Source organism: Bidens hawaiensis, unplaced genomic scaffold, assembly GCF_021521415.1.
Source record: "Bidens hawaiensis isolate Kalapana, Puna unplaced genomic scaffold, B.hawaiensis_p1.1 tig00002553_1, whole genome shotgun sequence".
Taxonomy (NCBI): Eukaryota; Viridiplantae; Streptophyta; class Magnoliopsida; order Asterales; family Asteraceae; genus Bidens; species Bidens hawaiensis.
The window spans coordinates 1,184,016-1,256,104 of NW_027491139.1; the positions used below are offsets into that span (position 1 = coordinate 1,184,016).

Genomic DNA, 72,089 nt, shown 5'->3' on the forward strand with positions numbered 1-72,089 from the left:
CATGCGGTGTCACATGGTCATGTGCATAAAATCTAGATAAATGCATTTAAGGAAGAATACACGTGACTATGACCAAAAGTATCTGACGATCGCTGCTATCCAAAACCTATAACAGTTTCATGTTGTTTGGGATATTTTGTTCTTTGAAAAAGTAAAGTTGCTTTTTTATATTTAAGATAATGTTTTTTTATGTTTTAAAGTACTTTCTAATTTTTGTGGATTAGCATTGTTTTAAACTCTTAGTATCCGGCGATTTGCTTATAATTATACTTTTGAATGTTAAACACAAATATTAATTTATATTACTTTATAATATAATATACTTATTCAAACTTCGTGTATTGTTTATTTAAGTATTTGTATGAGTTGTATCAATCTTTTTTTTAATACTATTCTTCTTAAATATATATAAATCCCTATGTCAAATTAATCTAACAATACTATTAAAGCAATACATATTGTTCACATGTCATTCAATTAGCCTCTTCACATCAATTGTCCACATGTCATTCAACTAGATTCTCTACATCAATGTCACATCATTGCCAAGTCATCTATTTCCTTTCTAATCTTGTATATTATTAAATCAAAAATGGAATCGAACCCTGGCACAATCCCGAGATGGAAACTTAACAAATGCAACAATGGCCAACCAACCAAGGACTACTGATGTTCAATTATTTGAAATACAAAACCTATATATTGAAAGAACCATTGTAAATGGAAGGTTTTTGTAATTATGGCAATGGCTGAATTTCTCAACACATGATCAATAAACATTTGAAATTTGAACTGTTAACCGACATTAGTTATTATATATATATATATATATATATATATTAATTATGACGTCATCCGGGTTAATGTCCGGTCCAACCTCTCGGGTCGGATCCGGTTCGATGTCCGGTCCGGGTCTGAAAACATTGATTTAAACCTTAAGATTTTTCACCCTAATCATTTTAATCTCTCTCTCTCTCTCTCTCTCTGCTTACTAACTCCACCATCCACTATCTTCTATATTCCGGTAATGTAGATCGGGATTAATCGTTTTCCGGTAAGATATATATTATACTCTAATGGCCAACAATGTTATATGATTTTCTGGCAAGGTTATATCTTTTTCCGGTAAGGTTTTCCGATATTGTTTATATTTATTTTAATTTTTATATGATTTTGTAATAATCTCTTTAGGTTGTATATCAAAATCCAAGATTGAATTGATATTTTGAAGTTATTACAGTTTTCCTGTAAGGTTTTCCGGTAAAGTTTACGCTTGACACGTGTCGAATTTGTATTGGTTGAAAGTGGGTCCCGTTTACTTTTCACAAATTTCAGTGCCCAAGGGGCTAAGCCTCAGCCGCCTTATCCGGTACCATAAAGTGGCGGCTAAGCCTTATGCATGTTTGTTTTTGAAAATTTTGGGTCAAACATGTTCATTTTGGTAATTTCCCCTTATTAAAATCCAATATCCCTAATAAAAAAAACTATATAATCACATTAATTAGTTTTTTATCATCATTCATTACTATGCTCAAACTTGATTTTATTATGTATTTATTTTCTTAAACAACTGATCTTAACAAACATACTTTTCTAATAGTTCAAATTTGATTCTCACATATCAAACAAGTTGATTTTCGTTCACCTTCCATGACCACGAAGATGTGTGGACCGAGGAACATACAAGATTAAAGATAACGGGATAAGCTACTTATTTGCCTTGATTAGACATCCAAAGACTATATCTAGATAAAGTCTCGCCAATTTGTATTTATTACATTGTTTTCCATCTTGATTTGTTCCTAAAATCACGTTACAAGAGTTTAAAACACAAACTAAGGCTATGTGTAGTGGAGGGGCTACAAATTGGGGCGTTTTGCGCCGTGTGGCGCCCAGTCAGCAAAGGGTGATAATTTGTTTTTTGGGTGTAATGGTGTAGGGCTACTAATATAATATATATATATATATATATATATATATATGTGTGTGTGTGTGTGTGTGTATATATATCCCCTCTCTCAATCATAATATAATAGTATTAAAAAACACAAATCGCCCCCCACAAACAACACCTTCCGGCGATAAAAGCTTGGCGCCCCCCCCCACAATTCGTCCCACATTTAGCCCAGGGGCGGTATTGTAGCCCCTTCGCACCCAAAATTCGCCCCATTCTACACCCACTACACATAGCCTATGGACCAGATTAAGAAAGCAACATATTGATTTTCTTTCTACTTTTACTTGGGTCCATGTATTTTGTCTAAAATTTGTGTGGACTGTGAGACTAAAGATCATGAGATATGCTCATTATTTTCCCCGGACTACACGTTCAAAGACTCTCAAGTCGGTCTTGGGTTTTTGTATTTTATTAAGTCTTTTTTCCATCATATTTTGGTCCTAATTTGAGGGCCCTGATCAAGAATGCACATATTCATTTACTATTATAATAAATAAAAATAATTGTTCAACCACATATTCTTTAATTTGCCTAATATTTTGCCAAGTGACACCTCTATCTTTTCATCTTTAACTCTTAATTATTTTATTAAAATATATAATTTAAAAACTTTCATAACTTATCCATGTATCACATCAATGCACTAAAATTCTAACATGTTTTTTCCTATAATATTTAATTTTAACAAAAAAAAAATTCTTTATTATGTCCTTCTACAATATTTATTTTAAAATTTTTAATATAACATTGCTTGTTTTTTTTACCATTTAATGACTTATACAAAATATTAATCTTAATAATTTCATATTAAAAAGTGAATGCTTTAAATTTTATACTTAATCTTATTTGTAATTTAAACTATAAACTACATTTAACACTTTAATTCTTGAAAACCTTTTATGATTTTTAAAATCTTTCACTTTCCGAATATAATTATAACTTCTATTATATTGCAATAAAAAACTATAATAATAACATACTTAAAATCTTAGAAACTAATTTTTATATAATTTATCCTATATTTTTTATTTATTAAAATTGGTTTATTTCACATAAAAAACAAATGTTTAAATGTTATAAGTTTTGGACAACCATCCAACAATGGTAATTTTCATTCTCGGTCATGCGGTGTTACATGGTCATGTGCATAAAATCTAGATAAATGCATTTAAGGAAGAATACACGTGACTATGACCAAAAGTATCTGACGATCACTGCTATCCAAAACCTATAACAGTTTCATGTTGTTTGGGATATTTTGTTCTTTGAAAAACTGAAGTTGCTTTTTTATATTTAAGATAATGTTTTTTTATGTTTTAAAGTACTTTCTAATTTTTGTGGATTAGCATTGTTTTAAACTCTTAGTATCCGGCGATTTGCTTATAATTATACTTTTGAATTTTAAACACAAATATTAATTTATATTACTTTATAATATAATATACTTATTCAAACTTCGTGTATTGTTTATTTAAGTATTTGTATGAGTTGTATCAATCTTTTTTTTTAATACTATTCTTTTTAAATATATATATAAATCCCTATATCAAATTAATCTAACAATACTATTAAAGCAATACATATTGTTCACATGTCATTCAATTAGCCTCTTCACATCAATTGTCCACATGTCATTCAACCCTGGCACAATCCCGAGATGGAAACTTAACAAATGCAACAATGGCAAATCAACCAAGGACTACTGATGTTCAATTATTTGAAATACAAAACCTATATATTGAAAGAACCATTGTAAATGGAAGGTTTTTGTAATTATGGCAATGGCTGAATTTCTCAATACATGATCAATAAACATTTGAAATTTGAACTGTTAACCGACATTAGTTATTATATATATATATATATTAATTATAACGTCATCCGGGTTAATGTCCGGTCCAACCTCTCGGGTCGGATCCGGGTCGATGTCCGGTCCGGGTCTGAAAACATTGATTTAAACCTTAAGATTTTTCACCCTAATCATTTTAATCTCTCTCTCTCTCTCTGCTTACTAACTCCACCATCCACCATCTTCTATATTCCGGTAATGTAGATCGGGATTAATCGTTTTCCGGTAAGGTTATATATTATACTCTAATGGCCAACAATGTTATATGATTTTCCGGCAAGGTTATATCTTTTTCCGGTAAGGTTTTCCGATATAGTTTATATTTATTTTAATTTTTATATGATTTTGTAATAATCTCTTTAGGTTGTATATCAAAATCCAAGATTGAATTGATATTTTGAAGTTATTACGGTTTTCCTGTAAGGTTTTCCGGTAAAGTTTACGGTAAGGTTTTTGTTTTCCGTTTTTGTTTGCATTTATATTCATTATTATATGATTTTCTTATAATCTTTTTAGATTCTATATCAAAATCGAAGATACAATGAAGATTTTCCCTATTTCGTTTTTCCGGTAACGCGATTCAAATATTCTGGTTATCAATTAGAACAGCAATTTTACATTTGTTTACATAATTCAAATCTTCCATAATTGGTAATTTGTTTATTTTGTGATATTAATATTAATATTTAATTTTATCATTTCAGGTTCTGTTCCCAACTTGATAGAGCTAATTTCATGGGTTGAAGATTTGTTGATAAAATATCTTACTTTTTATTTAATATTGATGTATATTTTTGTTATTATTCATAAATTGTGAAAAATGACAAGGTTTTGTTGTCCAACTCATACTATAGGTAGATATGCATATTTATTTAAACTTTTGTAATTGTTTATAACATATAAATCCATTTTGTTTATAACATATTAATTTTATTAGAGTTATACTTTTAATTCCAAATGATGCAGTTATCATTTAATTAATATTAGAATAATTTTTAATTACGCATAAATATCAAGATTAATGTATAAATTAAAAAAAGAATTATATAATGAAATTGATTTTAAATAAAGCAATGATGTTAACTCTTCCTTAATTTAAGCTCAAAATAAAATAACATTGATCTTAAAATTAACTAGCATTTATACCCATTTTTATTTAAACGAAGTTAACAAAAATAACATTATAATATTTAATGACTATATAAGCAACATATCAGCCATGCATTCTTCGAATTGTTCAAATAATCTATATCTTCACAATTTCTCTACAACTAATTTAACTTTTGTATGATATATATATTTTTTTGTTTCTCAACTTATTAATTTATTTTCAACTTATCAACGATGAAATTGGAAAGTTTGACCATTCTTATATATTAATATTTAAGTAATAACAATAATATTAAAACCATTAATTCTAAATGTTCCAACTTATGATAATTTAAAGAAAACAATATTTGATGGTGATAATTGTGTATAAAATTATTTTTCACAAGACATTTTGATGAAGGTTCTGTTGCAGATTGTTATGGCTATTATATTACTGAATGTTAATATTACTTTTATTACCAAAATATTAAATATATAATTGTGGTCAAACTTTGGAATTTCAAGTTAGATCAAATTAAAATCTTGATTGTGTTTATAAACTTATTTTTGTTAAATGTTTGAATCATTTATAATTACAATAATTTGTTTCCAAAATGTCCACATTTAAGTTATTCATTCACTATATATTTATATTGTGTATATATTATTTTGTTGTATTTTGTTTAAGAAATTTTACTATGTTTTAATTTGTGGTCAAATTTTGATATTCAAATAAGAACAAATTATATTCTTGATTGTTTTTACAAACTATTTTTGTTAAGCGGTCAATAAATTAGTTAAACGGATTTGAAATTTCCATAATAACAAATTATATTTCAAAACTTTTTTAGAGTTAAATACATATTTTTTTAATGGGTCAGCTCGGGTTTGATTTTCCTTTTAACACACACGCGCGCGCGCACACACACACACATATATATATATACACACACACACTTATTTAGCAATCGATTTTATGATAAAAACATGAAAAATACTATTATTACCCCTATATTTACTAATATGTTTTATAATTTTTCAGGTCTCGGACTTCTTGTATGTTGAAATATTCCTTATAGATTGCAATTTTTTGATGTTGATTTAATTAGATGCTTACTTTTTAATTAATATGTGTTTTTTTCTCATGTTGTAAGTTATAAAAATGTTTTAAATTTTTATTTATCTTTGTTAGTGTTTGTGTGTTTTTGTATTTGAATTTACATAACAATTTAATGTCTCATAATTTATGTTATTTATATAAATATGACATTTGCATTTTATTAAATTTATAATATATACATTAACCTGAAATATTATCCAGTTTAAGGTTAAACATCCATTATAATACAAATTAATAGTTACATAATGTTATTTGAAATTAAAAATACATCATTAAAAATATTCCAATATCAAAATACTATCAAGATTTTTTTTTAAATTCCATTAAAATACAGTTACACGATTCTAATTGAATTTGAATTCAATATTATCTTATAATAATATGTTAGTTATGTCAAAATGGATGCTTAAAATAAAACTCGCATTAAAGGTTTTTAAATCTCAAAATACTTTCTAGATTAATGTTTTTTTTAATAATTCAATATTATATCAAAATATTTTAATTATGTCAAAAATGTTGCTTAAAATAAAACTCTCGGATTATGCATAGTTAAGAGCATAATAGTAGTAAAATAATAATATGATGACTATCTTTATATAATTCTTATCATAAAATTCATTCTTTCATTCCAAGGATGTACATAGAGATTTATGATTTGTTTATAAGTTTGTGAATTGTATTTGTACATTTATTTTCTCTTATTAACAATGCATTGAATTGATTTTGTAGTGATTTTAATTTTCTTCTTTATAAGTATAAAAAATTACAACACATTTATTTTTATTTCAATGATTGTTTAATAAACAAGACTTTATGACTTCATATATCATGATGTTAGTTTTTATTGATATATCTTTTTGGCTTCATGGATTAAGTTAGAAAGATGTTTTAAGTTGACATTTTACGTTATTTGTTGTTGTATGTTATTTTATTTTAATAAAAACAACAATGTAATACCTTATAATGAATGTAAAGTTATTTGTTCTTATAAATATTACCCTATCAATTCATTATTATTATTATTACTATTATCATTGTCGCTATATATATATTTATATACAATTTTCACGCGTATGATACAGGTTACTAACCATTGAAAGATATTGAAATTTTACATCATTGTTTGAGTCTCCGTCTTCAATTCTTCCAACGTTGTAAAAATAAATTATATAATATGTGACAACATTTTGTTCTAAAAGTTATTTTTAGAAATATAAAATTTATAATGATATCGGTATGAATGTTTTGTTTTAAAATAAATCAAACACCAATGTTTGGTTTGCAAATTATAGTTTATAATTAATAGTGTATAAATATATCAAAATCTTATTATAAAAGTCATAAATAAAAATCATTATATAATATAACACAATTTACATATTATATGATATATATATATTTTTTACTTTTATTATAACTTCCATCCGTGTGTAACACGGGCTTTCATTATTAAACATGTTATTATTTTAATGATATATTTAATTTGGAGAATATTGTTTTTTTAAATTTTCAGGTGGTGAAACAAAATGAGTTATTTTTGTTAGAATATTTGAAGAAGTTGATAGTGGTTTAATATGAAAGAACATGTTTAGATCTTTTTGTTGATGTTTTTTTGTGGTCTGGTGTACACTAACTTATTGTAACTTTAAACTTTTAATATCTAGACATTGTAAATGATTAACGATTTGATCCGAAAGTTGAAGAAGTTTTGTGTGCTTGAATTTGTTATATAAATTTATTATGTTTAGTGACATGTTATTCCACCCGCGTGTTACGTGGGTATATACCCTAGTATTGTTATTAAATTATTTAATTAGTAACAATTGTGTGCTATTAGTAAGAAAAGCTACTTAAATAAATTTTAAACATTATATACAAGGAAAGTTTTTGATGTGAAGTAAGTAGAATGATAATGGGAAGTGCATCATGGTCAACATGCAGCAAGTTTTGGTCAACGCATAATTGGTAGTCAAAGTTGAAATCTTAGTTAACTTTTGATTTTTAAGATGTGGTTGACTTTTTGGTGGTCAAAGTTAACCAAGAAGTTAACGGTGGTCAACGGGTAAAAACTAAAAAGTCCTAATGACTTGATCAAAGATGAAGACCCAACTAATGTGATGGAAAATGCGAAATGGGAACACATTGTAAGGATCCGGTATAACTGCAATAGATATCTCTCGAGAAGTCAAATTAGTAGCTGTAGATCCCCTTTGGCCATACAGTAGCGGCAACTCAACAGTATAACATGCTATTTATACGTTTCTTAGGTCCTTTGAAGTTTGAGCACTAAATAACAAGCAAAGTATACTCACTCTACTAATAAACTAATCAAAGACAACTTCAAATAGTTAGTAAAGCCGGCTAGGTTTTTAGACTTTACTGCCATCTTATATATATACATGTTAAGAATAAGAAGATAGAAATGGGTTGAAACATGTTCAGGTAAAAACGGGTCGTTTTAAACCTCCCATGGATTCATACTTGGTTTTTTTAGTTAAGTTTCAGAAGAATTATAAGATAAGCAACTCAAATTGATGTTTAATGAGACTATCAATTCAATGGTGTTCAACTTGATTCGGTATATCAAGTTTTGGATCATAAAGAACAAGTGTTAGGGGCAACTTGGTTGATTAAGCAACGAAATTGACTTTGTAGCAGGTCATAATTTGGTTTTCCGGTTGACAGGGGTATTTCGGTAATTCATTGCTTCACCGATTAGGGGCTGATCAAGGACTGCAGCAGCTTTAAATGCAGGATTACGGATTAAGTATGGGTCTTCTTGTTTCAGTTAAAACATGATCCGGTTTTCGGTTCACAGATTGGATTTGGATCGAGAGCTGGACTGCTGTTATATGATAATAATATATACAGGCCAATTTTGCAGGCTAAAAATTCTGGAATCACAAACAAGGGTGTTTGGAGTAAACAGGCTGCAGCAGGTGAGTTCAGTAACCGTGGATTAAAATCAGTTTACAGGTTTTAACAGGTCGAAAAGGAGAATTTTGGTCTTTAAATTTTTTCTCAATACGAAAATGAATTGATTTGGTCAATACACAATTGGTTTGATAATTTGACTTTTAGAAGTCAAAATGCAAGGTGTTAAAAGTTTGCTACTGGAAATTTGGTTTTGACTAAATACTCAAAGTTCATATTTGAGTTTGTGTTAACAGGTCCCAATTTGGGTTTCCATATTTGTGAACAGATTATTTGTTTGTTAACGGGTTCATATTTCGGGTCACAAGATTGTTATTTTCATAAACAGAAAATGTTTATTGCTATACATGTTAAGATAGAAAAAGCAGCATTTATTTGTATTGTTCTTGATTAGCAGCTTTTTTTTTTGGAAGAATCACAAGAAATTTGGATGTCTAATATGAACTTTACCCACGTGTAACTTGAATATCTTAATCGCAATTTTATTGAGATTTGTTTTATTGTCGCATGAATACGTGTAACTTGACCCTCTATCAGTGGCAGGGGCGAAAATGAACGGTGACGGGTCAAAAAAATTACATCAGACCGGGAAAAAAATGAAAAAAAGAAAGAAATGAACATTATGAAAGCAGTTTGTAGAAACAATTATTAAAGAAAGATATGAACATTATGAAGCAAATCAGGTAGAGATGGCAAATGGGGGTTGGTTTGGGTCGAATGTGTCATGGGTCGAAACGGGTTTGGGTCAGAACATGTCAGTTAAAGAAAAGGTTGTTTTGGTTTGGGTCGGAAGAAGTTTCAGGTTTTCATTTTATTTTATTTTTAAATCTTTAACGAGGATAACGGAGGAGACACTAAAGTTTTTTTAGATTTTTTGTTTTTTATTTATATTTTGCATGATGATTTATGTATTACTTTTTTGAATTTTTCAGGAGTTGTCTATTAAGATAAAAAACCACTCAAAAAAATATTCAAAAATAATAACAAAAAATTCATAAACTCAAAATGTAAGTAAAAAAAAGTAAAAAACTAAAATGTTTTATTCCTTATCCTCGTTCAACAAAAAAACGAAATATGTTCCGACCCTACCTGAACGTGAACTGACAACGAATGTGCAACCGAAGTGAACTGACCCGGAACGTCAAACCGAATTGACCCGGAGCATCGAACTGAATGTGAACTCATGACCCGGATTGTCGAACCCAGCGCACTTTGACGCAGAGCTTTAAACTAAACGCGAACTGACCCGAAGTGTTGAAACAAAGCAAAGCGTCGAACCAAACAGACCCGGGGCGCCTAAACGCGAACCAACCGGACACGAACCGACTCGGGGCATTGAACCAGATGCAAACTGACCCGAAGCGCCGAAAGCACTACGACCCGGAGCATTAACCTGAACATGAATACACCCGAAACATCGACCTATCAAAGATTCCAATGAATTTACTTGAATTCGTTCATATTTTCGAAGGATTTGGAATTTATTTATTTAAAGGAATTTGAAGGAATTGAATTCCAATTCCAATTCCAATTCCAATTCTTTGACAACCAACACACTAAAATGGAATTAAGATTCCAATTCCAATAAAATGAACACGCCATGTCATGATATTTTAATTCAAATTCATTTGAAATCTCAGAAATTCTATGAAACAAACGCGCTATGAATGTTTGTTCAAGATGCCTTATTACACCACCACTTTTGCCTTGATCATGCTTAAAACATTGTTATTTGAACTTTAATCAGGAAACTGAAACTCTATTAAAAAACAAGTTAGCCTTTGAGATCAAACCCTAATCATTTTATTACCTCGTATTATTAATAAACATGTTGATCTCTCAAAAAATGAATCAAGGGTAACCCATGGACAACCCAAACCTAAAGGGTATGTCAAGCAAGGTTATACTCATGCACTCACCATCTTAAAACCGTTATTCTCTAGGCATGACTCATGAGCACATAAAATCAACAAATCTCAAACCTTCATAATGATATAATACATGTAACTCAAAAGACTTTTATAATTTTAACTCCAGATTTTACAACATGTTTAATAATAAAAATATAAATTTTTATTCATCACATGAACTCGAAACTGAGTCTCTTCGGTTAATACCCCAATTAGTGACGTTTTTACATAAAAATGGTTCTTTTATTAAAGCTCAATAAACTAGGAAGTGTCCTTGAAAAGAGAAAAAAACAACAAAAAGGGGGTATTAGAGTGTGAATAACGTAAAAGAAGTAATCACATTCCAAGAACCGAACAAACATCCGCTACTAACCTAAACAAAACCCAAAAACAATTTTTCTTTTCTTTCAAACATAATAATAACTCATATTAAGATGAGTTATTAATAGGTCTCAAGTTCTTTTAAGAGTGTTTGTGACTTAATGAATTTTAGTGATTGAAACTTACATAACCTGAAAATAAGAGTAAGATTTTAAATCAAAAGTAAATATTTTCAGAAGTTATATCATATTATTTTCCAGAATAACAAAGCTCAAACATATATTTTATGAATTAAAACTTTAAATCTTGAGATAGCCACATGAACTTCTGGGATATTCCAAAGGCCTATTTGTTTATAATACTCTAAAACTTTCTCTCGTTGGTAGATAACTCCCAACTTTTAATTTGTCTCCCACTACTCCAAACTTTCAACATATTTGTTTTTATCACTCCCCCGTTAAGTTAAGGCTAACGCCGTTAACTGAGACGCTGACGTGGCTTTGTTTATAATATTTTGTTATTTTACTCACTTGATGTGTCAGCATGCCAACATGAAAATTGTATTTTTTTAGCAAACATCAATTAAAACACAACATTTATTATAAATAAAGGCAACCACCACCACCACCACCGTCTGCCACCACCCATCGTCCACCACCGCTGTCCATCACTGCCTTTTACCACTACCACCACCGTCCACCACCACCACCTATCGTCTACCACCACCATCCACCACCCACCCACCGTTCGCCACCACCACCGTCCACCATCACCATCCGTCATTCGCCGCCACCACTATCCACCCCACCACCACTGTCTGCCACCACCATCGTCCACCAACCTCTACCATTGTCCGTCAGACCATCACCACCATCGACCATCAACCACCACCACCACCGTCCACCACCACCACTGCGTTTTACCACCACCACCTACCGTCCGCTACCACCATCCACTTAATAAGTGTTGTGTTTTAATTGATGTTTGCTAAAAAAAATAAAGAAAAAAACAATTTTCATGTTGGCACGCCACGTAAGCTGACACATCAGTTGAGTAAAATAACAAAATATTATAAACAAAGCCACGTTAGTGTCTCAGTTAACGGAGTTAGCCTTCATTTAACGAGAGAGTGATAAAAACAAATAGGTTGAAAGTTGGGAGTAGTGAGAGACAAAGTGAAAGTTGAGAGTGTTATCTACCAATGATAGAAAATTGAGAGTATTATAAACCAATAGGCCTATTCCAAAAGAACAATAAATATACATAAAAATTCTTAAGGTGATTGTTTCATACTGTTTTAACACTTATAATATGTTATAAAGACCTTTTGACGTATTTTTAGACTTCTAATGAATTATTTTCATAATTATAGGTAAACAAACGCAAGTTGAGAGAAAACAGACTCAACAAAAAATTATTATTTTCATACGAATTCAAAATTGATGTTGTGGGATTGATATAACTAAAATCATACAGCTCTTGAGACTTTATAGATCTGGTCGTCAACACATTACACTTAGTTTAATTAGCATGCATCATGGTCTTAGACCAATCCAATCCAAGTAGAATAAAGTGTTCACCCTTTTATTGTTTAAATTAGGAGCTAGCGTTCAAGGAAATGCCTTCACAAGTAACCTATGTTTGAAATCAGCTAAGTTCATGTGATTCCCCTTTCAACTATTTAAAACTTTTTAGGGGACATGGAATACATACTCCTAAATGCTTTTATAAATTATTTTGGTGTATTATTAGCCAAGACCGATTTAGCTGCCTTAAACAATCCCTGACTTTGTATTACAATCATTAACTTTGAAAGTGGGATATATGAGTAATTATATCTGGGGTCTTCCCCACAAACAGTGGGCCTACATCATGAGACGACCACCCGCTGAATGATAAAATGTATATCTTGTGACATACATACGCACCGTTTATAACTTATGTTGGGCAAACATAAGTGTAATTTGACCCATAATAATAATAAGGGGTATGGGTAAGGAGCATTATTTTAGATGTTCACCAGTTGTGGACAAATGTTTGATTGTGAACTTGTTTAATATGCACCATATTTATTTTGTGTCATGTGTCTTAAACTCATGTTCTCACCAACATATTGTAGACGTATTTTGGGTATGTATTTTCAGGTATAACTCGGGAGTGATGCACTTAGGCACGATGCAAAACGAAGTTACAACTAAAAATGAAGATAGAAGAATTAATAGATTAGATTCATGAATAATTCGTTTGGTTGTAAACTTTGTATTTCCTTTTCCGTTTGTTTTATTTGGGACCAACACTTAGTATTGTAATAATTTTAATATTTTCCGTTGCGTTTGGTTGATACCGGTCGTCAGAACTAACACCCCCCCCCCCTCGGGCTGTGACATCAAACAATTCACTATTTTTGAGAGAGAAAAATTAACATTTTTATCTCACCAAGATTGTTATCAACCTTTATGGGCTCGTTCTAGAAGATCATATTGTTTCGGGCTCTCCATATACCCCATATTGCCACCATGATAATCGATCTCACCATCTGCCTCTTGTGTGGGGGGTTTTGTTACACCATTTGCCAATGTTTTTCTACGCCACTGAGGACACATAGCAACTAGTGAACAGATGATCAATTTACTTCCCCTCTAACTTACAACACATACAGATACTCGGACCATACAACACCTTCCTTTTTTTTTGATAAATCATAGCACGTCGAGAGATGATTAGGAAGAGCATGCCAAATAATAATGTTCACCTTCATAGGCTTCCAGTAATTTCATTCTAGAATTATGTCACGAGGTAAAGACTCAGCTCTATATAACTATTTTTTCATCAAGGGCAACGAATAACATACGAGTCATCACCTCTCCAAACCCATCTATTTTCTTCTTTGCCATATCTAAAACAAATGAATTGCTTAATTAATTTTACTAAAATCTATAAATTAAAGTTGAGAAAATTATATAACTTATTTGTATATCCTTTGGGCGGATGGCTTGTTGGTGATCTACAAAATATTTCCTCTTTAAAACCTTCATTTTGTGGCTCCTAATTTTATAATGATAATAAACAACTATTAAGATTAATGTTTTGATACTAACGAACATAGCTAACAGGTTTATTGATATATGTTCTTTGTTCAACCTTGATAGTTGATACCAAAGACGTGTTTGTTTCGCTAACCATGTATATATAGATGATAAATATGTGTGAATACTTTCTCTAATCTTTGGTGCATTGGCATGTAACTAGCTAGCAGACCTTTATATAAACACTAAGACGTAGACGACCTCAAATTGGATCTCTAGTCAACCTAATACGTATTAACTTTTCACATAAGTTGATTTCCTTTCAGTTTTCATGTCCACATTCGTGTTAAAAATTGTGTGGGGTCAATGAGTTTTCACATAAGTTAACCATTTGTCACATTAAACCTTTTTAAAGACTTTCAAGTCTTGACAATTTGTATTTACTAGATATTGTTTTTCATCATATCCTTTTACAAATCCAATTTATATGTTTCAGACAAATTCATCCAACTTTCATGTATGTGTGTACAAAATTACGTGGAGCATAGAGAGCATATAAAACTAATTAACAAGTAGAAAACTTATTCTATTAAAAGACTTCACAAGTCTTTTATCTTATAAAATTATATGTGATATAAATTAAAATTAACAACTTGTTATTTATCTAAGTTTCTTGTTTAATTAAACTTATTCTATTAAAAGACTCACAAGTCTTTACCTTATAAAATTATATGTGATATAAATTAAAATACTCAACTTGTTTGTTTAGTAAAAACTTATTCTATTAAAAGACTCACAAGTCTTTACCTTAAAAAGTTATATGTGATATAAATTAAAATAAACAACTTGTTATTTATCGAAGTTTCTTGTTTAGTTAAACTTAATTATATCAAAAGACTCACAAGTCTTTACCTTATAAAATTATATATATGATATATAAATTAAAATACACAACTTGTTACTTACGTCAAGTTTCTTATTTAGTTAAAACTTATTTTATTAAAAGACTCACAAGTCTTTGCCTTATAAAATTATATGTGATATAAATTAAAATAAACAACTTGTTATTTATGTAAGTTTCTTGTTTAGTAAAACTTATTATATTAAAAGACTCACAAGTCTTTATCTTATAAAATTTTAGGTAAGGTTAAAATACAAAGTATAATAAAAATTAGAAGGATGATAAAAATTAGAAGGGTGATAAAAAAATCTAATTCATTAATCTTAAATTTAGTTAATAGTGATTAATTTAATAATAAAAATTGATGAAAAATGCATTAAGTTAATAACCCACTTACTCCATCATTTTAAAACGTTTATAATTTTTTCATACGACATTTTTTTAGAATTTTTTTTATCATAATAATAAGCATTTTTTTATGTTTAATATGAATATCATATTTTTATATAAAAATAAAAAAAATTTGTGGGTTTTTTATATTGTGTTAGTTGGTTTTCCATTGTGCTTTTTTAATTATGTTTTTCTATACATTGTGTTATAGATTTGGTCATTGTGTCTTTTTGTTCGTCATTATGTCTTTGTGCTCAACATTTGTCTTTCGACTTATTGTGTTTTAGTCACTGTGCTCAACATTCACTTAATTTGAGAAAAATAGTATTATGTTCATTGTGTATTGATGTGCGCAAAGTGGTATATAAATATCCAACAAATAATGACCAAGCACAACGAGTAATAAAAACCTAGAATACCCTAAATCAAACCACTAGCAACAGGCAAGTGAACCTATCGGGTGTAGAATAGCTATGGGAAGACCGGGAATATCGAACCCTAGAGACACTAATTTAAATAACGATACTAGTTCTAAAAGCTACTTTAAAGTCATAATTAAGAAAATATATATTTTTAGATTTTTATTTATTTTATTTTAAAAGCTAATAATTAATTAAACTAAATACTTAATGAAATTAAAGTAAACTAGAAAATTAAATTACCGAATAAAAACTTTAGCAAATTCAAATGAGAGCAAGAGTTACCTAGGCATGGAATCCGAATTTTGACGACTCGGGCTTTTATCGGTTACGGGAAAATGCTACGAGAACCGGGAGTCTAAAGGTATGAAGCTCTAGGAAACTTAATGGATCCTTAATCACTCTCAAGGTGTCACCTAAAAAGAAATCTTAGAGATCATGTAAAAACACCGGCTTATTGGTTCACCTGTCAGTTCACCAGCTATGATTAATAACCCTACAAAAACAGCTAACCCGTCGGTTTCACTATCTCAATGCACCTAAGTACACGGGGTGGTTTTTGAACAATTTAAAGGACACGGGTAAACAGTGAAATTAAGGCAAAAATAGGCAAACTTCCTGTCAGATAATTTAACCTAAAACCATAACAACGCAGACAAACACGACTACTTATCACCCGTCGGATATCTAAGGAGGTAAGAATATAAACTTCTAATAATATGCCAAAAAATCAGTTTCTATGGTAAATGAACTCAATAAACCATAAACAAGTTGCAGACACACAGTAAACAACCCTAACATGCAACCTATAATTGAAAAACAATCAATAAAGTAACGTGTGAAACATTCATTTAAACACAAATTAAAAATAAATACGCATGAGACACATCCAATAAATATATTCAAGACTTTTAATTAATCAAAATTCCAAAAACAAAACCCGAAAACCGACAAGTCTAAAGCAATCAACAAAACATCATCACAAGCCTAGATAACTAAAAGTATTTAGCCAACAATCATGTTCAAAACAATAAAATATACAAGTTCAATAATAAAGTTCATAATAAAGATAATAAAATCAAACCAATCTTAAATTAGATGTGAACCCTTAATTGCTTCCTTCTCTCTTTGTCTTGCTTAGATGAACAGTAGGCTCAAAAAAAAAAATCTTGTCAAAATTCTGCTTGTTGCGGCTTGACCTCCAAGACTACCACCAACAAAAATTAATAATAATACTCTTGTACTGCTCTTTTTTTCACCCACGTTGAAAAACAATAACAATAATGTATTGTTGACTAACGGCGGCCCCCACAAGAATATTATAAAGTGTTTCATCTCCGCTGTCCCTCTCGTCCACACAATAGAAAGGAGTAATAATTGTTTTTTCTATGCAGCTTGCGGCTCCCACGTTAATGACCACACGTAGGTTTTTTAACAACAATAATAATAATGTATGGCAGCCGTTGCTTTGTGTCACTCTTTCTTCCAAAAACCCACGTAGGGTTTAACAAAATATAATAATGATCTTCTATTCTGCTTTTTTGATGGCCTTACGTAGGGTTTTATATTTTTTGTTGTCTCAAGCCAATTATTGCTTTCATATTCCAGTCCAGCCCATCTAACTACTGCATCAAATAAAATATTATTTAATTTTTAGCCCATGTCAACTGAGTTTTGTTGAGATTGTCCACAAATCAAATTATTATAATTCTTTTTTTTTCTTTTATTAAAAATTTTAAAGAAGAACTTAAGCTTAGTTAAAATACTCAAATTAGCTCATTGTCTCACGAAACCTTAAAACTTACGTACGAACCAATTAATGATAATATTCAATAAAAACCTGATTCGAAAGTATCTAAAAGTATAGGAAATATGTATAGTAATATGTATATAATTTAGACCACATCAAATATCCCCACACTTAAACTTTTTTTCGTCCTCGTAAAGTATATAATGCAATGGAATCATAATTCAAAATCGATCTTTAAAACATATAGGTTATCTTTTAAGCATAGATAAACGCAAAAACCGCGATTGCCGATATTGTTGTCCACTTAAACCCAGCCACCAGCCTATCAAGCCCCCAATTGCATTAAGCGTTTTAAAGTTCAAAAGCTACGACTACACGTACCCCATCTCAGACAAAGAGAGCTATAAGAAATAGAGTCGAAGCAGACTGGTTCGACAAATCACCATAAGCCAAGGACTTGTTGATGGTACTAATTAGATGCACTCGGTGGAATTTGATGGATGAATGGTCATGTGAAGGTCGTACGAGCTATTCCTAAATATTATTGGACTTTGTCCTATAAATTCATAATTTGATATTTATTGACTAAGAACCTTCGAGCCCCAATAGTGTATCCTCAGAATCACTATCCCCTTGGTAACACGTAAACTCTAAGTCCCGTCTAGTATGTGCATCTTTGGCCTCTTTCACTAACTTTGAGAATGCTTCTTTGGCATTTTACAATACATAACTTTCTCTCTTCATTTGCTTTTTGGACCAATCATTGGAATACACTTTCAAAACATTTTTTTTTCTATATATTTTTTTCTTTTTTTTATATCACCCTAAATATATAACAATTTTCTAAGCTCGTAAAAAGATGGACATGTGGTGGTGTGCTGGTTTGAGTGCATCTAAGTCTTACCATCTCAAAGTTTTTAGATTATGGTAATCCTCCCTAAGCATCGAAATTCGGTTTCACCGTTTTTCAAATTATTAGATATATAAAATATGCTAAAGCGGACTATCAAAGCTAGTTGGGCCTACCGACACATCCCAAATTAAGTGCGCCATCTTTTATTTAATCTCATATATAATAGTAGTTTTAAAAGATCAACCTTAAACAGAAATATCATTTTCCATTATGCGCAAAATAAATTTTCGGGACATTTTTTTCTTTTTTTTTTTGTTTTTTTTATATAACTCTTTTTTTTCGTTTTTTTATTTATCTATTTTTTTTGAATTTTTTTAATAAAAATCTTAAAAACGTCAGTTTCCCATCCCCACACTTAAATTTCACATTGTCCTCAATGGGAGACAAGAAAAAGACAAAAATAAAGCAAAAATAAAAAAAAAAATAAAACAAAGCATAAATAAAATGGAATAGACTCCCCTGGTAATATGACAATGATCTGCATATGTCATGTTCCAATAAAGCGACCGTATAACATATCATTCTTGGCCGCAGCTTTTGGGTACCCTCTACAATCACATAAGCTTCGAACGCCCCCGTCCGAATGAAGATTGAGTACGAACAAAAGTATCCAAACCTGCAAAAGAAATCTCAAATCACCCAAAGCAGACATCAAACAGACTCTAAAAAACTTAAAACTGACTCAAAATACAAAAATAAAAGACAACAAATAAAAATTATACAAACTCTACACTCGGGTATTTCCCGAGTCCTATCCCTATCAAACAATCAAAGTAGGGATGTCGAGGAGAAATACATCTTCCTCGACCGAATCAGCCGGCCCACCAATATAATGCTTTAACCTATGGCCGTTCACTTTCCACGCTCTCCCCTCATGATCAACCAACTCAACTGCACCGTGCGGGAATGCCGCCTTCACCGTATACAGACCAACCCATCTCGATCTAAGTTTACCTGGAAATAACTTCAAACGGGAATTATAAACCAACACCCGATCCCCACACTTGAACCCTTTCACCTTCCTCAACTTCCGATCATGCAACGCCTTCGTACGCTCCTTATAACTCCATGATCTCGCATACGCCTCATCTCTCAGCTCCTCTACCTCATGAATTTGGAGATACCGGTTTTTCGCAGCTTGGGTTAGGTCAAGATTAACGGATCTCAACGCCTAATATGCTCTATACTCTAACTCCACCGGTAAATGACACGCTTTCCCGTAAACCATCCTAAAGGGTGTGGTCCCAATAGGCGTTTTAAATTCTGTGCGGAAAGCCCAAAGTGCATCATCCAACTTGTCGGATCAGTCCTTTCGGTTCTTGCCGACAGTTTTCTCTAAAATTCGTTTAACGCCTCGGTTTGCATTCTCCACTTGCCCGCTCGTCTGTGGAATATAGGCAGTGGACAACCGATGGGTGACCCCATACCGTGCCAATGCCTTCTCCATCTGGGCATTGCAGAAGTGTGTGCCCCTATCGCTGATCAAGGCCTTGGGAGTACCAAACCGACAGAACAACCTCTTCAAGAATCCCACTACAACTCGGGCATCATTAGAGGGCAAGGCTTGAGCCTCAACCCACTTGGAAATGTAGTCGATAGCCACGAGAATATATCGGTTCCCTCGAGAAGAAGGGAAAGGACCCATGAAATCAATGCCCCAAACGTCGAAAATCTCACAAACCTGAATAGGGTTTTGAGGCATCTCATTACGGGATGAGATGTTACCAGTGCGCTGACACGCGTCACACTGTCTGACAAACTCGTGTGAGTCTTTGAATATCGATGGCCAATAAAAGCCGGAATCAAGAACTTTCCTAGCGGTGGAAGATGAACCATGGTGGCCTCCAGTTAAACCCTCATGACAATGCCTAAGAATCTCACGGCCCTCTTCTCTACTCACACACCTTCTCAACACTTGATCGGCACCTACACGAAACAAATACGGCGAATCCCATATGTAGTGGTTGGCGTCTGCGAAGAACTTCCTCCTCTGCTGATAACTCATGCCTTTAACCACTACTCCTTCGGCCAGATAATTCGCAATGTCGGAGAACCATGGAAGACCCTCCTCTTCAGCACTCACGTATAAAACTGGCTCTCTCTCAAACCTCACTCTCACCATCATCAACGACTCGTGGGGAAACTTATCCCCGATGGCATCCTCTCTAATCTCCTCTCTCTTCGGATCCTTCAGACGTGATAAGTGATCCGCAGCTACATTCTCCGCTCCCTTTTTATCTCTAATCTCAATATCGAACTCGGAAAGTAAGAGAATCCATCGTATTAGGCGAGGCTTGGCATCTTTCTTGGCGAACAGGTACCGCAATGCCGCATGATCAGTATAAACGATGGTTTTGGACAACACGAGATAAGAACGAAATTTGTCGAACGCAAAAACCACTGCTAGAAGCTCCTTCTTAGTAGTCGTGTAATTCTCCTGAGCATCATTGAGGGTCTTACTCGCGTAATAGATAGGATGGAAGTGCTTGTCATTCCGCTGACCTAAAACAGCCCCGACTGCAAAATCACTAGAGTCACGCATGATCTCGAAGGGTAAGCTCCAGTCGGGTGCTACTAAGATAGGGGCGTTAACCAACTGCCCCTTGAGAAACTCAAACGCCTTCAGGCAATCAGCATCAAATTCGAATGCGATGTCCTTCTCTAGAAGACGAGTCATGGGCCGGGTGATCTTAGAAAAATCTCTAATGAACCTACGATAAAAACCTTCATGCCCGAGAAAACTACGAACGGATTTCACACTAGTCGGTGGAGGAAGTCTACTGATAGTGTCGATTTTAGCTCTGTCTACCTCAATACCGTCTCGCGAAATCTTGTGCCCGAGCACAATGCCTTCAGTCACCATAAAGTGGCACTTCTCCCAGTTCAACATTAACTTAGTCTCTATGCACCGCTTCATCATCCTCTCAAGATTAGAAAGACATTGATCGAATGAAAACCTCCATGGAACGCTGGAAAGTGGCCGGAGCATTACACAACCCGAAAGGCATACGTTTGTACGCGAAGGTACCGTATGGGCATGTAAAAGTAGTCTTTTCCTGATCCTCATGTGCGACTGGGATCTGGAAATAACCTGAAAATCCATCAAGAAAATAGTAAAAATGTCTCCCCGACAGACGCTCCAACATCTGATCGATGAACGGAAGAGGAAAATGGTCTTTCCTAGTAGCGTCGTTAAGCCTCCTATAGTCTATGCACACCCTCCAACCTGTGACTGTCCTAGTTGGAATAAGCTCATTACGTTCGTTAGTGACAACTGTCATCCCTCCCTTTTTAGGGACGACCTGAACGGGACTCACCCATGAAGAATCGGAGATGGGATAGATCAGGCCTGCGTCGAGGAGTTTGATAACCTCCTTCTTGACTACCTCCGACATGTTAGGGTTGAGCCTCCTTTGAGGTTGGATTACAGGCTTGTACTCATCCTCCATGAGTATCCTGTGCGTGCTAAAGTTCGGGCTGATGCCCTGAATATCCATGAGTTTCCACGCAATAGCCTGTTTGTGTGCCTTGAGCACATCAACCAACCTTAATTTCTCATCATCCGTCAACTGAGAAGAAATGATGACGGGTAGATCGGCGTCACCGTCCAAGAAAGCGTACTCCAAATGAGGAGGTAGCTCTTTAAGCTCGAGGGACGGTGACGCCTCAATCGATGGCCTCTCCTTCGGTCCCTCGGTGCTATCAGCAACCGTGAACACCTCGGGGTATTCAGGAGGTGAGCTAACAAGAATGCTCAGGTCGTGCTCCGGGGGAACATCAACCTCGTCCTCCTGATTGAGCAAATCTGCTCTAGAGATGTAGTCAAGACATCGCTCGAACTGAGATATGAACGTGTCAAGAAAGTAAACGGAATCGTCCTGACTACTGGAGTTTCTCATCGATTTAACGACATCGAATGTGACGTTCTCCTCCCCTATACGAAGTGTAATTTTGCCGTCGAAGACGTCAATAAGCGCCTTAGCAGTAAGCAGGAAGGGTCGTCCCAAAATGAGTGGGACCTGATCGTCAGCCTCCATGTCAAGAATAACAAAATCCACGGGGAAAACGAATTTATCAACTTTAACGAGTACGTTTTCCACAATTCCCCGCGGATATTTGACCGAACGGTCGGCCAATGATAAACTCATGCGCGTCGGAACCGGCTCGCCAAGGTCTAGCTTTTTATAGAGAGAATATGGCATCAGATTTATGCTAGCACATAAATCGGCCAACGCGTAGCTCTCAGTTGAGCTGCCAAACAAACACGGAATCGTGAAGTGTCCCGGGTCTGCTAATTTCTCTGGCAGCTTGTTCTGGACTACCGTAGAGCATCCTTCATTTAGACATAATGTCGAAAGTCCCTCCAGCTTCTTCTTATTCGAAAGAAGATCTTTCAAGAATTTGGCATATTTAGGCATATGCTGGAGTGCCTAGACAAACGGAAGATGGATTTTTAGTTGTTTAAACTTGTCCAATAAATGTCCATATTCCTGCGCATACTTCTGCCGCAGAAGACGAGCTGGATACGGAACTCGAGTAAGATCGACTTCGGGACTCTTCTTATCTTCAATCTTCTTTTCAATAGCTTTCTCTGTGGGAGACTCACCGTCTGACGCGGTACTTGTTGGGACTCGCCTCTCGTGCGTCCTCACAGGAGTCTCCATCTCTATCTCCTCGTCCACCGGTTCTTCATCATTTGCCGGTGAATGCTTTCGATCACCTCCTCTGCCCCTACGGGTGGTCACCGCCTTCAACGGTGCCTTCGGATTAAGCTCAGTGCTTCCCTGAAATGCTCCGACCTGTTTATTAGGTAGCATCTGCTTCATCATCTCATCCACCTTTCGAGACATCTCCAAAAATGACGATTGCTGGTTTTTCAATAGGGTGTCGTGCTCAGCTAGTCTCTGCTGTGTGTTACTATCTCTGTCAATAAGGTGAGAAAGCATGGTGGATTGCTTAGTTAGAAGCTCCTTAAGATCCGGATCCATGCCGCTACTCTTCCCCGCACTCGAACTTCCTGCTGCCTCTGGGTCACTAACCTGCTCATTGTGTATTACGTTTCAGGTCATTGTGTTATATGTATTCACCATTGTGTCTTACGTTTCAGGTCATTGTGTTATATGTATTCACCATTGTGTTTTACGTTTCAGGTCATTGTGTTATTATATGTATTCACCATTGTGTTTTATGTTTCATGTCATTGTGTTATATGTATTCACCATTGTATTTTACGTTTCAGGTTATTGTGTTATATGTATTCATCATTGTGTTTTATTTTTCAGATCATTGTGTTATATATATTCGTCATTGTGTTTTATGTGTTAGATAATTTGTTGGTATTTTTTATTATATTTACATATTATTATTACACAACGGTGTTATTAATACTTAAAAAAAACACAATGATGAGTTGAAAGACACAATGACAAACAGAAAAACACAATGACGAAAAAGACACAATGGTAAGCAAAAAGACACAATGACGTAATTTTTGTTTTAATTTTTATTCAACAAAATTATACTCATATTAAAGATAAAAAAAGTTTGTTTTTATAGTGAACTTTTTTTTTTAAATATCATATGAAAAGGTTATAGACATTTTAAAATGATGGAGGAACTACATGTAACTTACATGTGGAAAAAGAAAATATGTACTGTTATTTTTATATCATTTATTCTATGGTCACCATTTGACATATGTCAATTAATTATGACTTCTCACCCTTTTTATTTTTGTTGTCATTTGTATTTGTAGAATAACCCATAAAATTATATTTGATATCTATACCATATATAATGCATGAAACATGGGCAAATTAAGACACCTATATTTTAAGTAATTCATAACTTGTAAAGCTTAAGGTACACATTTTATAATATGTAAGATAGGGACAAACTTGTTCATTAGAAAATATACATGAAAAAAGTTACAACATTGCCCCCTCATCTTTACTCAACTTTTGTAAATTTAAAAAATTATTACAACTTTGAACCTTCATCTTTACCTATGTATTATTTTTTATTTTAATTGTAACCAACTTCCCACCAACGATTTTCCAACGGCCGTAACTTTTTCATACGTTAATACATTTTTTTTAAAAATTACACCATAAAAACGAGCATTTTATTGTCTTTAATTTGGGTATGGTATTGCTATAGTTTTTTTCAATTAAAAATATTAACATGTTACATATAGGCGTTCACAATTCAGTTTTAACGGTTTCTAAGTTAAATAGTGAGCTAAACCGTTGGTTTGATTTTTTTTTTCATTGAAAACGAAAACTAAAGCGTCAAAAATTTAAATTGAATCGTTACTAATGGTTTGGTTTCACGCATTGAAATTCAATAATAAGTTTACAGCCCGGTCCGGTTTTATATGGCCTAATTTTGGTATAAACCGAACAGTTTTCTATGGTTTGAACATTCATAAACCAGCTAATCAAAAGTAGCGACTGGTTTAAACGTTTTCAAGATTTCAAACTAACTTTAAATATCCGTAATTGTTACATGATTACTAGGGTTTTGGTTTCCAGCAGCATCGGGCACCCGTCTAATAAATTAAAATAAACAACTTGTTATTTATCTCAAGTTTCTTTAGTTAAACTTATTATATTGAAAAACTCACAAGTCTTTACCTTGTAAATTATGTGATATAGATTTAAGATAAACAACTTGTTATTTATCTCAAGTTTCTTGTTTAGTTTAGACTTCGAGTTCTCTAGTGTTTAATTATTCGTTACAATTCCTCTCAACCCGTGACAATCATAAACCCTAGCCTTCTGATACTACGCATCAGGTACCAATCTTCCTCTATGAATCCTGTAATTGCCTCTGTGCGTAATCCATTCTCTCTTCGCTGATCGCCAATTAGGTCTTCGTTTGTTGTAATGCACTGTCCGAAATATGGACATTTAGGTCAATGTTAAGCGAAATCAAATGACGATATTGAGTTATTTACAGAGTTTATGGCCGTTTTCTAATGTTAGAAATGATGATTTACGAGTATCTGATCGATTAGTGAGTCGATTGGATATACCGGAAGACACGAAACGGTTTGTGTTTGCGTTTCGTGAGCCGGAATCACAGGCGGTGGTTTATGTACTCTGTGCTCAGAATTTGTCCGAGAGATCGGCTGTTGATGCTGATCGTGTTGTTAGATGTGTTAAGCCGGATGCAGTTGTGGCTCAGTTTAAAGAAATGGAGTTTAACGATGATGTTCGGTTGGTAGGTGATGATGAACATTTGATTCCTACTTCATCGTTAGAAGTACTTAAGATGTGTTTTCTTCATAAGATTGGTAAAGATGAGTATGAAAATGTGGCTGGGAGTTTAGTGTTGAAGGAGATTTTTGGTGTTGGATTTAATGGACATTTTTCAGCTGCGAAACGAGCTGCTGAAGAAGTCGGTTCTTCGTTTTTGTTGCTTGAATCGCCTTTTGTGAGTATAGGAGATCAAACTCAGAATCCGTCAACTGAGGTTGAAACTGGTAACAATTCTCATGGTTTTGGTTTGCAGCTTAATAGCTTGATGCCACAAAAAGTAAGTTCGGTAGTTTCATCAGGTTCAAGTAGATTTCTCGTTTCAGATGATTTCCTTTATTCTCAGACCTTGAAGCTGTTAACGTCTCATTTGATTCAATTAAGTTTAGATCAAGATACGCGTTGTGTAAACATTAAACCTCAAGATGATTATGAGGCCCCGCAATATGCGTGGTCTGTTTATCCTTTACTTGAAGATTTGCACAATATGTTTATAGAAATACCTTCGATTGGACAAGCTTTAGCTTATGCACAAAAAATGCTTCATGATGTCAGCAAAGGCAACAATATTGATACTCAAATGCTTTCAGAAGTTTATGTGTTCAGAATTGCAGTTGAGGGATTGAGAATTGCTCTTAATAATGCCGGTCGAATGGCTCTAAAAAATGGAAGTCACTCATCTAATGTTGACTTTTCTACTCTACCTGATGAAGAAAAGTCACATGCACTTCTTGCAAATGCTCTTCGTAGTCAAACAAAGAAGTTTAACTCAATAGTTGCGGTTTTAGATGCCAGTACTTTATCTGGATTAAGAAAACATTGGAATACTGTTGTTCCTTCTGAGATCATGAACGCGGTTGAGGAGCTGGTTGATGAGTCAGCAAAGGACGGTGAAGCTGAAACCAACAATCATAGTGGTAAAAAAAGAAAACTGAAAGATAAACCGGTAGTGGCGGTTGGTGCAGGCGCAACAGCTGTAATCGGTGCCTCGTCTCTTTCAAAAGTGGTTCCAGCATCCGCCTTTGCAAAAGCCGTTACATTCAAAGTTCCATTTTCTTTAAAACTAATAATGACACAAACGCAAAAGCTCGTGACTTTATCGATTAGCAAGATTCTTGGCCCGACCAAAATAATAGCCCCGAGTATGGTAAAGTCCGGACTAAATGCCACATCATCAATGAAAGCAGCTGCTTCTGCAGAGAAGATTAGAACTGTGGTTCACAGTGTTATTGCATCTGTTGAAAAAACGAGTCTTTCGGCAATGCGATCGGCTTTTTATGAAATAATGAGGAAAAGACAGGTTCGTCCAATTGGGGTTCTTCCATGGGCTACATTCGGGTGCAGTGTGGCTACTTGCAGTGGTTTGCTTGTGTTTGGTGATGGTATTGAATGTGTTGTTGAATCGGTTCCATCTGCACCGTCAATTGCGTGTTTGGGTCGTGGGGTTGAAAGTTTGCAGCAGGCTTCACATGCGGTTGAACAAAGTGAAATCTCGAGGGTACAAAAGTCTATCGAGTTGCTTTTCGACAGGTTTAAAAAATGGAAACTTGCCCCATGATGTAAGGTTGTTTTGTTTCCTTTATTTTTCATTTTCATTATATGAAAATACGCGTATGTTTAGAACAAAGTTTGGTGATTTCTTGTGTAGATGGGAATTATAATAGAATAATAGATAGCACTTTGTTATGGTAAAATGGTTTTGTATATTTCTTGAATAGGTTTTTAATAGCTTGTTAAAAACGGATTAATTCGTTGCAACCTTTACTCATAAAGTGGATTTTATCGTAAGATAGTTAGTAACTGGTAAGAGGTGATTCTGTGATTATTATTATGATTATTAAACTCTAGTGATTGCTCATTTGGTCAATAAAAAAGAATATTTAATTTGTAACAAAGGTAATGCTTAAATTGCAGGCCAGCAATATGCACATTTCATTTGATTATAATTTGTGTGAATGTTTGTCTTGATATATATTTGTTTACAATAAACTGTTGAAACACTTTTGGTCAAGTTTGTATGGAATTTGGATTAAAAAGATACGGTTTGCATCTGTATGTTTGTTATTGGTTCGGTATGTATAGTTATTGGATGAACAGAACAGCATGAGCTGCACCAGTTTCTTGTGTGCTTCCATCTTTTCATTACAGTTTTGTCACATATAAAAGTGTTCATTACAGACTGAATTTACTCGAAAACACTGGTTTTGACGTGGCAAGTTATATGGCAAACAATTGGTACTTGATGTTAGCAACCTCATTGTTTCTTAATCTGATAAAGGTACTTTGCAAAGTAATTTTTGTGTTAAAATTAATACTTAAATTATTAGAAGGTTGATTTTTTAACATTTCACGTTTCAAGTTAAGGACCAAACTTAATATTGATTGGGGACTGGATCTGGTTCAGTGTATGAATTTGTCACATCAGTTCCTTATACACAATTATTCACTTAGTTTATAAAAGAACCAAAAATATAACTAAGGGCCGAACGAGGTAAATAATTGTGTATGAAGAAGACTCAACACTGACCTAAGTACAGTCTCTAATGTTGTTTTCTTACCTATCTAAAACTTCGACAATTTCAAGGAATCATTCGTGAGTGTATGAATTTGGGTTCAACAATAAACAAAAATTTTGAAAGAAAATTCATAGGTTGAAGGAGACGAGATTTTGTTAGTCTATTTTACATGTAGTTGGGCAAAATAATGATTTTGTTTACAATAAAATTAAAATTAAAATAAAATGCGTTTGCCGGGAGTCGAACCCGGGTCTATTGCTTGGAAGGCAATTATCCTAACCGTTGGACTACAAACGCTAGTTGTTGTTATCATTACATCTTAACGTCCATCTTCAATACATATGCTATATCACGTTTATTATTGGCTTGATAACAGGCCAGTACGGTGTGAGTCGGATCAGGCCATCAGTTGTATATTCTCAGCACAGCACTTGTGATTTTGATAGTTCTAAGAGACAAACAAGTGTGACATATGAGTGTTAATCCACCGCTTTCATATAAAAGATATCATATATTAGTTAAAAAGGATGCTCTCAAAACTTTCTACTTTATATATGAATTCGTAAAATAATCTTATTATAAACCCAATTCCATACACCCTAATTCGTGGTTCAAGATGTTATAAAAACTTGGGTTGGAGATATACGGTGTATAAAAATAGTGATTACGATGAATAGTTGGTTATTGTGTTAGTGACAATTTTAGTATTGCCAATATATTATGAACATTCAAATAATTGTTAGTAGCGAGGTGATAACGACAAACTTTTTACGCCAAGTCATGACATTAAAGAGTCTCATATAGCAACGAAACAAAAGGGTCTATTATTAGAAGGGTTTCTAGACCAACGAAAAGATCATGAATGGCCTATAAGTTATGGATCCATGCTTCCAACCATTTGGGAGGCTGAAAAATATATCATATGATGTGTCATTTCACCCCAAATACTGTTGTTCTTAGAATTTTACATGTGAATTTCACTGTTCAAGGTGTCATATTTAATCTTTTGAACTCGATGGCTTTTTTTACCAAAGGAAATATGAAACAGACTGCCTCACATAGAAATATGAAACAGACTGCCACAAATAAAACATAAAAAAAAATCACAATAGGAATCTAAGCAAAGTTTTACAACTGAGGTTCCATAAACCAAATAAATCAATGTAAGCAACCCTTATAATTCATGACAATGAACCAGACTTTGATCAATAAGTATTCAGTATACAAAAATCACATATAATATCAATAATGTTTCATATTTAGATCCGGTAATTATCGTTACAAAATAAGTTGTGAAGGGGAGCTGTCGATCCCGGGAGGAAAGCAGGCAAGCGACATGGGCAGCCGGCAGATTTGAAAAAAGAAAAATAACTACTTGCAATGAAGGGGATTTAAGCTCAAGTTCTCACAGTAGGAAGGAAGAGTTTTTACAAATAGACCATGACTCACTTTACGTATGAGTTCACTTAACATTTATATGTGGGATTCATTCCAATATTTATATAGGCGCTCCATTAAAGATATGAAGCTTAGTGGGTTCCCATGAACCCGCAACCTACATAGTAGATCCTCTCGTAGGTGGATATAGTGTCCAAATAAAGAGCAATGTGAAAAAAAAACAAAAGGTTTGAGTTGCAGCATGAGATGAATGCCGGAACCTAAAAATATCGGCAAAGAAGAAAGGGGATGTACGGGTTTCCATCTGGTCATATCCGGTTTATGTGACATCAATGGGTGTGGCTTTTCATCAAAAAGTTGACGGGCAACTTATCGATTTAGCTCATTATGAAAACTTGGGGAGTAAATAAGCATTCCCATTTTCAATCGATTGGTGTGTTGGTAAGCATACAATGACTATGCATTGGCAACTTTTAATCGTCAAAATCATTCTGATCACGATTAAAACATACTGGGTTAACGCGCAGTTAGAACAAGATACAATCTCACGATGAATAAAGCACATCTGAAAAACGAGTATTCATATCATGTGATTTCTGTATAGGTAGTATTTCATTTGCTATAAAGAACAGTAATTTCATTGCTTAGTAGTTAAGTTGTGTGTTTGGTAATTAAACATACATCATAAATACTTTTGCTCTTATAATTATTAATTATTTCATTCTATATATTCTTAACCTCGTTTATTATCACAATTCTTTTGTTATATGCGAAACTAAAATGGGAATATCTATCAAAATTACAAATACTTTACAATATTATTTATGATGATTTTTTTTCCGGTTCTTAACAACCAATCTGACCATGCAGTGAACTGATTATAAGGCAACCAATTTGATGTCCAGTCAGGCTCTGAAAAACATGGTTCGATAGATAAGTGATCGGGTAATCAGAGTCCGAAGACCCTTTAGATTGAATTTATTCAATGGTGTCACAAGTGACAACACCAACCAAAATTCTGTTTCTCTCTGTATTCATCAAGTTTAAGAAGAGAAACACTAAACAAACTAAAATTGCAATATCATAAAGAGTTCAAAGACCATATACATAACAACTTTAGATACATGAGATACATTGTTCACTAGAATATAATGACGCCACCAGTGCTACTTTGTCTTAGATCTTCCCAACAAATTCAATCATATAAAGTATATATGTAAATCAACATAACATTCAAGATCAGGTGTAACCGCAAGAAAAGTTCCCAGTATAAAACCACATCAGATATGTTACGTTACTTACGTATAAGACGTGTTTTATGTAAAGTGATAACTATAGATAGTCTAACAGCTCACTTAAAATGCTTAAAACTAAGAATTAGGATACAACTATTATGTAATTACTGAATCCATCAAAGACAAGATACTACGGACTACAGAGAATTAACCAGAAGACAGATATATCCCTAATAAAATCTTAAAAGCATCAAAATATAACACTACAAAGAAAAGGGTCAATAGCATCGACAAATGTAATTTTAAAAAGATGGAGAGCATACGTGCAATTCGCGCAAACCACACGGAGCATCCGAGTGTATTAAATATAAGGTAGAATTCTACCTTATCAGGTCATTCAGTAGCGTAGTGACTATTAGTGTCCCATTTTGAAACTATCAAGTATAACAATTAACAAGATGTGTTACTTATAAGTAGCTGCATACACACAAGGGTAGGACGGTTCAACTGCTCATTAACTGAAAAATCTAAAATTTGCTGAAAATAAACCGGAACTTGTTAAAAACTTATACGGAGTAATTAAGCTAAAAAGTAGAAAACAATTTATAATTCCATAAAAACAAGATACTGGAAAGTAGAAAGTAGATAGTTTCATTCCGTGACACTCTATGATCATCTTGACTTCTTTAACAGCATCAGGCATTTGGTCCCTTCATTAACTGATGAGTAAAAATAGTTAGAATTGAAGGACCATACCAAGGAGAGAAGTACAAGGAATTGAAAAGCAAGGCAAATCTGTTATAATGTATATGTGATAATAAAAAAGAATTGAACCCACCTTGGAACTCCTCTTATTCTGCTTTGGTATTTCATTAGCATTTGGAAGAAACTGCGCGCTCAGGGATTAGAGTAAGTAAAAATTGTAACAAGAAAAGTGAACGATAAGAAAGGTGTACCTAATAAGCCCTCCTCTTGTACTTCCGCTTCACCCTATAATTACCAAAGGGAGATACAAGGCTTTGTACGAATATAGGGGCGGTAAGGCATGATTTAACTGGTTGGAAGGCACTAGTGACTGTTTTACAGCGTAGTCTTGGATTACCAAAATTATAAGGTGCCGAAACGTGATGTACAATATCATCTTTCATCTCACGATTACGTGGCAGGAGTTCCCATGACTGTTTTACATTGTAGTCTTTCATCAACCATTTATCAACACCACCTGATATGCATAGACATTCTTTGATAACTCCCAGGTACGAAGCAGATATAAATCTCGCATCATCAGGTAGGGGGATTTCTTTATATTCCTCTTTGGACAATTCAAAAGAAATAATTAATCCGTTCAGATTTTCATCTCTTACAAGCCAATGAAGTGCACCATTGCAAAACATGCCAACCCTATTATGAAAAAATCTATACTTCACATCTCCGATCTCTCTCCAAGTATTTGCTTTCATACTCAGCACATGAACTTGAAATCTATGTGATATATTCCTGCCCCCGGCGATGACCTTGTAATCATCTTTTGACGAATCATAACCAAAACCCCAAAACATTGGTGAACAGATTTTAGGGGAAAGAAATCTCAGTAGTTTTGCCTCTCGAGTCAACGGATTGCCTACATAAAACTTATAACATGCCTCATAATAGAAACAAACGAGGCCGTTGGAGGAACCTAGAAGTTGAAAAGTACTAGTTCTGTGGGGATCAAGTACCAGACAAATTCGTCTATCATGTTCATTGATGTAGCGATCTATTTGGTAACTACGGTTGAAATGACGACTAACGAAACGATAACTTGTGATTAAAGAACGCCATGACTTACACACGCTCTTGCAACGAATCAGATCCTTCGCATCTAATAATATCAGTATCTGCTCAACCAAATCGTCATGGAAAACCTCCGCCATTGAACTAAAACCCTAAAAAACGACGAGATAAGTTTGAAGTTGATTCAAGTTTTTATAAGTTAACTTTTAATGGAAATACATTTTTGTTCCGGTAGTTTGGTTAAAATCACAGATTAGGTCCATATTTAGAAACTATTGATAAGTTTGGTCCTTCATTGAAACGTTTGTTTACACTTGAAGTTCTAAGATAATAATCACATACATAGTAATAAGATCAGATAAATAAGCATATGGACTCCAAGTCGGTAAATATGAGGACCAATATTGACAAATAGGTGAAAGTCGGTTATTTTCCTAATTATATTATGTTTCCTAATTGCTTTGTAGCTATAATTAGTAATGCACTGGCTAGCAAGTTAGAGTTAGCCAATAAAATAGAGTTATGGTTTGACATTATATAACGCGAGATGCAACTGTATTAGGATTGATAAAGAGATAAACTGAGTCATGGTTTGAGAGATTGTAATCAATGTTTTAGTCATATTGTAGGTCCTATGGACGGATCAAACAACAAAAAACTAGTTTTCTTGATCAATCTCACAACTAGTTAGCGAAAATCACTAGTTGAGAACTGAGATCTCGGATCTTGTTTAGTTGATTATTACCCAAAGTGGAACGTTAGAGAGGAGAGAAGAGAGTAGGTGAATGGATAAGATAAAGTTTTTCAAAAGGTTATGTTAACATGTGCATGCTTCACCTTTTATAGGTGAAGCCATGTCATGCTATATTTCATTATACGGCCATTGGGCTTTGTATACATGGGCATCGGGCTCAATCATACAAGAACAAACCGACAAGCTAATTAAAATACAACGTTAATAGAACGAGTAAATAAAAAAGACTAATATACAAAACAGGGTCTGATCGATGTCGAAATGTCAATCAAAAATACTTATAAAATACCTTTACTAGCTAGGACAAGTAATGTGTCGAATCCACATGGAATCAGTGGAAAGTGCAAGTGAAACTCAATTTCTATTATAAAAATACTTAAAAGTGGACAGACTATGTCAAGCGGTTTAGGTGATTAGTTTGTAAACAATTATGTGAAAATAACCAAACTCCAGGGTTCGGGTTTTGCAACAAGTTAAGGAATTGATAAACTTCTTTGGACGGTTTCTTATAAAATATGTAAATCAAAAGACTTAACTATTGACTGTGTTGATCGTCAGAACTGAATCCGAACAATTGACAAAGTTAAATGAAAATCTATTTGATAATCGGTTTTACTTGTTGAAACACAAAATCAATAATATGGTTAATGATAAACGGGTCAATGACGAAAGAACTTATACCTAATTGTTGATGACCACAAATCAATTAACTGACAAAAGATTAAGCAATCAATTAAGGAAAACCGTTTAAGCACAAAAGTAAACACAAAGAATTGATTAACCGAAGGATTAATCAATTACAAATCCAAAGTTAAAGTTTAGAATATCAAAACCTAACAAGCAACTCAACCCTATACCCGGAGATGGTTATGAAACCTTTAGCCTTGCATCTTGATCTTCATGCTCTTGATTATGATGTTGGAGATGGTGTTCATGGATCAATCTTGTGATTAGGATGAGTGTTGGTGGTGTAAGATAGCCTCCAAAAAGTCCCAAAACTGAATAATATTGAATGGGATCGACCTTAGGGTTTTTGGGCTTTAAATATGGAAGAAAATAACCAAAAACCCATTTTCCGTCAGACCAGACTGTAAGCTACGGTCTGGCCACCGTAGCTTACGGGTCAGACCGTAGCTTACGGTCAGACCACTATGTCTTACGGTCCTGTTGGGCCAAAACTGTTTTCTTCATAAAATCTTCGTTTCAACTTCGTTTTCCTCCCCGTTTGCGGCCACGTCTTCGTATTTCAATTCTCTATCATCTCATACATCATTACTTTCATTTTCACTCCATCATGAATGCTCCAAGTTAGCTTCTTTAAGCTCCGTTAAGCTCCGCACACCTGTAAACATAAAACCTATCAAAGTATTTGTGTTCGATACATATAAACAAGTAAAACACACAATATAAAACACTTAAAGAATGTACTTTTACCCACACATCACATCCCCACACTTATCATTTGCTTGCCCTCAATCAAACTCTCATGCAACACATACACCTCGATCGACGATTCATCAATTATCAGTATTAATACTAGTGAGGTATAAGGTCATACCCAATTCCCAAGAACTGACACTGTCAAGGTTGATAACCCATCAAATAATTTAATGATACATTTTAAAACTATGAAACCGCCCAAACGAGTGTACTTTATTTCCGGTTAAGGCACACATGTTCATACCCCTAATAATATAATATCTCTCCTCTCGGTTTGATATCTGGACCAACAAAAAATGTGCTAGTATCTCTCTTCCCTCAATACTAAGTATGAACACAATGTAATAAGCTTGGGAGTAAGTCATATCTCCACCCATTACCCACCTGTTGCATAGAGAAAAGAACTAAGGGTTTTGCAGTGGCTTAGGTTAGGGTGTGGAAGTGGATTTATTTAGTGACTTATGGTGGATGAAACCCATTTATTGACACCAACAAACATACGAACAAACAAACTCACTAACTATTATTAAACAACCAATAACGACTTTAAACACGAACTCTTTTTGAGTTTTTCTTTGATTTTTCATTTTTTTTCTTTTTTTTAACTCTTTTTTTAACAAATACTAACATCAATATATACAAACAACTGACCCGAGACATACGTACATTGTGCACTATGCTCGACAAACAACTTAAATACAACTCTTAACATACCAAGTTTCATCCACAGGGTTAAAAACAAAAGGCCAAGGCTAACACGGCTTGTAATGTAGGTTTAAACAAACTAAAGGGAAAAGGCACAAACTTGGCTCCTGAGGGATAATGTAGGGTAGGGAATACTATTTTATTTTTTATATTTATATGTAAGGCTAATATAAAGTAGGTTTTCTACAGTCCTATTTCTCCATACAGGTGGTGGTATTAAGATCTCGAAATGCATGAGACAACCAAGTTCTAGATATCATGGACATACCGGTTACTCTCGATAGTGGCACTCAAATGACATGTGTATATACTATATATTATATGTGTATCATATATAAGTCAAATCTTACACACGTACCTGAGGAAATAGGCTGCCGACATGAAACATGTGTACCTGTCCCCATGACTCGTTATCCCCATCTAAACGGTTCATTTTAATTGTCTAATTTTTGAAAAACATTTGCATGGGAAGACTTTCGAGAAGCTTAAAAATTGACCATGACCAAAGACCTCTACTTGACATTAATACTAACAATTAACAAGTTACAATATCGGCTGTTGCGCACAATCAAGCTACTCTAAGGCTAAATTTTTATTTTATTTTTTTTAATTTCTCCATATTTTTCCATCCCCACATTTGAGATTTACATTGCCCTCAATGTACTCATATTTTCAAAAACAGATGCACATACAGGATATTCATACCAATTGCAATTCAAAGGACAACCAATTACTCATCTCCGGATTTAAATAAAGTTACACACCATAAAATAAAACACATAAAGTTTTAAACATAAACACCACCCACACGACCCAAAAGTTCATCACGCCACCAAACCACCCATAAACACAAATATTAAACAATCAACAACAAATAAAAGATAGGGAGAGACATGTGGACCTGATTCGAATCTCTTATGTCAAACGGGACCTGCTGATGAGTACTTTTGCAACCTTGACCCACACTTCTTGAATATGATATGCCAATATCTACTTCATCGAATGTTGACACAACCACCATGAGCTTCCCCACACTTAGGGTTCACTATGACCATAAAACACAAACAAAAAGTAACACGCAAACAGAAAACCAAAAATAAAGAAAACAAAACAAAAAGGTCGGGTTGCCTCCCGGTCAACGCTAAGTTTTTGTTAAGATCTTCAACCAGAACGTTACCTCATTTTGCGGTTATGGTGTTCTAATGGAGTGCTTACCTTCCTCGACCTCATTCTTCTTACTTTTCCAACACAATGGTAGCTCAAATGCTTCCCATCTTAACCCAAAGCATGCCAACCTCCTCTGTTAATTCTCGAATCCTGGTGGCTTCTTTACTTTATCCTTATTTGGTGGTTTCTTCTTGTATGTCCCATCCTTTTCCTCATTGACCACCACTTCCATCACCTTCTTAGTATTGTTTGTTGAACTTACTGTTGCTCCACTTTTTACATCTACTGCATTTAGCTCTTCCTTCTCTCGTTCACGCTTAGACCTGTCAAAAACAACACTTTTCTCCTTTTTGGTGTCATCCTCACACGTACGAGGAAGACACTCGTTAGTAGCACATGACCTAGAATATTTATTTTCAAAAGAATAATCATATGAATTTGAAAATATACTTAAAGTTAACTTACGGTTACCGAAGGTCATGCAAACTGTTCCGTCTCGGCAGTTAATCTGAGCATTTGAAGTAGCCAAAAACGGTCTCCCCAATATCACACGGGGTTCTTCTTCCTTCTCAGCCGGTGCATAATCAAGTACCAAGAAATCCTCAGGGTAGTAAAAATCACCAACCTTTACCGCAACACCAACCAGCTTCCCCCGAGGTCGTCTTCGAGTGCAATCAGCTAACACCAATGTGGTATCAACTTCTTGTAAAGGTCCAAAATCAAACCGGTCGTACACACTCCCCGGTAGAACACTCACACTCGCACCATAATCAACAAGTGCATTGGTGGTCTTGAACTCACCAATCTGAATAGAGATTAGTGGTGCCCCCGTTTCAAATTCTTCAACCGTGTCATTCTCCACACTATCTTCGATTGTGATGGCACTGACGTGTGCATTTTTGGAGTTTGACGAACTACTACTTTGATGGCTTGGATTCTTCAAAGTGTCACTTGGTAGTTTAGATGGATTTCCTTTAGGCTTGCCATTTCTTCAGCCAATTGACTCACCTGTTTATCTCTTGTAGCATTTGCCTTCTCTTGGAGTTCCAACCTCTGATTCAATGCCTTATTCTGAGTCTCTTGATCTACCTTCATTTGATTTAAAACCTTATTTTGAGCTTCTTGTTTTCTCTTCATCTCCTTCAATAAATCCATAACGTCTTTCTGTAGGTTCCTGGACGGATCGTACACGGGATGTCTCTAACAACGCAGGTGCGGAATCCCTGCGTAGGTAGATACGAGTGTAGAGTATATAGAGATCGAACACACAAGCAATAAACCAACCACGTTATATTGATAACAAACACGTGACCCGAGGTCACCGTTACAGACTATGACACGTAACTCGGTTACTGAAAACTGAAACGAAAACCCTAAACGAACAACCTTAAACTGTTTCGTCTGAAACAGTATATAAACACGACAACTTCGCCACAGGCGAAGTTGTCAATAACTTCGCTGATTCAACAAGTTCGCCATAGCGAACTTGTTGACAACTTCGCGCATTACAAAACAAACATAATCAAAACATAATTACATTACAGACTCGATTACAAATGCTAGACTATGAACTACTGACATACATGTACCAACAGACTCCCCCTTGGCAGTAGCTTCATATCTTGATCTTCAAATCTTGAGTCTTGTAATCTTTTCCTCTACGCGTGCGCCCCTTCTCTCACACATACCGACACTACCCTTTGATATTTCCTAGCTTGATCCTTCCAAGCAGGAATGTAGAAGATCTTCTTCTCGTTGAGCACTTTCAAATCATCCTTCGATAGATTAACAAGATGCATCGGGTCGTACACCCGAAGTACTTCTTGTTCATCCTCATCTTCCATTACCGCCTCAGCTGTCTCACAATCCACGTACCACCATTTTAAATCTTTTAGGACGTTCTTGGGCATAACTTTCATCGGTACTTCTTTCAAATGACGGACTGGTTTATACTTCATTACCATCCAAGGTTTGCCGTCAGCCCTCATTCCACGATCTTTGTCTTCTATCAACTTTCCTTTTTGAGGCTTTAGGAGTTCAAACTTTTTGTCTTTAATGGCTTCTTTCCAGACGATCTTCCCAATGATTCTTGCCATATCATCATTACTTCTATTGATCAGCCCCAATCTCGCTAAATCTCTCACCTCACATTCTGGTAAGGAATTCAGAGATCTCAACAATCTCTTAAAGTACTGGATGCCGTCGTACCGTTTGATCACAAATAGTTTCAGCTCTTTGTCGTACAACCAGCATATGATTCCTTTCTTTGACTCTGCATAGCCCTTTATATTATAAGTCTTTCTGAACATCGTTGGCACTGCAGGCTTCTTGGTTTTAACAAACCACTGAGCACAGCCTTCTTTCCAGTTCGGCTGCTCCTCCCATACTGTATCTTCTATCACACTCTCATTCCCCAATTCTGATCTCTCAACAGCTGGAATCTCATGTTCCACTGACTCATCTACAATCTCACCTTCTTCTAACACATCTTCCACATTAATCTGTTCTCCAATCCTCTCAATCTCATCCATAGGCAACACGTCATCATCATCCATCAACTCATCGTCCTCCTCCTCATCCAACTCCTTCAACGCATCAATAACGTCTTCAACATCAGCGTCGTCCTCCACAACTACAACATCATCACCATCTGCATTTGTAGACTCCCCCTCAGTTGTGGAAGCTCCAAGAGCCTGAGAGGTTCTTGGCAACTCACCACCTGCACCCGAAGGTGCATTGGGATCATCGTCATGATCTTCTCGTCTTTTCGTTCTCAACTCATCGCCCCTACACGTCTTCTCCCCCTGAGATGCCAAGTAATCCTTGAAGGCATCAATTATTCGTCCATGTTCTACCAGGAGGGCAGCTTGTAGTCGATTGGATTCCACTAGGCGGTCAATAGTCTTTGACTGTTCAGCAACAATCCGCTCTAGCGAAAGAATCCTCTCGGTATTTGAAGTAGGCAATGGAGTTGGTGGAACATCAGCAGAAGTGACCGCAGGTGGTACACTTGGTAACCCTGCAGTAGAGGTGATTGTCGACTCCACAAACCGTGCAACTACCACCGGTGGATTAAGCGGTTGAGGTGGTAGGGACACAATTGTTGGTGCCGACGTCTCGATCGCTGAAACCTGTGCAGTAGTAGGAATAAGAGACATACCAGATAAGGCAGGTGGAGCAAAACGTACTAGTCTTGAAGATTCTCCAGCTCCCGAACCTATCCCTCTCTGTTCTCTTCTTGAGCGTCTTAGCACAATCTGTACTGCCTCCTCTTCATCTACTTCATCCTCATCCTCCCCCACAGTTCTCGGCCTCTTTCCCGTAGTCCGTTCACGAGACACCATAAGTCTTCTTGCCTCAGCAAACGTCTCGTCTAGATCAGAGTCAGCTACCGAAGTAGCTGCTCTGGTAACATCCATAAACTGAGGACCCGAGACATCCATATCAAACAAACCATGTCCACTAAAAGCAGCATCTAGATCAACGTTTTCAGCAGTGGACACAGCCTGAGATATAGTAGCTGGCACAGCAGCAGAAGATACAACAGGCGCAGCTGATACAGCATGAGGTGCTGCCGCCTGATGTGGTTGCGGATCCCTGAACTCGTCCCCTCCTGCAGGAACATACTCCGGGTTAATGAGATACCCGAAAAGTGGAGTATGCCTGGGACGCCGCTCAGGGTTGCTTCGAGTGCTCGACGTTCTGCACTGAGCAAAGATACGTTTTGTTACGCACTCAACGTATCTGATAGGGCGTCTTTGCGGTACAGACGGAGGGACATGATTGATAATCATTTGTAGGAACCGAGGATACATAATAAAACGCTCGCGCGCCGTCGCCCGTCTCTGACGATCAATCTCGTAAAAGATTAGCTGACTAAACGAATATCTGCGGTTGTAAGTCAGCGCAATCATAGCCGATTGCATCGTCGCACCCATCCCATCTATTCCTGCCTTTCTGCCGGACATGCATACTATCAACACATGCATCAAAAAGCGCCATTGATCCAGCAGAAAGCCTTTCCTCCTCTGCGAGTCCCCCAGCGGACCCGAATAACCCATCCTTAAGTAAGCTCCGTCACGGAAAGGAGCTACGAATTCCGTTGGGTCGTCTCTTGATTCATCACCGAACTGCAGAGCCAACCGTATGTCTTCCGAGGAAAACTGTATGTCTTGACCATTGACAGTTGCTCGCATCACTGGAGGCTCAGGTCTGCAATCATAATACACCGTCTGCCAGAAATCTTGAATGTTGGGCAGAGATATGGGTAGTGTATTAGTGATCGCGTGAAAAACTCGTGATCGTTGGAGAAATGTGATAATCTCCCTATAGTCTTCAACGCCTCGTGCGTCTGGATCCAAAGTGATGTATTGGTTATGAGCTGGGAAGAATTGTCGTTGCTCATCACCATCATCACCTCCAGCACCTCCAACAGCAGCCATATCTGCACAAAACAAATCAAGTTAGAGACCAAAAAAAAAACATCTCACAAGTTCGCTGTGTACCATATGCGAAGTTGTGATGTACAGGCGAATTTAAAGGTGAGGCGAAGTTGGGAACAACTTCGCTTCATCTGTAAGTTCGTCTATAAACTTATTAAAAATTTGAAATAGGCGAAGTTGTGTTCAAGGCGAAGTTATGGATAACTTCGCCATAGGCGAAATTAAGCTTCAAGCGAAGTTGTGGATAACTTCGCTGAAGGCGAACTTAAGCCACTGGCGAAGTTGAGAATAACTTCGCGTAAACCTTAACTTCGCCTGAATCTGAAACGGCGACTGTTCAGATTCAAACAAAGTTTATCCGATTTTTCGGATCGATTTAACGATCTAACAATGAAGTCCAACATATTTCAATGGTGTTAGGACGAAAAGGTCGTCCATGAACACGTAACGTGAGGTCGGAAAACTTGGTTTCTAAGGTTCGACGACCCGAGGTCTCGAACCGGGTAAAACGATAACGAGAAAGATAGGATGTTATTGACTACACATACCACTAGTATAGTAGAAACAAGGAACACAAGATCGAAATCGAAAGTGAATAACAAGATCCGGATGTATTGGTTTTGAGAACAAGTTCGCCGGTAATTCGAAAAAAAAAAGTGATACAGTAACAGTTTACTATCCCTTATATAGGGCAGAGTTGGTTCAGGCGAAGTTACGCTTAACTTCGCCAAGGCGAAGTTAAGCACAACTTCGCTGAATTCAACAACTTCGCCCGTAATTTTCAAAATCAGCCCTTTAAGTTTGAATAATCCTGAATTTAACCTTAGAAATTACCAAAAAGAGTTAAACAAATATGATCAAGACCCAGTAACCAACAATAAAATAATATAACTACAAAAACTAAAAAAATCTTAGAAAAATTTTAACGAAATAAGGGATCAAATTTCAGTCTAGTCAGGGACCACTACGTTTTAGAAAAGATCCTAACAGGAATCATACTAACGATGTGACTGTCACTTAGATCCGTGTTTGGCTGTATTATGACATAGAGACACAGGTTGTAAGCATGTAAATAACGTAAATGGTTTTCATCGTTTCTGTGATACGGATTAAGGTTCAGTTAAGCTCAAAAATTTAAGTTGGCAACATCTCAGAGATGATGATGTCTTCTATCTATTCTCAAAGCGTATTTGGCTATACCCAAGTCACCCCGAATTGACTTCGACCCATAGTGTCTGATTAACTTGTATATACTCGTTGACTGCTTCCCGTTCTCTTCTTACTCCAGACATGAGAAGTCTTGATTGTTACTATGTCTCATAAGTACTAAAAATATACATGTTTTTTTTTTTTTTTTTTTTTTTTTTTTTTTTTTTTTTTTTTTTTTTTAAACCAAACGTTCTTATTGACTTCGGAGTATTAAACTACTGCAAGTCCCGAATCTGGATCACTGCAGTGTCTTGAAATGCTTTCTTCACGGGAATCAGATCACTCAGGGGCTCGTGTATGACTGGGTAGTCGCTTTTCTGCCTATCATTCGGAAAGATATGTGTGAAGACATTCAAAACTCTTAAGGAGTTTCCACGTAAATTCGAGTAGTTTAAGTTAGTATCACATACACTTTTACGCACCATAAAAATTACCACGACATACAATGACTGTTCTAAAGCCTTTTAAGCCTAATAACTTCACTAGTTAAGCACACACGATCAGTATATATATCATTTTCCAAGGTTGGATCAATTTTCTGTTACACACAGCATAGAACTTCATACGAAGTAACAGACTTGAAAATTAATTTCATTTCCCTTAAAAAAAACTTTAAAATTTCAATTGCCCCAATCACGTCAAAGTCGTCAGGTAAACGGCTATCCTGAAGATCCAATGGATCAACTGGACCGACCACATACAAGTATGTGTCCTTCTTACTAAGTATGACCGACTAATTTTCAGCAACTGAAAGAACACACGTCATAGCTGCACCGGTCACTTTCAGTCTTCCGGTTAATGGCTATCCTCGTTCTCTAAGTTGAAACGAGGACCAAAACATATCCTAGGATATGTCCATCAAACTGAGGTAACCGACTAATTTTAAGCAAAAATGACCCATGTTTTTTTTTTTTTTTTTTTTTTTTTTTTTTTTTTTTTTAATCAAAGACATGGTTACTCGGGATTGATCATCCCGTTTAGCTCAATTAGGTTTTGAAATCTGGATTTATCAAACGCTTTTGTAAACAAGTCAGCAAAATTTTCAAGTGTATCAACTTTTTCGATCTTTATTAGTTTCTTCTCAGCACAATCCCGTATGAAGTGATGACGAATGTCAATATGCTTAGTTTTACTGTGCTTCACGGGATTGTTAATTACTGAGATGGCGGCAGTGTTATCAATTAAAATAGGAGTAAGTAAGAAATTCAGACCATAGTCGCGCAATTGTTGCTGAATCCACAAAACCTGAGAGCAGCAGTTGGATGCTGCCATGTATTCAGCTTCGCATGTTGAAATTGCAACTGATGTCTGTTTCTTGCACTGCCAGGAAACTAATCTTCCTCCAAGAAACTGACAGCCTCCTGTTGTTGACTTCCGACTCTGATTACAGCCACCATAATCAGAATCTGTATACGCCACCAGCTCAACGTCTCCTCCCTTTGGGTACCACAACCCTAGTTTCGGCTTGCCCTTAAGATACCGCAAAATCCTCTTCACACCTTTCATGTGAGATTCCTTTGGGTTTGCCTGAAAACGAGCACATAGACAAACAGAAAACATTATATCGGGCCTAGAAGCAGTTAAATACATTAATGAACCTATTATCGCCCGATACAGAGTAGGGTCCACATCTGCGTCACCATCTGATTCAGCGCCCAATTTGTGATTGACGCAGATTGGGGTGTCATATGGAGAACTGTCCTCCATCTTGAATCTCTTCAGCACATCATGAACATACTTTGTTTGATGAATGAACAACCCATCCTTCTTCTGATCAACCTGCAATCCTAGAAAGAAGGTTAGTTCACCCATAGCACTCATTTCGAATCGTTTCTTCATAACAGCCTCAAAATCCTGACACATGGATACTCTTGATGCAGCAAAAATGATATCATCCACGTAGACTTGAACTAGTAAGAAGTCACATCCTTCTCTCTTCACAAACAGCGTACTGTCAATCAATCCCCTTTCAAAACCATTTTCCAGCAAGTAGTCCGATAACGTTGAATACCAGGCACGAGGTGCCTGATGTAACCCATATAACGCCTTGCTCAACCTGTATACGTGATCCGGAAAGTCTGGGTCAGGAAAACCCGGAGGTTGCTCAACAAACACAACCTCATCAACTTTCCCGTTAAGAAACGCGCTCTTCACATCCAACTGAAACACCTTCATCTTTTTAGATGCAGCAAACGCCAAAAACAATCGAATCGCTTCTAACCGGGCAACAGGAGCGAAAACCTCATTGTAGTCAATACCCTCTTGTTGATTAAAACCTTTAACAACCAGCCTCGCCTTATTTCTCACGATAATCCCCTTTTCATCCCTCTTGCACTTGAACACCCATTTTGTGCCTATAGCATGCACATTCTTTGGTTTCTCAACCAAAGTCCAAACTTCCATTTTTTTGAACTGAGCCAACTCTTCTTGCATGGCTTCGACCCACGAGCTGTCCTTTAAAGCCATTTGATAATTCTTTGGTTCAATTTGGCTTATAAAGCAGGAGTACAAACATTCGTTCAGTATACCCGTTTCCTTAATGCTTGTATAAACACAGGTGTGCTCATTCAAGCTACTTCTGGTTTGTACACCAGAGGACACATCACCTATAATATTCTCCAATGGGTGATCTTTGTGAATTCTCGTGGTCGGAACAGCACTGACATGTAAATTGTCTTCCAAGTTCGAAGAGATCTCATCTATGGTTGTTTCTGGCTGAGAGTGAAAAGGATTAATAAATTCATCTTCAGTTGAGGCCGCAGGGGTATCGATCGTGTTTGATGTGGAAGGTTGAGATTTCTCAAAAATCTGATGTTGCAATATATTCTCTTCCTCATCAAGTATCATCTTCGTCACAGCTCTTTCGTCTTCTTCAGAAATTTCCAAATTAGGTACGTTAAACGACTTAAAAAGTTTAACATAGTCAAACAGCTCAGCAGGTCCATTGCTTGGTTTTGGCGGTTGGTAACTAGTAATGTCGGTGTTACAAACCACCTCCACCTTGCAAGTTGTCGTATTGAAGACCCGTCTGTTGGGAGTCCCAACAACATAACCGACTAGGATTCCCTCATCGGCTACTTCACCAAATTTCGAGTTAGTCTTCAAAATCGAACAAGGAGACCCAAAAGGTTCAAGACCGCACAAGTTGGGTTTCCTTCCGTGCATAAGCTCGTAACAAGTTTTTCCAAGTCTCTTAACGGTTAACACCCGATTCAGAACATAGCAGGCGGTAGCAACTGCTTCAGCCCAGAACATCACAGGAAGCTTTGAGTCTGCCAGCATAGTTCTGGCTCCTTCAATCAACGTTCGGTTCTTCCTTTCAGCTACTCCGTTCTGTTGTGGAGTATACGGAGCGCTGTATTGATGCTCAATACCCTTCTGAAGACAAAAGATTTCCATCTCAAAGTTCTTGAACTCTGTCCCATTGTCGCTTCTGATGAATTTAACTGATTTACTCATGACGTTCTCGACTTTTGTAATTAGATTCTTCACCATCTGGGTCGTTTCGTCTTTCGTTTTCAGAAAATATACCCACGAGTATCGTGAGTAGTCATCAGTTATCACCAAGCAGTAAGAAGTACCACCTAGACTTTGTACATTCACCGGACCAAAGAGATCCATATGAAGTAGTTCTAGAGTACCAGCAATTGAGTTGATTGTCTTGGTGAGATGGCTTTTTTTGTGTTGTTTTCCCTTCTTGCACGCTATGCATTTATCTTCAAAGTTAAAACTCTTTAAGGGAACGCCCATCACAAGCTCATTTTTGACAATGAAGTTCATCTTACGAAGATGAATATGTCCCATTCTCCTGTGCCATAATTCTGATTCTGATTCGCTTGCCTTTGTCATTAAACAGGATTCTCCGGTGGCCATTTCAGTAGACCTCATATCCATCACGTATGTATTCGTTTCACGTGGAGCTTTCATTACTATCCATTCTTCTGGTATATGAAAACCAGGCTTCAATACAATCGCTTCATTCTTAGTGAAATGGACAGTGTATTCTTTATCACAGATCTGCGACACACTCAGCAGATTGTGCTTTAATTCCTCCACAAAATTTACGTTTTCAAGTGTCATTCTCCCATTCGACACAGTTCCTCTACCGGTAATCCTTCCTCCGCTTTCACCAGCAAAACTAACTCTAGCTCCCTGAACAGGTTTTAAGTCTTGCAACAAGTGTTTGTTGCCTGTCATGTGCCTGGAACAGCCGCTATCTACAATCCAAAGATTGTTTGCAGCCCTGTTCAACTGTTCCTGCACAATAAAACAAAGAGTTAGAATCTTGGGACCCAAGACCAATTGGTCTTGGATCGATACGTCCCGTACCCTGGCTTTCTTAAGTTAGCATCAGGATAATTTCTGTAAGTCCTGTTAGGGAATCTCCCTGCAGATTGGGTGTAATGCCTTCCAAACCTTTGAGAATTGAAAGTGTTATATCTTGAGGTTTGGTTGTAAAAATGAGGTTGGTTTTTATGAAAACTTGAATTCGTTACATTTTGGCATTTTTTAAAGTTTTCATTTTTAGCAGGAACAAAATGACGCTTATTCTCATTTTTATTTGGCTTCTCACCTCTGAATCTCGGCTCCAGAGGGCAATCTGCAACTAAATGCCCTAATTTGTTACATCTAAAGCAACACCGACTCTCCAATTTCTTGTCAAATGTTGGTTTGGATGTAGAGGCAGTGTTACCAGCCGTTCGTCTCACATAAGGTGGGACGTACGGATTGAGTGGAGAACTCTTTTTAGAAACTTTATTTTTATCTCCATCGGTGGGTAACCCTACCTTCTCTTTTGTCTGATCAGATTCGGACAACTTATCCGAATCCGATGAGACTGGACTCAAAACAGAAATATTCACATTAGAAACTTTCGAACTTGTTTCTCCACAGCTAACACTTGGTTTTACACTTGTAATCTTGATTGGAGTTGTCTGAGGAACTTCGAAATCGACAGATTTCTGAACACTCGGATTATAAGTATAGTTGTGGTTAAAGGGTGGTGGAACTTCATTATATCCGATTCCTCCCCTCTTTGCAGAGGTACCTGGATCACTCACGAGGTGATCAAGGATGGCCGAGGAATTCCTGAACTGCTCAAGTTTGCGGTTCAGTTCCACCACCTTTACCTGGTGGTCAGCAATCTGTTTATCTCGATCAGCAATCACTTTAGTTTTTTCCTCCAAAACTTCATAACTAAGATCAATTATTTCAATTTTCTCAGCAAGTTTAATTTTTAAGCTTTGAACGTCTTTTTCACATGCTTTTATTTTAATTTTATAACTCGTTTCTCTTGCTTTCGTAAAATGGTGATCTTCTTTAATAGTTTTAAAGTCAGCATCTAAATGGACATACTGATCAGTTATTGTTTTAAGTTGCTCAGACAAATTCTCACAACTAGTACAAATAGTTTTAGGACTTACCTCGGAGCGATTATCTTTGTCATTTGCCATGAATGCGGTTTCTTCTTCATTTGCTTTCTCAATTTCTTCAACCTTCTCACATTTTTCAGCTTCAGACTCAGCCATGTTTGCTTGCTCACCAGAACCACTTGAGCGTTGATTCCAGTTGTACTCTCCTGCCTCTCTGGTTAACATGGCATTTATCTCTCTGTTAACTCCTGAGTGTTGTGTAGGTCGACCTTGTCCTCGTTCAACCCTCTCATTTCTGCATTCCTTGGCAAAGTGCCCGTACTGTTGACAATTGTAGCACCTTACTTTGGACTTGTCGAACCCGGGCCGACCACCAACAAACTTTCTCCCCGTCTTATTCATGAAACGCTTGACTCGCCTCACGATCATGGCCATTTGCCATTGCAAATCCATCTCCTCCAGATCATCAGCATCGATCTGGTCGTAATCCTCATCCAGAACAGCAGGGTCCACAATCTTCCCCTGGATGTAGTTTTCATAGGAAGCAATAAATGATGCATAGACTGCAAACTGCTCTTCAGCAGATTTTACACTCATAGGCATCTTGGAATAATTATTGCTTGAGGCATGAGCAGAAAAACCACTTGAGGACGCTTGAGGCTTTGAAGTACTAGATCCTCCAGCAACGAAACATACATCACCATTCATGTTAACAGAAACATTTCCTTCATGAGGTGAGTCAGGACCTGACTCCCCTTTTGAGTAAAAAGCAGCAGATTCAGGCCTTGAACTTGAGCCTGAGTTAACCTTAGCACCATACATACCAGGGTCTTGTATCTGATCTGTTGGTGTTTCCTTTCGAACCATATTAAGCTCATAAGTTCTGAGCTTGTTTACTGCCGTTTCAAGATCACAATTTGGAAAGTCTCTGTCTTCCCTCATAAGGACGGTGTACATTTCCCACTTCGGTGGGAGAGCATCGAGAAGCTTTTCAACGATCTCTTCTTCTCGGTAAGCAATTGAATAATTGCTGAGCTCTGTCATTAGATGATAGTATCTGGTGATAATATCATCCAGTGATTCGTTCTTCAAAAATTTGAAGACGGAGAACTGGGTTTTTAAGAGTTTGATCTTTGATGCACGTATACCCACATTCCCCTCGAATCTATTTTCAAGAGCATCCCAAAGCTCTCTCGCAGAAGTGTACTTTCGGAACGTATGGAGAACCTCTTGAGGAAGTGCCATTGTTATCGCAGCATGGGCCTTGCTTTCGGCCTCGTACATTTTCTTCTCTTCGTCCTCCATTTTGCTGTACTTCTTAACCACATCGCGACCTTCGTATTGCGCAGTTGGAGGGATATATCCATCCTGGATGCACACCCACATTTTGGCATCCTGATATTTGATGTATTGGATGAATCTGTCCTTCCATGCCACGAAGTCAGTTCCCTTCATCAGCCTCGGGGCCTTAGTGGCAGACCCCGCTTCTACTTCCATCTTGACCAAGTCGGAGATATTGATCGACGACATCCTTGCAAAAACCTGAAAAACCTGGAAAAACAAAAAAAAAATATTAAAACAGCTCAGTTGGCGAAGTTAAGAATAACTTCGCTTGAAGGTTAACTTCGCTGAAAGAGAACTTCGCTGAGATCTTAAATTCGCTTGATTTGGGCGAAGTTAAGAATAACTTCGCTTATCTCTGGCGAACTTATGAGTTGAGCGAACTTGGGTTTGAAGCGAAGTTGCGGATAACTTCGCTAAGGCGAACTTATGAAGTGAGCGAAGTTGTAGTTAACTTCGCTAATCCTTATATCTTCGCCAAAAACCCTAATTCCAGCGACGGCAACTTCGCCTGAAGAATGGTAACTTCGCCCGATGAACGGTAACTTCGCCCGATGAACAGGGAAGTTTGTTCAGATCTGTTTTCGTCAATCCAGCAGCTCCCGATCAATGCAAAGGCTTGAAAATGACTGTCAAGCACTAGCAAAACTCAATCCCAACAAAAACACGTCCCGCGAATAGGTTAAACGAGACGTTTTCTACACCCGCGTGAAATCCCGAACCTCACAATCGAGCCGATTGGCTCTGATACCAATTGTAGGTTCCTGGACGGATCGTACACGGGATGTCTCTAACAACGCAGGTGCGGAATCCCTGCGTAGGTAGATACGAGTGTAGAGTATATAGAGATCGAACACACAAGCAATAAACCAACCACGTTATATTGATAACAAACACGTGACCCGAGGTCACCGTTACAGACTATGACACGTAACTCGGTTACTGAAAACTGAAACGAAAACCCTAAACGAACAACCTTAAACTGTTTCGTCTGAAACAGTATATAAACACGACAACTTCGCCACAGGCGAAGTTGTCAATAACTTCGCTGATTCAACAAGTTCGCCATAGCGAACTTGTTGACAACTTCGCGCATTACAAAACAAACATAATCAAAACATAATTACATTACAGACTCGATTACAAATGCTAGACTATGAACTACTGACATACATGTACCAACACTTTCATAGACTCGTCTTTGTTACCCGAAAAATTTCCTTGCCCTGCTGATAGTTCTTTTGATAACTCTTGTTATAACCCCAGAATCTCTCTGATTGTACCCACTCTGACTGTCGCCTGAACTGTTACCATACTGTTTCTGGATCGACTGATAACCTGTCTTTTGAGAACTGTCGTGAAAGTTTGGGTTATGTTAGTTGTTTGGATTTCCATAGCTGAAGTTTGGATGATTCATGAGGCCCGGATGATAAGTATTTGAGTTTATATTATTATATTTCCTTTCACCCTGCACATAGTTGACCTCTTCTTCTTCAGTTTCTTCATCTTGCACAACCCCACAACTCGCAACCCCGTGTCCTAATTCACCACAACCTTCACATACCGGATATGTTTTTCCCGACTTTCAGCTCCTTGTACACCTGCAACCAACAACCTATCCATCTTCTTTTCCAGTTTATCCATTCTATCATCTGACCCATGACTTTCAACTGCTTTTACCACTGACCTTTTTGACATCCCGTGCGACTGTGCTTGTCTCTTTGAATTAGTCGCATGTCTCTCCAAATGTCCCCAATCCTCGTTTTCATCATTTGCAAGAAAAGATCCATTCGTTGTGGCTTGGAGGTCACGAACATCATCATTTGAGAGACTATCATGGAATGCCTTTATCAATTCCCATAAGGCAATCCATGATGCGGACAAGTCCTCAACAATCGTTTAAACCTTTGAAATGATTCATAAAAAGTCTCACCGGAGATCTGCTGAAAGTTTCGAATGTTGTTGCGGGCCTCTGTGGCTCTCTGGGGAGTACAATACTCGTCTAAAAACTGTTGTGCCAGGTCTCCCCAAGTGAAAATACTAGCTGATGGCAACGATAGAAACCACTGTTTTGCTGTGTCTTTCAAACTAAACCGGAAGATTACCATCTTTACCTCTTCCGCAGTAAATCCTTGACTTGAGATGAGTGCGCATATCGAGTTGAAATCACTCAAGTGTAGGTATAGTTCTTCTGTAGCCTTCCCATGAAATGTAGGTAACCCTGTCAAACTATTCTGCCTTACCGAAAAAGTCCTTCCATTTCTGACCGGGATAATGATTGGTAGAGGGTTTGTGGCCACTTGTGGAATGAAATAACTTTGAACTCCTCTGACTGGTGGTTGGACAGATGCTCTCGACACTCCATCATTAAACTCGTAATACGGTGCCCGTTGTTCACGATCTTGCTGGCATCTCGGTTCCCAATCTCTATATTGATTTTCTGGATGATTCTGTCGAAATTCTTGGTTCTCACGGGGATCTTGTTGCTGATGTCGACTCCCCTGTTCATCTCTACGCTCCTCCTCGTCCTCAGAATCGAGCCCAAAATCATCCCTTATGTGCCAATTTTCCACCCGTGCACGAGCACGATCAACCTCGGGTATTTCCTCTTTTAAATCATCATGTCTTTGACGGTTCACTGAGGCTAATCTGATTGACAAATTGTCATCAATGTTCCTGGGATTACGGTTAACATTTCTTTGGTTGAACAGATTGCGGTTTCTGTCAAGGTTAACATTTTGGTTTTGTGGAACTGGCTGTTCTTGGTTATTTGGTTGGTACATATTCGGGTCCCTTCGGTTTCGGCTACTCATGGTCTCTTCTTTTGGTGTTATGATTTCGGGTATTTGGTTTAGTGTGGTTTTCTGAGCTGCTCGGTTTGTCTTGTTGTTTCCTCGATTTCGGGATCAAACTGAAGCGACTCTTTCTCACGGGAATATCTCGTCTGCATCAACTTATGAGGTTATCTGCACAGACAAAAACACTAACACCCCGTGTAAAATCAACGAAGAAAATTTAAAAACAAAAACTAAAAACTAAGCTAAACTAGCACTTTGCGCGTTGATTCCCGACACCGGCGCCATTTTGAAGATCTTGAATCTTGGTTGAGATGATGATAACATGGATGATTGTAGGGATTGTTAGGTGTTAGGATGATGTATGATAGCCTCCAAAAAGTCCCAAAACTGAATAATATTGGATGTGATCGACCTTAGGGTTTTTGGGCTTTAAATATGGAATAAAATCACCAAAAACCCATTTTCCGTCAGACCAGACCGTAAGCTACGGTCTGGCCACCGTAGCTTACGGCCAGACCACTCTGCCTTCGTATTTCAATTCTTTATCATCTCATACATCATTACTTTCATTTTTACTCCATCATGAATGCTCCAAGTTAGCTTCTTTAAGCTCCGTTAAGCTCCGCACACCTGTAAAAATAAAACCTGTCAAATTATTTGTGTTCGATACATATAAACAAGTAAAACACACAATATAAAACACTTAAAGCATGTACTTTACCCACACATCAGGGTCCTACACATATTTTCTAATTAATATACGTGAGAGTTTCGTCTTTGTGAGTTATATTAATATGTGTTTAACTTGTGTTGAGTTTGTTGTGTCGTTCAACAAATTAAAAATAATCAACAATCAATACTTTAAAACAAATATTGATGTTTCAGTTTCCTATCAAATTATTATTACCTATTGTATTTACCTATTGTCATAGGTTATTCCCACACCATATAAGTTATTTAGATATCATATGCATCTATACGACTCATATAGGGGCTATACGAGCCGTATATGTGCAAAATTTTGTCCTTTTGTGACAAAGAGTGTGAGGTGTTTGAAGTTTATACGGCTCGTATAGGGGCTATACGACCCGTATAGATTGGAAAAGTTGTCATTTGTACATTAGTTAGTCATGTGAGGGCTATACGACTCATATAACTCATATACAAACCATACAGAGTTGTTAACAGACCATGGGGTGGTTTGAATATAACGACACTTACCTATTATCCCACACACTAATACATCCTATGCAGACTACAATTGACTACAAATTAGCTGATCTATCCTTTAGTCTACACTACCTGACTTCTTTTTTTTTAATTAAATGTATCATGAAATTATTTATTTCTTTTTTGGTTTAAATGGATGATTTTATTATAATCATTTTATATAATTGATTAGTTATATATTGTTAAAACCCGACGAGTTTTGGGTCATGTATACTTGACGGGTAGTTTAAATAAACTAACGGGTATACCCGAAACCCACAGGTATGCCCAATGGGTAATTACTCGATAAATACCCGACGGGTCTGTGACAGGGTTTTATAATCGGGTTCGGGTCTGAGAATACCTAGACCCGTCCCAAACCTAACCATACTATCCCTAGTTTTGTGGATCAAAGTCGTGATAAAGGATAAACTAAAGTTAACTAATCAAAGTTGTGATCAGAATACCACGAATTGATCAATGTCGGGATCGGAAATCGAGACCCGGTCACGATTGTTATCGTAAATAGCAAAGTTGATCTTAGTCGAGTTTAGGGTTGGATTAAAATGATTCGCGAACAAATGAAATTCAAGTAAGACAGATGTTCATTCGATTAGATACCAAGAATCACAGCTAAAGGAGAGGATATGCGAGTTCATATATAGCCGAGGGAATGTCTGTGGACAGTGTCATCGAGGTAATCGAGTTCGGGAGAGTCAAAAGAACACATCTATGGATCAAATGGAGTTCTAGACAATATCAGTCAAAATATTTTTTATGCATTTGTAACTTTCAATCGTCAAAATCATTTCGATTTAAGTAAATTTGAGCATATTGGATTAATGCACGATTAGGGGGTTCCACACCCATCACTTGCAACACCTAATGGGGGTGTGCCACCTCACCCCACCACTTTCCATCACTAGTGATGGAATTTTAGTGGGGTGTGATGGTGTGATGGTTTTTTTTTTAATTTATATAAAAAATAAAACAAGGTTAAATAAATACTAAAACAAGGTTAAATTAAATAAAAAATAAAACAAGATTAAATAAATGTTACAAAGATAAATAAATTAAAAAAACCGTAAAAAAAAACCTACGACGTTGCCCATCCCCACTTGTCGCATATCTCGCGTTTGCGTTGAAGTATGATCGATCTAAAGGGTTCGTCAAGATGTTCGTGCGGTTGTAAGAGAAATGTTAAATCGGCTTTTTTTGTTTTCATTCAAATGGTTGATATACGCCTCGTCACATTTTAATTTTGAAGCAAGAGCTAGTTGCTTTCGCTCCTTCGCCTCGGCCATTTCCGCCAACTTAGCCGACTTGTATTCATTGAAGTCTTCGGCCACCGCTTCCTTTCATAATCTTGACGATTCCCACTTTTCTTGCGATGCGGCCGTGTGGGTGTGGGTGTGTCTTCGTCGGGATCGTCTCCGGGTTGCTTGTTCAAGTTCATGTTCGGCATGTTGCTTGACAAGCCGTCGGTAGACGTTGTGTACTTCCCGGAATCGGAAGTTTTTGATCTTTTTGAAGAAGATCCTTTCTTCGTTGGAGCCGTCGGTACGTCTATGTTGACCACGGGAACCGGTTCCCACTTCGGGTGGTGTCTCGCATTCTCCCACACATCCAAGTGGGGAAAAGATTTATATTTAAAAATCTTCATATAATTGCTCAAGGCGTTCTTTATGATAGTCGCCTCGCTCGATCCGCTTTGTGGATCTCAGGTCTAAAAAACATTTAGAAATATATATATATATATATCAAAATTGTAAATATAAAGTAATAAATTATAAAAAAAATTAAGCTAATAAATTAAAAAAAATAATTACCAATTGGATGTGGCAATCATTAAATTTTGACATTTTTCGATTCAAATCTCCCCACTTGGAAGTCTTTTGATCCATGTTTCTTTCGGTTGCATTGGGAAGTTTGTCTAAATGTGCAATAACACGTCTCCATAACAACTCTCGTTTTTGTTGGTTTCCGTATTTTTTGTTTCGGAGGCGTGTAAATAAACCTTGGTCAAGGCGACCTTCTCCGCGGAGGACCAAGGTCTACGGACGGTGCCATCCTCCTCTTCGGGTTCATCTTTATCCACTTGAGTTGGATTTGAGTTGAATTTGAAGATGAATTTGAGTTATATTTATATAGTTTAAATAATTTTTTTATTCTTCAACAGTCGACCCAACGGTCAAATTTCTCGGACTCACCACGTGATGGCCATCCCGTTTTTCTAGTTTCGGTTAATAAATGGAAATACGAGTTATTAGGAGTCGGGCTAGTGTTGGGTTAAATGGATATGGGTTATGGACTTGGGTTATAAAAGAAATAGGAAAAGACCAGGGGTTAAGCCCATGATCTATAATTATATAAACCATTACTCACCCATTTAATTCATTTTACACACATTCCATACACCACAAAAACACACACTTAGCTCTCTCTCATCTTTCTCTCTCTCTAGCCGAAATTACCAAGGAAAAACGATCCCGATCCAAGGTAATGATAGTATGATATTATATGAGCTTAAACCCGTTAGATATAATCACGAAACGACGAGTCGACACTGTTAAACCGTTTAAGTCACGAGATCCGGGTGGAATCGGGTATAAAAGGAACCTATGATGAGCTTAGGGATCACCCTAGCTCAGATCTGGATCGAACGGGACGAAAACGGTGAAAAACGAGTTAAACCAGCGAATCCGCGGTTTTCCAGCGGCTTTCCGGCAGCGGCGCCAGAAAGGCGGCGCTGGAAAAGTTAATACGAGGTAATAATGTCAGGGAATGTTCTGACATTCCCTGACCTAACCCTAATTCGCTAACGGGAAGTTAACGAATTAGAGGTAATTCGTTAGCGGGTGAGTTAACGAATTAGAGGCAATTCGTCAGATGATTCGTTACAAGAATCCTAACGAACTAGCCTTAGTTCGTATCCAGATTCGTTGAGGAAAAGATAACGAATTAGCCCCAGTTAGTTATAGTCATTCGTTAAAGGAGATAACGAATTAGTAGGTTCAATTCGTTACAGAGGGGTCATTCGTTATAGGGTTCAATTCGTTATAAGGACCAGTTCGTTATGAACCCAATTCGTTAAGAACCAAGTAACGAACCAGACCATGTTAAAATAACGAATTAGTTAACGAATCAAGCTTAATTCGTTATAATTGGACTAGAAATACGATATGGATAGTGATAGTAATTAATATGCGTAATTGTTATACAGTTAGTCGTGCACAGCTAAAGAGGGGAATAGTCGTAAACGGTGAACGCAACCGCATTGAGGTGAGTTTCTAGCCCCACTTCCTTGTTATGTTTTCGGGGCTGTGTGCATACTCGATGTGATAGTTAATACACTTACCTTAAGTGGTAAGTGTATGCCTTGTATGATTTATGTATGATGATTGCTTGACGGTGCGTGAACGATCTTCGGATATTGCATATACCGTCAGGTGGTAGTTAAAGATATGATTGATATGTATGATGTAAGATATGATGTATGTATGAATATATATATATGATGTATGCATAATGTATGTGTGATATGTTGATGGTACGCGAACGCTCTTCGGAGATTGCACGTATTGTCAAGGAATGTATGTAAGAACAGGTATGGTACAGTTGCATGAAACAAATGGACCAGACCCTAATAATATCTGTGATGGTAGGACCAGACCCTAATGTTATCTGTGATGTTGGGACCAGACCCTTTATAATATATGTGATGTTGGGGACCAGACCCCTTATAAAATCTGTGATGTTAGGGACCAGACCCTTATAATATCTGTGAGGTTATAGGGCGGAAGGCTCTTTAAATAGGATGGATAGTTATATATGAAGAGTAAGTATGATTAATGTACACCCCTTCGGGCACGTGTGCAAGTACGAGAACAGATTGTATGTTGTATGATTAACTAGAACTCACTCAGCGTAGCTGACTTTTAGTATGCACGCATGTGAGTAGGTTGAGGCAGCTTGCATAGGAGGAAGCACATGGCATGAACTTGAAGAAGCTGGAATCTCAAGAAATGTTATGTTAATTTTAAGACAATGTTTTTTGTTTAAATAATTTGAATGCCCGTTATGACAAGAAATGATGGTTATGTAATATAATGGTTTGAATGTTTTAATTAACTCTGATATTTAGAACTGTGTTTATGAGTAAATCCAACGTTAAAGTTATGCACCAGTAACGGGGCCTTACAACTTGAGTTGGATTTGAAAATGAATTTGAGTTATATTTATATAGTTTAAATAATTTTTTTTTATTCCTCAAGAGTCGACCCAACGGTCAGATTTCTCGGACTCACCATGTGATGGCCATCACAGTCGCACCCCATCACGCGTGATGGGGACCGACGGTGGTATTCATAAAGCGTGATGGGGACCGACGGTGGTATTCATAAAGCCATCACGCGTGATGGGAGCCCATCACGGACCACCCTGGGTACCCTTAATTAGAACAACATACAATCTCCGAGACGAATAAAGTAAAATTGAAAAAAGAGCATTCTTATCATGTAATTTGGGTACAGGGAGTTATGAATTCATTTGCTATAAAGAACTATAAAAACCATTGCTCCGGTAGGTACTTTGTGTATATATATGGTAAATAAACATACGTCACAAAAATTTTGAACTTATAATTCTTAATTATTTAAGTGTATTATATATTTTTTAAACTAAAATAAAAATCTACCTATTCTAATAAAGTAAACTAATTGTGACACATGTCAGTTTATGGTTAAATCTCATAACTTTTTTTCCCTCCAAAAATCTTAATTGGCTCTAATACATGCCCATATTCACTTTCCTTTTAGATTTTATTTATATTATATTTATACATTTTTATAATTTTATAAAAATAAATATTAACATATTATTTTTTACTAAATATTCCAAAATACTATGTGAAATCCAAAAACTAACAACAAACTATGTTTTTAAATATTGAAAAGAATATATAATTATAAATGTTATCATTAACATATTTTACTATGTATATTGTTGAAGATTATAAGGAAAAACAAAACTCGAACATGCTTTCATTTTACAAAGTAATTTTTAAATTATTAAATCATAAATCTATGCTTAAAAGTTGATCCATTTTTTAAAGATCAATCAATTTATCTATTATTATTATTATTGTAAATAATCATATAAATTTATAAATTATAAATATGTGCTTTATATCTATCAATTTTTTTTATTAATTTAGTAAATATATACCATCACTTTTATATATAACAAAGTGTATCATATTTAATTTCTTGGTTTTTTATTAAGGATTGTTATGGGTTTTGTGGAACTTAAATTTGGTTTTTACAGTAAAAAATTGTTAAATATATTGTTTGGTACAAGTTAACTACATATGGGTCAAAATTTGTTATAGGTCAAAAATTAGAAATCTAAGTTCTTTTAAAAGTTTGAGAATGCAAATAGATTTATCGTCAAATTTGTTACGGCTTCAAAGTGTTGACTTCAAATGTCAAACGGATGAAAGTTAGAACTTTAAACATGATTTGGGTTTCAAATTTATTTTCAAGGACATTTTTGAAAAAAATCAAAAAGTTTGGGATTTGGTAAATTGACTATTTTTTCTCAACTATTATAGCTTAAGAATAGTTAGTGAACGCTTATGACATGCCACCCCTAGGTCTATTAATGTTTCTAACTTGTATCAAATTTAAAACATTTGGGTTAACATTAACTTTTCCTTAAATGGTGATCAGAACTTGTATGAGAAGCATGTTATTCAAAACTATACTCAAATAAAACAAAATATTCACAAAACTTAATGGGTTAACATGTTATTTTTTATGTTGTCAAACTCATCAAAATCTTTTTCATGGTTTAGCTCAGAAAAACATAGTTTTTGAAGAATATCCGTCGTTATAATTTAACGTTCTCCTTTCCTTCTATGGGTTGTAAATTAATAAATATAACACGTATTCAGTAATTAGGCTGAGTGTTCAGAACTACTATTATATGACTATTGTATGAGAAATCTTTTTCTTGAATATAAAATCAATTTATATACACATAATATAAATATAAGCATAGATGTAATACATTTTTTTATATGCGTTATGTAATTATTTTCTTCATTTGTAATTTTATAATTTAGATAATCGTGTGTGTTACATGGGTTCTAAAACTAGTATCTGTAATAATGCAACTAGTTAATCATATTATTTTTGATGTTTTTTCCACTTCTTAGATATTGTCCAACAGATCTAATTAACCAGTAAACCGGTAAGACAACTGATTTGACATCCGGTCGCCTTTGAAATACTTTGTTTGATAGATAAGTGATATGATAATCAGTCTAAAGACCCTTTAGCTTGTTGCCAAGTGATGAACTGAATTGAATTAAAAAGAATAGCAGGTGACCACCCAACCAAAACATTGTCTCTTAGTATTCACTTAGCTTAAACTGAGATAAACATTAAACAAACTAAAGCCACAATACCATAAAGAGTTAAAAGACCATATGCATAACAACTCTATATGAAATATATATAGATTACGCAACAAAACTTGGATTTCACCACAACAACAAAACTTGGTACCAACGGTTCGCCGATTACGCAACAAAACTTGGATTTCACCATAGCAAATGTGATATTCATTTTTTATTTATAAACAGGGCCGAGAAATATCATACATCCTACTTTATGTTGATGACATACTTTTGGTCACATCATCCGACCAGTTACGGGACAAATTCATGCTGCATTTGTCCACGATTTCGCCATGAAGAACTTGGGTCCCCTGACTTATTTTTTTGGCACTTCGGTTACCAGAATGTGGGGCTCTCTTTTCTTGTCACAGCAGTTTTATGCCTATGAATTGTTGAAACGAGCCGCCATGAGCTCGTGTAAACCGATTGCTACTCCAGTTGACACAAAATCCAAGCTCAGTGCCACGTCCGGGCTGCCGCTTGACGATGGGGGTACAAAATACCGTCAACTGGCTGGGGCCTTCAGTACCTAACATTTACACGCCCCGACATCAGCTACGCAGTTCAACAAGTTTGTATGCATATGCATGCGCCACGAACGGTTCACATGAATGCCTTAAATCGCATCTTAAGGTACATACATGGCACTATTACTCAGGGTTTGCACATATATTTAAATCATCAGTTGGCAAACTACTCTCATACACCGACGCCGATTGGGCTGGGTGTCCCGACACACGTCCCTTAACTTCTGGTTACTGCGTGTATTTGGGTGATAATCTTCTCTCGTGGTCGTCCAAACGTCAGGCCGTCATTTCCCGATCCAGCGCCGAGGCGGAGTACCGAGGCGTCGCCAACGTCGTGTCCGATGTTGGTTCAGGTCCCTCACTCAACACACGTACACAACTCACTCTAGTATGTGTATTGAATATAAATGTGAAGATAGATAGATAAAGCAGAGAGTTCAAAAGAAAGATGTCTGTTAATATTATTCAATATACAATGGCTATTCTATCCTAAACAACCGGACACATCGTGACCCACTCTTCTACTCCATTTGCCTCCATAATAATAGGTCAAAGATAACAACTATATATAACTAATTAACCTATAATAAAACGTGTATAATATGGATATCTTCTGCAGCAATTTGGAGCCCGTACCTTTGACCCATAAACGAACCCACGAACAAACCCGAGTAAACCCAACATCCGAAACTTGTTGGCTCCGAAATTTATTACTCAAACTTCATTGTGCACCTTCTCATGCAACTCTAGTATATTGTGACAATATAAGTGTCGTGTACCTGTCCAGCAACCCAGTTCAACATCAGCGAACAAAGCACATCGAATTGGACATCCATTTTGTTCGTGACAAAGTTGCCAGAGGTGAACTCCGGGTTCTTCACGTTCCATCACGTCATCAAATTGCAGATATCTTCACCAAAGGCTTGCCCTCATTTATGTTTGATGACTTCAAATCCAGTCTCAACATTCGTGAACCTCAAGTTTAGACTGCGGGGGTGTATTAGAAGATATATATGGTTATATTATTATTATTATAGACTATATTGTATTTGATATAGAATATGATTCATCCCTAAATTAGAGGAGGGACACCATGTATATATATTAGGGATTATTGGTTTATTAGAATCATCGAATTTTATCAGTTATCACATTGTTCACTAGAATATAGTGACGCCACATGTTGTACTTTGTCTTAGATCTTCGCAACAAATCAACCATATAAAGAATGTACAATCGAATCAATAAGATCAGGTGTAACCACAAGAAAATATCCCAGTATAAAACTACATCCGATAATTGGATAAAATGATTAAGCTGCTCCAAGTAAATTTAATAATCATCAAGAGTTCAGCATATATATGCTGAAACTCACTGAAAATGGTTAAAACTAAGAATTAGGATACAACTATTATGAAGTTACTGAGTCCATCAAAGACAAGATACTTGGGACTGCAAAGAATTAGAAGGCAGGTCCCTAATAGAATCTTAGCAACATCAAAATATCACACTTGGTCCTCCAGCTGGATATCCACCCTTTTACTACAAAAAAAAAAGGACTAATGCCAAATTTTTCCCAAAACTGCAGGGCTTTAAGCATCCATGGTTCTGATGATAAGATTTTATGAATGGAATTAATACGTCATGCAGTTCGCAAATATGTATCTTAAACCCCATATTGCATATCATTAATGGAGACGATCATGAATACGCCCATCATCAGAATGAGCTAGCTAGCTTTAATTGTTCTTGATTTTGTCAAAAAAAAAAAAACAGTTCTAGCCATATGACACTGCAAATAAGCCACAACATTCACACTTTTAACCTATGTTATCCAATATATACTTTATGTATAAACTGGGTTCTAATCGACCTGGGAGGGCGACTGAAAAACCAGCGGACTGTTCTCTTGCAATTTACGGGAGATCAGAAATTCGATCCATAAAGACACTGATCAACAACAGTTTGGCAAATATTTGATCAAATGCAGTGGTGACTGAAACAGCAGTCGGTTGTTTTCGTTTAGAAAACATTTAATTTGACCCCAACTAGTAAAATTGAAATCGAACTTAATCCGAAACTAGTAAAGTTGAAATAGAATTCAATCTAAAACGAGTAGAGTTGAAATCAAACTTGATCCCAACTCTTCAGGAGCTGAAATCAAACTAATCGATCAGAATTAGCTCACATTTATGAAAGTGAGATGTGATAGGTGTTAATATGTATGGAATATCCAAAGGGTTTCATGACTAATCGAAAGGCCACAAATGGCTTATAAAAAATGGCATTCCAAATAATCAAGGAGTTGTGAAAAGCGTACTATATAACAATACACCAAACTCCACGTTGCAAACCCTTTCATGAGTGCAGCAACTATCGCTAACAGCTGTGACAAAATCAACAACCAGATGTACCATCTCTGACAAATCTAATAGCAAAGGCAATATTCAGCAATGACACATCTGCTGCAAAGTAATCTAATAATGAAATTCCAAATTAAGACTTCTAATTGTCCGTAAATGATGAATATAACTGCCATAAAAAGGTGTAACAGGCGACCATATAACCAAAACTCAGTTTCTCCTAGTATTGATCATCTAGTTTGAGCAAAGATAAACATTAAACAAACTAGAAATGCAATATCATAAAGAGTTCGAAGACTATATACATAACAACTTTAGATATATGAGATACATTATTCACAAAAATATAATGATGCGACAAGTGCTACTTTGTCTTAGATCTTTCCCAACAAATTCAATCATATAAAGAATGTACACTCAACCCAATAATGCAATAATGATGATCAGATAGATGTAACCACAAGAAAAGATCCCAATAAAAAACCACATCTGATATTTTAAATATATGATTCATTTTATTTGCAGGGATTCTTGGATAAGACAGTTAAACTGTTCCAAGTAATTTTATAATCACCAAGAGTTCAACATATATTGAATATAGATAAAACCAAGTATTGAGATAATAGTATTACACAATGACTTAATCCATTAAAATATAAGATATTAGGAAACTCAACAAAAATCGGAAGACATAAACTCTAATAAAAACAGCTACTATTTACATTGATTGGAGAATTTGGAAAGATATTTTAGTTGGTCGTCAAATAGAATGATGTGTCGAAGAGCGATTATAATGTATAACTTCATATCTTAGTATTACCCGTTTTAGAGATGAAAATGTATCCTAAAGTTAAAATTCGAATGACAGTAACTAACAATGATTCTAGCGATGAAATAAGTCATAACTACTCAAAATCAAGATCAGGTGTAACTACAGAATATCTCAGTATAAAACCATTTTATGCACATGCCAGAATAATTGGATAAGACGGTAAAGCTGCTGCAAGTAAATTTATTAATCATCAATAGTACAGCATATGCTGAAATTGACTGAAAAGGTTTATAATTAAGAATTAAGATAAGAATGCAACATAATACTGAATCTATTAAAGACAAGATTGATCCCTAATAAAATCACAACATCAAAATGACTCACTCGATCCTCCAGCTGGATCTCCTTCCAATATCAGAACAAATAAAGAGGATTGAAGTGAGTGAATGCCAAATATTATGCTTCGTATAAGGATTTAGTGAAGGGTCATGAACTCATGATAAACATAAGTAAAAAATCTCAAAAAATTTAATAGGTTTCGATATACTTATATATTGGCATGTCAAACTTCAAATTAAACTCATTTTAAAGATTTGTCATCGACTAAATATATTCTATGTTACGTGAACAAATTAATCAGCCAAACAAGATCCCAATCAATGATGCGCAATTTTGCTACCAAAAATGTACCATTCCTTATTAACAAACTGTTTTCATCTGTTGTTAGCTGATTCTAGCTAGTGTGGAACCCATTAGCTTTTATATATTGGGTGTGCAGACAAAGTAATTGGTCGTTAAACAACATTTAGAAAATATATGACACCATAGACCACGTTTAGAAACCATAAGTCACCAGTTATTGAAACACATTTTGAACACAAAATATTCCTCAAAATAAAATCATACCGCAAAGCTCTGCCAACTTGACTGCTTCCTCAGCATCAAACTCGGGCACTAGGTCCAGGACTAGTAGAATTTCCATGGATTAACTGCTGATGAGTTAAGAGTGAGAATGGAGTTAATACATTACTAATCCAAGTCAAAGCAAATCAAAAGTCAAAGAAAATCCAAATTCTTTAGGAAGTGATAATAAGAAAAAACAATTGAAATACACAACTAAAAGAACTCACCATGGCACTCCCATTGTTATCACTTGCCCCCTCCGGCCTCCCGTTAACACGAGGAGATATGAGGCTCTGAACAAATGCATGGGCTTCAATATAGTCCAAATGGCAATTAGTTTGGCACGATGTACCAAAATTCGATGTGCTGAAGTAGTGTACAACGTCGTATTTCATCTCACGATTACGTGGCAGCAACACATCCCACGACTCTTTCACACCGTAGTCTTTCATTATCCACCTATCAAGGCGAGAATGTTCAAAGCGAGAATGTTGGCTTTTATAGAGGCAGAGACAATCTTCAACAATCCCCAGCCTGGTATTTAAGGTATATCTGTATCTTGTATCACCCGGTTGGGGGATTTCTTTAATTTTCTCTGTAGCTAAATCGAAAGCAAGTATTTTGTACCTCTTTCTAGCTCTCACGATCCAGTGAAGTGCACCATTGCATAAGACACCAACCTCCGTAGCAAACCGCCCAAACTTCATTTTTCCAATAACCCTCAATTCATTGGTTTTCAAACTCAACGCTTGAACGCGTTGTGTATTCCCTCTCCAGGTCCCTACGATGACCTTGTAATCATCTGTGAAAGAATCGTAACCAAAACCCCAAAATAGTGGTCTACTCGCCACTCGAGGAAATAGTTGCACCACTTCTCTAGTAAGCGGATTCCCTACCGAAACTTTACAGCTAAAAGTAGAGTCAGAGACGGAATATTCAGAAGTGATGACGCATACGAGGCCATTAGAAGAGCCAAAAAGCTTGTGAATATTATCATCTGTTAAGACAATTCTTCTTTGTCCAATATTGTTGCAGCAGTCTTCACTGTGACCACGGGTCAGATGACGCTTAACGAAACGAGGACTTGTGAATAAAGAATACCATGACTTGCACACACTCTTCAGACGGATCAGATCCTTCACATTTGATCGAACATGTATATGTTCAACCAAATCGATGTCATGACCAATCACTTCCATTGAAACGTTCATTTTTCGGCAAACACGAAATGAAAACCCTAACTTGTCGGCAAACGCCAAGTGAAATGCAGATTAATTAGGGTACTAGAAGATATATATGGAGTAAATCTCTAGGTTATTTATTTGCTACACTCAATTTCAAACAATTTACATTTTTGTTGTTGTAGTTCGGCTATAATCCTGTATTTCGTCCTTTGTGAAAACTATTAAATTCCTTTTGGTCCTTTTTTCTATAAATGAGGTCTAAGTTTGTATATATCTGTTTATTACATTAACTGTTAAGATGATAACGGAATAATTAATACAAAAAGCATATCAAGTCATTCATATTAGATTCAATTTTTTCACGAAGAATTTTAAACAACGAATTTCTTTTTAATCTTTGTGGATGTGGGACTTCAAGTCTTCAACGCAAGATCCTCCTCCCAAATGTTTTGTCTTTATCAATGGACGATCGTCTCATTGGTATAATACATATACAAAGTAAAAGGAACTCAAAGAAAGAGAAGGAAATAGAGTGGATAGTTTATTAATATAGGTGAATGAAAAACTAATATTAAGCTTTTGGAGAAATGCAGATCGAAATGCATAAAGTCGGATATTGTTAACAAAACTAAGGGTCTGAAAAAGTTGGGAAAAAATAGAGTGCCAATGACAAAATTTTAATGCGTTTGCCGGGAGTCAAACCCGGGTCTATTTCTTGGAAGGCAATTATCCTAACCGTTGAACTACAAACGCTACATGTATTGAAGGTGATACTGTTTTTTACATATGTCATGTCAGATTGAAGACGCTTATGTTGGTTTTTTCTATTATGGTTGTACTTTGTTAATTTTATTTTACTCCTTTTTATAATTTTTTTATCGGTTTATGTCAATTTATTTTGGTTATTTACGTTACGAAGAAGAAGAATATGCAACTTTAATTTTAGCATTATAGTTTTTATTTTTTATGTTTTAGTTTTTAAGGATAACTAAAACCATATTAACACAACCCGAATTACCCGAACCCGAAAAACCGTGAGAGATTTGGGTTGGGTTTCGGGTCAATGCTAAAAACTTTAAAACCTGAATAACCCGAAACCCGAAAAACAAACCCAAAGAATACCCCTATTTACGGGTTTTGTTTTTGTCAATGTACCTTCACCTCATTGGTATAATATACAAAAGGGGCATTTACATATATCCCCTCCCTAACTTCATTTATTACACATTTCCCCAATGTTAAACATTTAATTACATATTTCCCCTTCCTAAACCACTTATATTACATATCTCCCTATTTCATTAAAATTAACTAACTAAACGACCATTTTACCTTAAATTAATATATATATATATATTAATATATATATATATATATATATATATATATATATATATATATAGAGGGTGGGGTTAAAATGAGAAGTGGAGTTTGTCTAATTAGTGTAAGAAGTAATCTGGTGCGTTAGATATGTCGATCTAACGGTGGATATGGAAAGTGGGTGTTTTTTTTTGGTGTGTTTTATTTTAGTTGTGGTGTGTTTTTTGTTCGGTGTGTTTTAATATATATAGTGGTGAAAACATACTTTCTACACTTCTTAGGATAAATCTACTTCTTATTTTTACTTTGCTCTCTATATATATTCCTTTTTTAATAGTAACAATTACATATATCCATTAAGACAAACATAAAGAAGCTAATAAATTCAATCGGAGTTGATTTTTTTAATTGTTAGCAAAACTGCTACTATCTTCAAGCTAGCACGTCAAGCGTGAGACAATCACGGCCGCAACAAGCAACCCGCGTCACAAGGAACAAAAAGGAATTCATTATGAATTCATCTATTTTTCATAAAGTGAACATTATACATAAAGATGTTTATTGTTAGTATTATTCACTTTTAGTTTCAGTTGAGCTGTGCAGTTAAATATATATATGCTTGTTGAGAGAGTTTTTTTTATTACTTTATCTATAGTTGAATTAAGTGTCAAAATGTAATGTTTAGTGAGCTAATAGTTAGGTGAATTCTTCATCTTCTTCTATGCGTTCCCAAAAGAAAATTACTTAATTCCCAAACTCCTAATTAGGGATTACACTAAGATTGATAAAAATTGTGCTGCAACTCTAAAAAACTCAACCTACCATAGGTGAAAGACGAAAGGGCTGCCGGAGTGGCCGTTTGCGATGAATCGAACGGCAAAGAGGCTGCAGAAACCGTCGTTTGAGACGAATCAAACGAAAAAGATGAAAGGGTTGTCGTGAATGTTGGTTACTTTTACGTTTGCGTGAATGGATACCGGAATCGAATGGCAAATTTTCGTGAACATTGGTTACTTGGTGCTCTGTTTCAGACCAACGTTTGGTTTTCCAGCAGTTGGTATGTGGGTTTGCAATATGTAATTAAACTTTTAACATTGGGGAAATATGTAATTTAAAGGCTTAAGGAGGAGAAATATGTAAAAATCCCTATACAAAATTAAAGGGTCTCAAAGAAGGAGAAGGAAATAGAGGGGATAGTTTATAAATATAGATGAATGAAAAACTAAAATTAAGCTTTTGAACAAAAATGCTTAAAGTCGGATTTAGACCAAAGAAAGTTGTTTGGGAAAGGCAGAAATGTGTTTAAAGTTAAATCATGTTGGAATAATCATGTTTGTTTGTTTTAGTTATATAATTGGGTAATTGGGTCTGAGTTGGAATAGGTTTAGGTTTCATTATGGTACGTTATCATACAGATAGAGTTTATTTTACGAAGCATACAGGATCAAATGAAATAAAAAATAATAATAAAAAAAAAGCGGTGGCATACTGTAATTTAATTGGCTTAATTACTTTACTTATAAAGATTTTTCTTTTTCTCTTCTTATAACTCGATATGTTTTGAAGTGTTAAGATTGCAATTAAATGTTTGGAAAATTGTTTGGGTGACGTATATATAGCATTTACGTTGTGGTTAGGCCACCATGTTCACGATCGAAAACAACGCTGGAGATCTGGTCCGCAATCAATTCCAAGGAAAACCCACCGCCATCATACACAAATAATTATTAAGTGTTTAAATATTAATAAAAGTGTATAATTGCCGAAAATAAAACTTATTTTCATCTTTTAACACTTGACTAATTTATATTATTAACAAAATACGTAATGGGTCAGGTTGACACGTTCATTGGACACATATACATAAAACTTTCACCGCGGCACATGACGTGATGGCGCGCATCCTTATTTTAATAAAATAATATTTGTGTTAAACGTTTTTGTTTGGGATAATAAAGTAAAGATTCTGTGTTTTTGACAAAAATAATATTTTAGTTAATCAATTTAGTTATGTTAAGTAACATATAGACTCTGAATAGATAGTATAATCCCAGTGGAGATCAACATATTTGGAATGGGGTTCCCTGGAAAACACCACATATTGATCTGCATGAAGAATTTAGTTATGTTAAGTAACATAGAGACTCTAGAACAAATAGTATAATCCCAGTGGAGATCAGCATATTTGGAATGGGGTCCCTGGAAAACACAAACACAGATTCATCTGCATGAAGAAACTCTCGGATAGAATATAATTTTATATGATTCGTCCGTCATTGTAGTGTTTATTACACCCATCACAACCCAACTTCATTTTTTTCTTCTTCTATAAATATGATTATATGAAGATTGTAAACCTATATGGACTAATGAGATCATATAAACGAGCATATTATCATGTTAAGACAAGCTTGTGTATATTTGAACATCTTGTAATTAATTCAGAGCTATAACCTTCATGTTAGGAAACCATATTGTAACATCCGTAAATTTCAATATTTTCATATATAACTCAAAGAACAAATAAGGATAATAACATTATATGGTACGCATTATAAAGAGTATAATTAACTACAGGGATCGAAAATTGTTAACAAAACTAAGGGTCTGAAGAAATTGGAAAAAAAAATAGATTGCCAATGACAAAAATTTAATGCGTTTGCCGAGAGTCAAACCCGGGTCTATTGCTTGGAAGGCAATTATCCTAACCGTTGGACTACAAATGCGACATTTCTTGACAGTGAAACTGTTTTTTTTATCATATTTTCTTCTTGTATGAATAGTTTCTTCATATATTTGTAAAATAAAAACTTATTTATATGATTCGTATACTATGACCGAAAAAAAATAAGGTATTGTGGATTGTTAATCATCTACCGTAGAACACTGATATATTAATTAGAAAACTTAATGAATTATAAGCAAGTATTTAAAACCGGGTTAAACCAACTATTCTAAAGCTTTTACCTAATGTATCCTGTAAAAACATGATGATTAAGTCATTCAATTACTTTCTATATTCGATTGGTTTCGGTTGTTATATTATATGTGTGTCTTGCTATAGTTGGCATGCTTAAGCTTTGAGAAGAAAACAAATATTATGATGATCTAGCCTCAAGTAGTCAAGTTTATCCAAAAGCAATTGAATTTGTATATGTTTATATTTCTTGAAGTAGGCACATGGATTTGTTACTAGTTGAAATACGGTTCTCATGAGTCATGAGGATAACTTTTTATGTATAATAGTTTGTGAATTTTTATAATTTGGAAATAGTACGAATGGAATCAGGAATAAAGAATTGTAGTTGAAGAAGAAAATTGAACAAAGGGAATTTTATCTAGAGGAGGACCATATATATCTATGTTTCATGTTTAGCTAAACTTCTTGTTGCTCGATCCTTCTCAACCGCATGCCTGGTTTGGTGAAGTCGATTTTCGAGTTCTGTTTTATTTTTAAGCATGTATGCCTGCTAAGCCATGACTGCTAAAGAGTCACATTTAGCGATAAAACACAAGAATCCTAGTAAATGGTTCTCATGGTTAGAAAAAGTAATTATAAAAGGAGAGATGTTGGGGCTCGTCTAATAGTTGTTTATTTCTTTATTGTTAGGAATGTTATAATTAAGCACCGGAACTGAATTTCGGATGAATTGCGCCTTTAATCAATCCTTTATTGACTGAACCATAATTACACACTTCATGGCTATGGTGGTTGGAAAATATGACCTACCAAATGTTTGGTGCACATTGCTAGTTGTGTTCTTAGTCCGATCTCATAATGGACGACCTTAGTTATTTATATAAAAAGTGAGTGCCTAGATGATATCAAACACACCAATGGTCGAGAGGTTGTTGCCGCGTTACTGATGAGTAATGGCAGGATGAAACCGATGACCATGATCATATGTGTGACAAATTTGTCGGCTTTCAGGCTCCAAGGCACCACATGAGGCCTCGGCAAATGACTCTGCGAAAATAGGCTAGCATCCACGACGTTGAATTTTCACCATTATTTAGCAAGGCGACTAGCAACTGCAAGATCACCATCCTCCTTTGTTTGGGTTAAGGAAATTCCATGCGACCCAACTAATCTTTATCTTCTTGTCAACATATATCTGAGTTGTATATTATTAGGCTTCAAAATAGTTTTAATGGCATAATAGAATAGAGGAGATTTTATCTGGTGGGTTGAACCTATGTTCCTCGGTCCTTACAGTAGTCAAATAGAAGGATGTCGCGAAGAGCGACTATAATGTATAACTTCGTATCTTAGTATTACCCGTTTTAAAGATGAAAATGTATCCTAAAATTAACTATTCGAATGACAGTAACTAACAATGATTCTAGCGATGAAATAAGTCATAACTATTCAAAATCAAGCTCAGGTGTAACCACAGAATATCCCAGTATAAAACCATTTTATGCACAGACCGGGATAATTAGATAAGACGGTTAAGCTGCTGCAAGTACAGCATATGCTGAAATTGACTGAAAAGGTTTATAACTAAGAATTAAGATAAGAAAACAACATAATACTGAATCTATCAAAGACAACATACTATAGGAAGCTCAAAGATAGATCCTTAATAAAATCACAACATCAAAATGACACACTTGGTCCTCCAGCTGAATCTCCCTCCAATATCTGAACAAAAAAAGAGAATTGAAGTGAGTGAATGCCAAATATTATTTATGCTTCATATAAGGATTTCGCGCAGGGTCATGATAAACATAAGTAACAAATCTCAAAATTTAATAGGTTTCGATATGTCAAACTTCAAATTAAACTCATTTCAAAGATTTGTCATCGACTAAATATATTCTATGTTTCATGAATAAATCAGCCAAATAACATCCCAATCAATGATGGACAATTTTTCTACCAAAAATATACCATTCCTTATTAACAAACTGTTTTCATCTGTTGTCAACTGGTTCTAGCTAGTGTGGAACCTGTAATCTTTTGTATAGTGCAGACTAAGGTTAGACATTTAGAAAATATATGACACCATAGACCACGTTTAGAAACCATAAGTCACCAGTTATTGAAACACATTTTGAACACAAAATATTCCTCAAAAAAAAATCATAAGCTCTGCCAACTTGACTGCTTCCTCAGCATCAAACTTGGGCACTAGGTCCAGGACTAGTAGAATTTCCCTGGATTAACTTCTGATGAGTTAAGAGTGATAAAAGTGATAAAAAGAAAAACAGTTGAAATACATAACTAAAAGAGCTCACCATGGCACTCCCATTGTTATCACTTGTCCCCTCCGGCCTCCCATTAACAAGAGGAGATACGAGGCTCTGAACAAATGCATGGGCTTCAATATAGTCCAAATGGCAATCAGTTTTGCACGATG

At 35.7% G+C, this 72,089-nt stretch overlaps 2 protein-coding genes and 2 non-coding genes across 4 annotated transcripts; 1 reads left to right on the forward strand and 3 right to left on the reverse strand.

The window, feature by feature from the left end:
- Positions 1-19,339: 19,339 nt before the first annotated feature.
- On the reverse strand, positions 19,340-22,997 carry LOC143620246 (uncharacterized). Its single transcript, XM_077091969.1, has 3 exons — positions 21,671-22,997; positions 20,305-21,240; positions 19,340-19,716 (listed from the first exon to the last, which is right to left on the reverse strand). Exons 1-3 carry the CDS (start codon positions 22,995-22,997, stop codon positions 19,340-19,342), a joined length of 2,640 nt encoding a protein of 879 aa, XP_076948084.1.
- A 2,518-nt stretch (positions 22,998-25,515) lies between these two features.
- Positions 25,516-27,396, forward strand: LOC143620247 (uncharacterized). The gene has a single exon (XM_077091970.1). It carries the CDS (start codon positions 25,516-25,518, stop codon positions 27,394-27,396), a length of 1,881 nt encoding a protein of 626 aa, XP_076948085.1.
- A 1,183-nt stretch (positions 27,397-28,579) lies between these two features.
- On the reverse strand, positions 28,580-28,651 carry TRNAG-UCC (transfer RNA glycine (anticodon UCC)). Its single transcript has one exon. It is a non-coding gene; the product is annotated as a tRNA-Gly (tRNA).
- A 37,436-nt stretch (positions 28,652-66,087) lies between these two features.
- On the reverse strand, positions 66,088-66,159 carry TRNAG-UCC (transfer RNA glycine (anticodon UCC)). The gene has a single exon. It is a non-coding gene; the product is annotated as a tRNA-Gly (tRNA).
- Positions 66,160-72,089: the final 5,930 nt, after the last annotated feature.

Bases quoted from the DNA above. Each gene is read 5' to 3' on its own strand.
- LOC143620246 (XM_077091969.1), bottom strand. From the start codon at position 22,997: ATGCCTAAATATGCCAAATTCTTGAAAGATCTTCTTTCGAATAAGAAG. The intron at 21,241-21,670 runs GTTATTTCCAGA...CTCGTCTTCTAG, and splicing joins TTTTCTTGATGGATTTTCAG to AGAAGGACATCGCATTCGAA. The intron at 19,717-20,304 runs GTAACATCTCAT...ACCTAACCCAAG, and splicing joins TGACGCGTGTCAGCGCACTG to CTGCGAAAAACCGGTATCTC.
- LOC143620247 (XM_077091970.1), top strand. From the start codon at position 25,516: ATGACGATATTGAGTTATTTACAGAGTTTATGGCCGTTTTCTAATGTT.